This window comes from Medicago sativa, chromosome 3 (genome assembly GCF_051527215.1).
Source record: "Medicago sativa cultivar Bolivia chromosome 3, Bolivia_mono, whole genome shotgun sequence".
In the NCBI taxonomy this organism is placed as follows: Eukaryota; Viridiplantae; Streptophyta; class Magnoliopsida; order Fabales; family Fabaceae; genus Medicago; species Medicago sativa.
This window is the reverse complement of record NC_140751.1, coordinates 64,713,350-64,768,817: the sequence shown is the minus strand read 5'-3', so window position 1 is coordinate 64,768,817 and position 55,468 is coordinate 64,713,350. Positions and strand designations below refer to the sequence as shown.

The 55,468-nt window shown below is 35.2% G+C and overlaps 3 protein-coding genes across 3 annotated transcripts; 2 read left to right on the top strand and 1 right to left on the bottom strand.

Annotated features, from left to right (window-relative positions):
* The first annotated feature begins 4,214 nt into the window (after nucleotides 1-4,214).
* LOC146939174 (uncharacterized) lies at nucleotides 4,215-12,863 on the top strand. The gene is made up of 5 exons (XM_085749740.1): nucleotides 4,215-4,479; nucleotides 6,259-6,743; nucleotides 6,822-7,547; nucleotides 8,460-8,608; nucleotides 12,797-12,863. Exons 1-5 carry the CDS (start codon nucleotides 4,215-4,217, stop codon nucleotides 12,861-12,863), a joined length of 1,692 nt encoding a protein of 563 aa, XP_085605866.1.
* A 19,255-nt stretch (nucleotides 12,864-32,118) lies between these two features.
* LOC146939173 (putative receptor protein kinase ZmPK1) lies at nucleotides 32,119-34,734 on the top strand. The gene has a single exon (XM_085752973.1). The coding sequence runs from the start codon at nucleotides 32,166-32,168 to the stop codon at nucleotides 34,566-34,568; it is 2,403 nt and encodes an 800-aa protein (XP_085609099.1). The 5' UTR covers nucleotides 32,119-32,165; the 3' UTR covers nucleotides 34,569-34,734.
* A 10,542-nt stretch (nucleotides 34,735-45,276) lies between these two features.
* On the bottom strand, nucleotides 45,277-51,170 carry LOC146939172 (NAD(P)-binding Rossmann-fold superfamily protein). Its single transcript, XM_085752972.1, has 6 exons — nucleotides 51,013-51,170; nucleotides 50,670-50,842; nucleotides 50,386-50,571; nucleotides 47,953-48,115; nucleotides 46,150-46,336; nucleotides 45,277-45,709 (listed from the first exon to the last, which is right to left on the bottom strand). The coding sequence occupies exons 1-6, from the start codon at nucleotides 51,119-51,121 to the stop codon at nucleotides 45,568-45,570; spliced, it is 960 nt and encodes a 319-aa protein (XP_085609098.1). The 5' UTR covers nucleotides 51,122-51,170; the 3' UTR covers nucleotides 45,277-45,567.
* Nucleotides 51,171-55,468: the final 4,298 nt, after the last annotated feature.

The window sequence follows — 55,468 nt, the reverse complement described above, 5'->3', positions numbered from 1 at the left end:
ACATCCAGCAAAGCACGCTTAAAACAATTGGTAAAGACTTCACAAAAATCACATAGCATGGGCCACAAATAGTTTCAAAAGATTAGAAAGGAAATCAAGCCATCTTCAAAGGTTTTTTAACACAAGATTCAAGAAACAAGCAAGGAAATATGTCCATATTTTTCATCAACTTTTCCAGCGAATAAAAAGCACAAAGTCATCACAAAAATCACCAAGAGCATGTGTAAATTCTTATGGAATTTTACGAGAGCTTTTAAGCAAGCCAGTGGTGTAATTAGCATAAAGCAGTGTAAGAATAGCACAAAAATAGACTGGAAATTGAGAAACAAAGCCAAACAGGCCCAAGCCCAATCCATAATGCGGAAATGGGCAGGGTTACGGGTCAGGATCCATGGATTGATGGATATGGGTTCTTTCTTCTTCCTCTTACCAAATACGTTAAACACACACACACAGTTAAACTCTTCCTTTCCAAATCATTCCTTTTCTCCATTCAAACAATAACTCTTTCAATTCTCTTCTTCTCAAACACTAAAACACACGAATAAGAACAATCACACAGAAAGCAACATACACATGATTCATGGCTCTGTTCGATGCAAGAAGAAAAGGCATGGCAAATTCACACATGAACCAGTAACAATAGAAATTGAAACGAAAGCTGGAGTGATGGTACCTTAGAGCAGATCGGAGAGAAGACTTCAGATGAAGGAGCGGCGCCAAGAACACCGACCTGGCCTCTTCTTCTCGAATCTTTTGATGTTCGCGAAATTCATCAGCGGCGCCGTCGAATCGCTCCAAAACGTCATCGTTCACATTCGCAATCCAATCAGAACCATCATCGATGTCACCAGGAAGAGGAAAATTCGAAGCTACACCGATTGCTGGAGGATCTGCCACCATTGAATTGGCTTTCCGACGAAGTTTGAACGAGCAGGTTCAGATCCTTCCGCAACTCGTTGTTCACGACGGAAGATAAACATTCTCCTTTGCGATGCGGCGGCGATATTGGACCCAATTGAGTTCACGATGGTGAAGGACCTTCGCGTTTGAGATCAGTTCCGGATCAATTTGGTGATGACTCTTGTGCCTCTGTCTACGACAACGTGTTCGTGCTGGTGTTCCTTTGATCGAAGCGAACGATGAAATGGCATGATCTCGCCATTGTTGAAGGTTTGAAGGTTGATTGAAGGTTGTTGATAGATTTGTGAGAAAGTCTTTGAAGCTTTTTTTTGGTTACGGACAAGAAGAAAGAAAAGGACGAAAGCATGAAAAAAAATGATGATTGTGGTGGTTTTGGTGGTGGATGTTGGTGGTGATGATGGTGGAAGAAGGAGGTTACGGTGGTGGTTGGTGGTTTAGAGTTTGTTGTGGTGGAGGAAGTGGTGGAAAAGAGTTGGTTAGGGTGGAGGAAAGTTGTTAGAGGAGAGGGAAGTTTGAGAGAAAATAAGTTATGAATTTTTTATGATTTTGTGTAAAATGAATGAATAATGTGGACTTTGACTTGACTTTGATCCATTTATAGATGATGTGGGAATGCCTTGGACCAATTGGAATGAGACATGTGTACTTGGACTTGTAACAAACTCTTAAGGACCAATAACATTCGGACACGTGGCACTTGACTCTAACAAACTAAAAAAGGATTAAAATGCAAATAACAAAAGTACAAGGACCAAAACGAAAATTAAAACTAAAATTGAATTGAAAAAGTAAATTGAAAATTAACGTAAAACGAGACGATTAAAAACAACAAAGCAGATTAAAATGAAACAGAGATATTATGTGAAATGACCAAAATGCCCCTGGAGGCTTAAAACGACTAAAAATGACTCAGATGAAATTTTAAAATGATTTTTAACAGAGAACTTGAAGCGAGAATTTATACAAGCGAATTAAAAGACTCAGAGACAATTTTTAGAATTTAAACAGGGTTTTAACATATGAAAAGACTAAAATGCCCCTAGGGGCAAACTGACTTAAAAATGACCTCAAATGCAATTTTAAAATGGATTTTGACATAGAATTGAAATGAGGACTTATTCAAACTGTTTGAAAGGACTCAACGAAATTTTTAAAAGACTGAAAGGGATTTTAACACAGGAAATGACTAAAATGCCCCTAGGGGCTAAATTGACTAAAAAAATGCCCTAACTGATATTTTTTGACATGAATTTTGACATGAGATTGAAACATGGACTTATACTAACCAAATTAAAAGACTCAAACAATTTTCAAGGATTAAAATGAGTTGAATGCAAGAAATGACTAAAATACCCTTTTTCATGAATTTTTGCAAATAACATTGAAATAAAATGCAGAGAAAAATGTAATTGATCAGAGACAAATCAAATGACTTATAATGCAAGACAAGAAGAATTAAACAAGTATTTTTAGGTCCAAAATTAGGGTATAACAGCTGCCCCTATTTAAGTTTCTTTGTCCGGAGAGTCAAGAGACGAAGTCTTAGAGTTGACGGGACGAAGATACTTAAATATTAACATTTGCACTGCTTTTGGACATAAAAATACACTTTCAGATTTTTCAAACAAACACGAATGCCATGCAACATTTCATTTATGAATGCAAGACAATCGAACCGGAATCTACGGGCTGTGTCACACCACCAAGGGATTTATAGACATCAAGGTAGAAAGAACGTGCAACAAATAGACAGGTACAAGCTGCTCTTGGGATCGAACTTGACACTTGACCGGAAACATAGACATATAGGCAGATACAAGCTGTTCCTTTGGATCGAACTTGACACTTGATCGGAAGCATAAACATATAGGCAGATACAAGCTGTTCTTTGGATCGAACTTGACACTTGGTTTGAAGATACAAACAGATAGGCAGACACAAACTGTTCTTTTGGATTGAACTGGCTGTTTGGCTGGAGACATAGACAAAAGGGTTGATACAAGCTGTTTCTTTGGATCGAACTTGCTTGTTGGATTATCACCACATCATGTGGGAGAGTGCAGACTGTTCTCTTAGATCGAACTTGTCGTTTGACCGATAACAAAGCATAAGCTGGGTACAAACTGTTCTTCAGATTGAACTTGCCGTCTGACTGATAACAAAGCATAAGCTGGGTACAAACTGTTCTATCGAACTTGTCGTTTGACCGATAATAGAACATAAGCTGGGTACTGTTTACGTTGGATTTTCGTAAACAACCGCTGGTTTACAAATGGTAACTTGCAAGATCAACCAGTAAATCTTAGGACATATTGTGTTTGTTCTTGTTGTTAGAAATTCTGTGTTTTTGGTGTCAAAAATGTAAGAAATATGACAAAAAACAATCGAATTCAATCCACTTGAACTCAATCGAACTTGATAAAGTAAAGTGCAAGAACACTTAAAGAACAAAGGGTAAATTGCATTGATTAAACAAAAGTTGGTACACAGATTCATACATTGCAACTTGTGACTCGTTTCTCGCTTCCATACGGATACTTTGAGTGTAAGTTTGTATGACGGAATTGTGACCCGTTTTTCCTATGAAAAACTACTATTTATACTAAGTCTAGAAATAACTACATTTCTTTGAAACTAAAACTACAACTGCCACAAGTCGACAGTTTTCCTTATTTGAAAACAAACTTAAAATAAAAACTGACTTAAAGAATAACTGCTGATAACCACCTTCGAAAACTGCTTTATCGAAGTCTTCTGCCATCTTCGAACCCATATTTGCTTTCAACACAACACTCTGTTCGAATCTTCTTTGAATCTAGGTCAACTATACTTTGACCACATTTATTACAGCTAGTAAAATATATTGGCTAACAAATTGCCCCCCAGAAACGCCATTTTCGATTTCTCTGAAGAAGAAAAAGACGTTTTTGAAAGAAAAAACTAACATTCTCCATCGAAATGAATGATGTCAGTATTTAATTCAAAACTAATTCAAATTCCCTTTAAATACTGACCCCACAATCTTAGTTAGTGGGCCACGTTCTCTAACATTGGAAAAGACAACATTTTAATGGTAAAATTGTCAAAATAAGATCTTGACATGTGTCATGATCAAAGGTCCATATAGAAGCAAACTCACCTTTACTCTTTTCACTTTTCACCATTTCATTTTCACTTTCACTGTTCCTCTTCTCCGCCAAAAGTTCTCCCGAAGAAAAACTTTGAATTTTCTGCAACTTCTATCTTTAAACACGAACTATTCATCAAATTCTCACCAAAACACTTAAACAATGACGAACGCAGCAGGAACTTCTCATGTGAATCGCGAAGAACCCATTGATTTTACCAAAGAAATCGCCAGTGCTGCTCCTGCTTTTATAAACGAACCAGAAATCAATGAAGCTGAAAAAGCTATCTGGAAAACCCAGGTAATCATCCCTTGTACTGATACTCCACATGCATTTTTAGGCCCCATTTCTCTAGAACCTGAAACTCCAGAAATTAATTCTCTTTTCCCATGCATTGAAACTCAACCTCCTTTAATTTTCACAAAAGGTCCTTTTGACCTAAGTTTTGTAAAATCCAAAATTAGGACTGAACCAAAAACTTATCCCGAATATATTGCTTGGTTAGACAAAGTTCAAAAACAAAAGGGCCAATTTTGGAAGGAGAAAGGGCTTTTTGATCTCATCCAAATATCTCGATATGGTCCAAAATACCATAATGAATTGATATTTGCTGCTTTACATTTTTGGAACCCATCGAACAACAGCCTTCACTTGAAATGTGGAATGCTCACTCCTACCCTTTTAGATGTGGCTGGCCTTACTAGCTTAAAACCAACTGGATACACCTTTAATCCAGATGTTACCACCTCCCAATACTCAGTCAATTTCGATAGCCCTGCTTATGGTATGTTTATAGCTAACAACCATGATACCGAATGTGCTGAAGTATCTGCAGATGAACATGTAGCTTTTTTGACCTACTGGTTATCTATGCATGTTTTTTGCTCAAGGTCAGTCCAAGTCCCTAAGAAATTCATGTGTCTAGCTAGTCAGTTACATGAAGGAACAGATATCTGTTTAAGCAAACTGATTCTAGGTTCTTTATATGAAACCCTTAACCAAACAACTAATAATCTTAGAGATTATCCCCAAACTGGCGGAAATTTAGTTGTATCAGGACCCATATGGTTGTTCCAACTATGGCTTTTAGCCATTTTTGGATCAAAGCTTGCTTCGATCCTACCTTCCTTTTACACATCAGCATATTTAGACAAGACCACTGAAGGTATAGGCTTAGCTATGTTTCACCCCGATGGGAACAAGTCTTCACAACAACTTTTTGCAAATGCTTATGAAACCCTGCTTGATTGTCCCATTTTCACCCCTATGATGGCACCATTTACCACTAGGAAATATGGACCTAACTGGTTCAAAGAAGACTTTCCCACCACTTCGAAAAAAGCCAATAAAACAGAAATCAATGCTATATGGGAAGCTTATTTGACCCCTACCTATCTATCTAGCAGACTTACACCTGGTAGCCCTTATGGAGTATATGGTTATCAACCTAACCATGTAGCTAGACAGTTTGGTATGGTTCAATCAAAACCCAGCTCTTTGTTCAAAAGTATAAGTGAATGGAAAATCCCTCTGATCGAACCTGTATGGAAATCCATAATTCAAGCCAAGAGAACAACTGTGTTCGAGCCTACATATTTCTCAACATCATTTGCATGCTCTGAAGCATTTTTTCGATGGTGGCGAAATTATTACATACGCCAATCCAATCGAGGGAATCCTGATGAATTGCTGCCTCAACTGATCAGTACTTTTCACACTTTGCAGAACAAAGACAAGAAGACTAGAGGTACGCACATTAAAGAAATTCAGCAATTTCAAAGATATTATCAAACAACATATGACCCTTTACATCCAAAGAGGACAGTATACTATGCTGCTCAAACTCTGAGAGATAAAGTTCGAGAGAAAATTTCAGAAACAATTTTTCCCCCTGGAACACCCAATAAATATCTTTATGTTTTAGAAAAGAAAATGAGACTAGCAAGACTTCCATCTTGTAATCTTGCTTTGGCCTTCAGGCCACCATACCCAAAATGGTTACTTTATAATTTCAAATTCCCACAAAATAATTTAGTAACCTATGCTAAATGCAATTTATACCAATATAATGGTGAACTTGGCTATGAATTGTCCCAAGTTCGAATCGAAACTCCCAGTATCATGGGTATGATTTTTTCTTTCGCTAAAACACATTAATACTATTGTTAAAAGAAATAGTACTTATCTGTATGATCACATATTTCAGCTTTGCCTTTAACTCCAGGAGAAGCAAAGCTTGATGATGCCAGCACCCAGAACACTTCGAAAAGCAAGTCTGACAAGAAGAAAAAGAAAGCTTCCCAAGCTAAAGAAGTTGAATCGAAGAAATCTGAGGCTGCATCGAAGGAACCTCCTAAATCAAAGGAACCCAAAGTGAAAACAACTTCATCAAAAGGACATTCTAGATCGAAGAGCAAGAAAGAACAAGCAACTGTTGATCTCTCTGATGATGATAGTGAGGTGGAGATAACTAAAGAACAGATCGAAGCTTCCAAAGTAACACTTCCCAAAGTCCATACTGAAGGAAGAAGGAAAAGAAAACAAGAACAAATATCACTTGTCCAAGAAAAAGAAGTCGAAGTGGAAGCTTCTGAAAGTTCTCCCCCCATCTCGCCATCTAAACCACTCAAACGTCGTCGAAAGACTTCTCATTCTAGTGCTCATTCACATGTTGGTGATAATGGTTCGAAGGTATGTTATCAAAACCATATTTTATACAAAATATCTCTAAATGTCCTGTTTTTTAAGCATCTATCTTATTCTTTTTAGGGTATCGAACAAGAACAAACTACTCCATCACAACATGGGCAAGTTCTTCCTTCTTCGAAGACCACTTCACCAATTGCTGAAGATAAAGAGGATGAGCATGATGATGCTAGCAGTCCAGAAGGTCTTAAAATGGATCCTCCTCAACATCAACAGGCAGAAACACCCACTGATGACTTGGTAAATGATGAATCACTCAACAATGACCAATCTCATTCTGCACCCACCCTTGGAGATAATGTATCGAACTTTGTTACTGAAGATACAAACATAACTACTCGACAAGATGCTCCTGGTGATGCAGAGATGATTGCTCAACAAGGTGCCCCTATGATCGATCTGGAAGAAATCGATCGATTGGCCAAAGATGATCCTTTCAATGCCTTTGCTTTGATAGCTAAGAGTAATACTCTTTTCTCAACTAGCACTGGCCAAACTTCTGATTCATCCAAGGGAAATCCCTCTGAGACTTCAAAAAACAACCTGCTAGCAGAATTTCAAAAGAAGATCATCGAAGCCAACTTGCTAGAGTTGATTGAAAAGGATGCTGGAGCTCTCGCTGAAATCAAGAGTTTATTTGAAAAACTTGATGCTCTCCCAACTGGTTGGAAATTTCGAAACCTGTTTAATTATCTTGAACCAATGTTGGAGAATGCTAATCAAAACTTCCAGAAGAGGAAAACTGGTCAAGCTCAAATGGCAGAGAAGAAAGCGCATCATGATCAAATTGTGATCGAACTGTCATCCTTCCAAGAGAAATTTAAAACTCTTCAGCAAGAAAGAAACAATGCTAAACAGCAAGTGGTTGACATCGATGCCAAAATTAAAGAACTGGAAGCTCAGAAAGCTGAAATTTTGGCTAAGGATGAAGCCAGAAATCGAGAAGCCAATGAAGCTGTTAACAAATTCAAGCTCTCCAAGGAACTAGAGTCTACCATTGCTCAACTTGCAAATGACAACCATACTCTCGATACCCAACTGGCTGAATACAAAAGCCAAATTGAGAAACTCATCTCATCATTTGAGATTTAGTTCTGTTTCTATTTTATTCTCTAAGACTTTTATTTTGTTTCAGCCTTATCGAATATCTTGGTCTGTAATGTCTTTATAACAATCTGTGGACCATTTTCTATTTCGAACGACAATTTCTTTTCAATCATCGAAATTCCTTTCTTATTTTCTTGTATCGAATTTAAATTTTATTTAAATCCAAATAAGATTGGAACAATTTCCAAGACATTTTAATGATGAGGAAACAAAAAAGTAACTTTTTGTTTAACCCAACAAGTTAAACTTGCCTAGGAAGTTGAAAAGAAATAAAACAAATAAATGACCTTTTAATCATGAATTAATCCTTTTTAAAATAAAACCTTTAAAACTTCCCTCAGATTACAAAGTTAAGTAACCACTGGCCATCAGAATAACTGCTCCCACGTGTCATCATCTTCAAAGCAAGAAGAACCGTTTGATTGAGCCACTTCTTTCAACTTCCCTCCATTATAAATATGATTTTCCCTTTTATAAAAATCATTCTTTTCTTTGTTTCGTCTTCGTCCGAAAAAATCCTTCTTACTCAAAGCTTTTCTTTCTTAAATCATCATGACCACCATTGATAATCTGAGTGATGATCTTTTAGTCAAGATTGCTACAAAGATTGCTGCTCAAAGCAGGAAAGATCTTTTCGCCTTTCGCCATACCAATAGCAGGCATTGGCGCGTCAGTGAGGATTCTGAAGTTTCTAAGGCTTTTGGAGATGATGTCCTCTACTTCCTCTACGACCCCAATGAATGGTACAACAATGCTATGGTGGCTCATTCTAAGTTTGCTTTTAAACTTAGACTCTGGAATCATGGCAACGCCATGTTCTGTATTCTTCGAAGCACTCAACACATGTTGGATGCTAATCCAAACGTTGAAGAAATGAAACGCCTCCTTACTACTGCTATCAATGCCACTGGCTCTCTGAGTGCAAGGTACTACCTTCTTCTCATCAATGCGCTCTCCATGCCTATGCCAGAAAACATCCTCGAAGACTTCAAAGATCTTGCATGGACACATCGATTGGCAGAATTTCGAAGTGACATTTTGGGAGGAACTTCGAGTTATCGATTTCGCTGTCCTTGGTGGAATAGGCCCATGCCTATTTGGCTTACTAGGCGTCGTTTTTGCAACAACTACCACAACTGTGCAGGAGATGGGAGAATTGGAGGCTGGTATTCACTTCTACCTGGGCCAGATCATGACTACTACCTGGTCAATGCTTGCTTCAGGTGTCGTCTCGATACAGAAATTCGCTGGTTTCTCGATCGCTTTGGGATTGTAACTGAATGGTGAAAACCATTTCTAAATGCTTTTTGTCTTTAAGTACTTTGTGTTTTCTTTTGTAATGGTTTTTCCGTTTTAAGCATTTCGATGTAACCTGCCCATCAGTTGGCATTTTTAAATTAATGCCAAGTTTTATTTCGAATCAAATTACTCTTGTGTAATTTTAATTTCTTGTAACATCGGTTTATATTTTTTCAAATATTTACCGTTTATGCGTAGAATTCTCTGATCTTCTTGTAGTTCCTCGATCTCATACGCATTATTCGAAAAAACTCTTAGATTTTTCCATGGTCCTTCCCAACTAGGAGACCATTTTCCTAAACATCGATCCTTTTTATCCATAGGCAAAATGACTTTCCAAACTAAGTCTCCTTGCAGGAATAATTTCGATTTAACTCTTTTGTTATAGGCTTTTGCTATTCTTTCTTTTTGCTTTGTAAGCACTTCTAAAGCCATCAATCTTTCTTCATCAATATCTACTAATTCATCCAACATCATATCCAAATATTGATTTGTTGGAATTTCGATTTGTCTTTGAATTCGAGTAGATTGAAGTAATATTTCTGTTGGCAATACAGCATCATGGCCATATGTTAATCGAAAAGGAGTAGTATTTATAGATTCTTTAGGAGAAGTTCGAACTGCCCATAAAGCTTCATAAAGAAACTCATGCCATTCTTTGGGTTTTTTCTTTTGGCTAGCTTTTCTTTTGATTATAGTAATCAAATTCTTATTTGCTGCTTCTACCTGACCATTTGCCTGAGCATAGTATGGTGTTGAAGTCAACAATTTATATCCCATTTCTTCAGCAAATTTTACCATCTTTCGACCAGTGAATACAGATCCTTGATCTGTAGTAATAGTTTCTGGTATGCCAAATCTATAAACAATAAATTTTTGAATGAAGTTTATAACTTCATCTTGAGTAACATCTTTTAGTGGAACAGCTTCTATCCATTTAGTGAAATAATCTATTCCAACCAAAATATATTTGTAGCCTTTGGATGACTTAGGTTTAATTTCCCCAATTACATCTAAAGCCCATCCTCTGAATGGCCAAGGTTTTACTATTGAATGTAATTCACTAGCTGGTACTTTTTGAATTCCCGCATGTTCTTGACATTCTTTACAACCTTTAGCAAAGTTTATGCAATCTTTTAACATGGTTGGCCAATAAACACCTTGTCGAAACAAAAGCCATTTTATTTTATGGCCTGCTTGATGTGTACCACAAGCACCACTATGAGTATTCGATACAGCCAAATATGCTTCTGCTTCACTAAGGCATTTAAGTAAAACTCCTTCTGGAGTCTTTTTAAATAATTCATTGCCTATTATCACATAACTCAAGGCTCTATATTTGACTTTTCTACAAGTTGTGCCATCTGGATTTTCCAAAAAATTGACTATGGGTTTTCGCCAATCATCATCATCCAAATTGTTAATGACCAAAATTTCAGAAAATTTTGCACTCTGAAGGTATCCTTGAGATGCTTCCATGCCCCCAAGTTTTGGTCTTAACAATTTGTTAGGCACAATGTCTATCGAATTACGCTTTGTTTTAATTTCAATTACCTCTTGCTCTTGTCCCTTCGAAAGTTTGTACCCAGAAGCCAATTGAGCTAAATCATTAGCTTCTTGATTTTCTGTTCTAGGAACATGTTGAACTTCAATTTGAACAAAATGTTTAAGTAATGCATTAACTATAGTGTAATACATTATCAAAGTTTCTTTGAGGCATTTATATTCTTTTGTTATTTGCTTTATTACTAATTCAGAATCACCTCTAATAATTAAACATTTTGCCCCCAGTTCGAGCAAAATCTCTAAACCATTTATTAAGGCTTCATATTCTGCCTCATTATTCGAACAATATTGGCTAATTCGAAATTTATATTTGGTTACTTCATTTGTTGGTGAAACTATAACTATACCTATTCCAGAACCATTTTTATGACTAGACCCATCGAAATACAATGTCCATGGAAATGTTTCGATGCCCCCAGTCACAGGTTCTTCAATGGAATGATCAGCAATAAAATCAGCCACTATTTGGCCTTTCACAGTTTTCAAAGATTGATAAGTTAAAGAATATTCTGTGAGTGCCAAAGCCCATTTACCAACTCTACTATGTAGAATAGGTTTAGATAACATGTGCTTAATAATATCGAAATGGGAATAAACATAAACATCAAAAGGCTTTATATAATGTTTAAGTTTCATACATGAGAAATATAAACAAAGACATAGTTTCTCACTAGGATGATATCTTGTTTCAACATCACTTAAAACTCTACTAAGATAATAAATGGCTCTTTCTATACCATTTTCATCCTCCTGTGCTAACATACTCCCTATAGTTCTTTCAGATGATGCTATATATAACTTCATCTTCTTGTTTTTCAACAAAGGTGAAAGAATAGGAGGATTAGATAAATATGACTTTATGTCTTCAAATGCCTTTTGGTGTTCAGGCTCCCATCTAAAAATTTCCTCTTTCTTTAATCGAAGTAATGACGAGAATGCTTGCGCTCTGCCACTGAGATTAGAGATAAATCTTCTGAGGAAATTTATTTTGCCTAATAAAGACTGTAACTCTTTTTTGGTAGAGGGTGCTTTAGCCTCCATTATAGCTTTAGTCTTATTTTGATTGATTTCGATGCCCTTTTTATGGACAACAAATCCTAAAAAATCACCTGCACAAACACCAAACGCACATTTTAATGGATTCATTTTCAATCCATATTGTCTCATCCTTTCGAATGATAAACGTAAATGTTCTAAGTGTTTGTTTTCAGAAGATGATTTCACAACAATATCATCAATGTAAATTTGCATAAAATCTTCAATAAAATCATGAAACATTGAATTCATTGCTCTTTGATATATAGCACCAGCATTTTTAAGACCAAATGGCATTACTATCCACTCATAACATCCTAATGCTCCTGGGCATCGAAACGCTGTTTTAGAAACATCTTCTTCAGCAATAAATATTTGATTATAACCTGAATAACCGTCAAGCATACTCAAATATTCGAAACCTGCTGCAGAATCTACCAACATTTCTGCTACTGGCATAGGATATTCATCTTTGGGAGTAGCGAGATTTAAATCTCTAAAATCAATACAAACTCTTATACTACCATTTTTCTTTTTAACAGGAACTACATTAGCTAACCAATCAACATACCTTGCAGGTCTGATGAAGCCACATTTGAGGAGTCTTTCGATCTCTTCTTTTATTTTTGGTAGAATCTCTGGTGCAAACCTTCTTGGAATTTGCTTCACTGGTTTCTTGTCTGTCCTGATTGGCAATTGCAACTCTACTACCTTTCTACTCAAACCAGGCATTTCATGATAATCCCAAGCAAAGCAATCCTTGTAATTTTTCAAAAGCGCCACAATTCGATCTTTGAAGCTCTTAGGAATCTTTGAACTTATGTATGTTGGTCTTTTTACAGAACCATCTCCTATATCCACTTCTTCAAGAGGATCTTGGGCCTTCATTTTTATTGTAGATCCCATTGGATCTTCTTCAAAACCCAAAGGTTCATCATCATAAATACAGTCTAATTTTTTATCATCAATGAGGTCATCAGAATTATTTCCTACTGAAGCATCGAAGACCTCTTCTTCTTTGGCTGTTTCAGCCAAATCGAAGTTTTTCTCGGCTACATAAGCCGTAATCTTTTCCCATATGCTGGGCTCAACCATTGATCAATTATTGATATCCCACCTGGTTGGTGAGATTCCCTTTGCTGAACATCCTTGGTCATCAGTAACCCTCTTGTACGAAGTACTTCTTGTCTTCAGCAAATCTTTCTCCTTTACAGGTATTTTCTCATGGCAATCTTCGTTGTTCACCACTACGAAGTCATCGTCGAATGCAGTTTTCCAACGAAAACCCCATTCTGGAGCAAGTTTTACAAAGAATTTTTCTTCTTTAGTCATAGAACTTGATGCATCATTTTCCATGAATGGTGCAATAAATTGAAGTTGTTTGTCAAAGTTCTTTTTGTTAATATCTTGATTATCAACTTCAGCTTTGAAATAATAACTCTGATCAGCCTCAATATTCTCTACCAAACCATCTTTCCTCCAAATCACAATCCTTTGATGCATTGTAGAAGGAACTGCACCTACAGCATGGATCCACTCCCTTCCTAATAATGCATTGAAATTGGCTTTAGAAGGAACTACCAAAAACACAGTTGCTCTGGTTATGCTTCCTACTACCAATTCTAGTTCGATGGCACCAAGAGATTGTCCAGTAGATCCCTCATAATTAGTGAGCACTACATTATGTGGTTTCAAATCACATTCAGAAATACCAAGTTTCCTTAGAAAAGATTGTGGTAGGAGATTAACAGTAGCACCACCATCTACTAATACTTTGTTAATTCCAACACCATTTAATTTAGCTTGAATAAACAAAGGCTTTAAATGAAGCTTCATGCTATCATCAGGTTTCTCGAACACTGCATGTTGATCTTCGATACAGCCATTATTCATAACATAATAACATAGAGGCCTATGACGAGCCATTTCCTCAGTGAAATCACATTCATCATCATGATTGGCCTTCGAAGATACATCATGTGCATATTCAATTGGTAGTACAGAAACCACACATATAATGTCAAGACTTGGTTCAGAATCTGAAAAAGTAGAAGTTAGAATATCATCATCCCCTTTAGGGATGTTTAAAGCAGAAGATAATGGAGGGAAAATTCTTTCAGTAGCTGGTTTTTTAACCATTTCGAAAACTATTGGTTGTTTTCCCTTACTTTTGTCACCATTAGTGACGTCTTTCAAAACTCCTTCCTTTTTCTGGCGTTGAAAACGGCGCCATTGAGTTCTAGTCATAGGATTCTTACCTTTATAGTTATTTTTGTAAGCATACTTGTTAGGATTAGAACTCTCTGGTTGGTCTGGAACTTTGACAACTCTTTTTACCCATTTTGTTGGTGGTGCTGGAGGCGCAGAATGACCAGTTTTCTTGCCTCCAGAGAAAACCCAAGTATCAATAGGAGACTTCGATGAAGGAACGAACGTCTTCTTATGGTTCTTCACTTGATACTTCTCTGAAGTTTTCATCTTGTAAGGAACACCTCTTTTGTTAAAGCCAAACTTAGAACGGTTCTCGAACCACCCTCCTTTACGTTTTGTTTGAGGTTGATATCCTTCAACTGATTTCGCAGCTTCTTTATCGAACACTGCACTGCATCGAGGACAAAGCATAGCATGGGTGTTAGATATTTTACATCGATTTAAAAAATCAACCAAATCTTCTTCAGCCTTTGGATATGCTTTCTCCATTTCCTTGGCCAATTGATCTTCAGTAACCACTGGCTCTTCAATTCGATGGTCCTCAGTAACCATTTCTACATCAATATTATCTGAAATTTCCACCATATTGATAGAAATACCAGCAAACATGGATTCCACCACATTGGTAGACACATCAGCAAACATGGACTCTGCCTTTTTCATAGGATCTCCATCCACTTGTTGTTTTGATTTCTCTCCAAATTTCAGCCTCCCTTCATCAAGAGCTTTTTGTACAGAATCCCTGAAACGAGTACATCGAGATAGGTTATGACCTAAAAAACCATGGAATTTACAAAATCCTCTTTTCTTCCTTTGTTCCAAAGAAGGTAACTTCATATTAGGTGGCACTAATATTATGCCATCATTAACTAAAAGATCAAAAATTTCTTCACTTTTAGTAATATCAAAAGTATAAGTTTTAGAAGGATATTTATCATTCTTGGGATCTTCAGGATTCTTTCCATTGGATGGCCTCAACATTTTACAAGCATATGGAGGTCCATCTTTTAATTCTGCCAGGTTTATATCATTGTCTTCAATGATATCTAAACCCCAATCGAATTCGGGTTCACTATCTCCTGTTTCTATATAGGCAATTTTTTCTTTTTTGGGAAATTTGTTATGAGTTCTAGTTTTTTCAGCTTTAAGTCTTTCAACTTGTCGAACTCTGTCTGCCAATTGGGCCATGTCTCTTAAGTACTGGGTATCTAATTTCTTCCGAACAGAATAATCGAGGCCACCAGCAGCCATTTCGACTAATTCATATTCTGGAACAGAAGTAAAACATCTAGCCTTAAGGAGACGAAACCTATTGAGATAATCATCGATTGACTCATGACTTTTACGTCGAACACTGGCCAATTCTTTCAAACTAATCTTAGATTGACCCATGTAAAATTGTTCATGAAAGGCTTTTTCTAATTGGTTCCAACTATAAATTGAATGAGGAGGTAAAGTTGTAAACCAAGTAAAAGCATTTTTTGTCAAAGAACTTGGGAAATATTTCATTCTCAAATTTTCATTTTCTGCAATATTTCCTGCTTCCATGAGAAACCTAGCAATGTGTTCGACAGTAGATTCATTAGTTTCTCCAGCAAATTTGGTAAACTTTGGAATTTTCCAATTTCTAGGCAATTCAGCGTCTAAAACATACTCAGACAAAGGAGACGCAAAATTTGGTCTACGTAAACCCATATTAAAACCATTTTGGGCTAACAAAGCCTCGACAATACCCGCTATATTATTCTGACCATCGAAATTGTTCCGACGGGCTTGTAAAACCACTTGATCGGCATCTTGGTTTCTGTTAACCAAAATGGGTTGTCTTTCAGGTTCTGCCTGAACTTGTGGTTGTACTACTTGTGGTTGGACAAAATTTTCATGATTTCGAACCACTGGTTCATCAGCAATTATTTCAATTGCCCTCACATTTCGATTTTGAGGCAATGGGTTATTTTGGATTGGTGGAGCGCCAAAGAAATTGGCAATTCTTTCCATTTGATCGGACAACCGTTGATAACTAGTGTTGGTATCTCGAATCAAAGGATTTATGACAGTACCAATTTGTTGGGTCATCATATTAACCATATCATGATTAGTTTCTTCCATAGTTTGCCTAATGGCAGCCATAGAAGCGTTGGTTAAATTTTGTTGGGGACTTCTATATGTTGTAGATACCCCAGGACCAAAAAGTTGTGGTAATGAAACATTTAAATTCTCTGAAAACATATTACCACTAGTTTGTAAGCCTTGCATCAATGATGATGGCATACCATACGGCATTGATCTATGATCCCAAACCCCTTGAATAGAAGTATTATTTGGATAATCATGGGAAGTTTGGGTAACCATCGAAGGCATGGCTTGAGAAATTACTGTGGCCATCGAAGGCATGGCCTGAGACGATATTTGAGTGACTGTATTACTAGTTGGAACAGCCTGTGATGTTCTAACATTCCCTGGGGATGAAACATCATCTTCAACCGTCACTTGATCCACATCTTCATTTGAAGATGTTGGATTTGTTTTCTTTTGGTTGTTAGCGCGTGTCATATTAAGAAGCAATTTCTTGTTTCTTAATTGCATACACAACAAAACAAACCAGAATTAAAAGAAACTCTAACAAAACTATAAACAAAAACACAAACGGTCCCACTGGGCGTGCCAATTTGTTTACGTTGGATTTTCGTAAACAACCGCTGGTTTACAAATGGTAACTTGCAAGATCAACCAGTAAATCTTAGGACATATTGTGTTTGTTCTTGTTGTTAGAAATTCTGTGTTTTTGGTGTCAAAAATGTAAGAAATATGACAAAAAACAATCGAATTCAATCCACTTGAACTCAATCGAACTTGATAAAGTAAAGTGCAAGAACACTTAAAGAACAAAGGGTAAATTGCATTGATTAAACAAAAGTTGGTACACAGATTCATACATTGCAACTTGTGACTCGTTTCTCGCTTCCATACGGATACTTTGAGTGTAAGTTTGTATGACGGAATTGTGACCCGTTTTTCCTATGAAAAACTACTATTTATACTAAGTCTAGAAATAACTACATTTCTTTGAAACTAAAACTACAACTGCCACAAGTCGACAGTTTTCCTTATTTGAAAACAAACTTAAAATAAAAACTGACTTAAAGAATAACTGCTGATAACCACCTTCGAAAACTGCTTTATCGAAGTCTTCTGCCATCTTCGAACCCATATTTGCTTTCAACACAACACTCTGTTCGAATCTTCTTTGAATCTAGGTCAACTATACTTTGACCACATTTATTACAGCTAGTAAAATATATTGGCTAACAGGTACAAACTGTTCTATCGAACTTGCCGTTTGTCCGGAAGCATAGGTATATAAGCAGGTACAAGTGGTTCTTTTTTGGATCGAACCTGGCGCTTGACCAGTAACAAGATACAAATTGAAAGTCCGGTTTAACAAGATACCAATTGAGGGTAAATTGTCATTGACTTCATTTGAAAGTAGACATGACCATTTTTGTTGGCCCAAGAGTAAATTGACATTGATTTGAATTTGAGAATTGACATCGACATTGACATTGACATTGACATTGACATTGGCTTGGCAATTGAAATTGACATTGACATTGACATTGACATTGGCATTGGATATTTGACATTGACATTTGACATTGACATTGACATTGACATTTGACATTTGACATTGGATATTTGACATTGACATTTGACATTGACATTTGACATTGGATACTTGACATTGACATTTGACATTGGATATTTGACATTGACATTTGACATTGACATTTGACATTTGACATTTGACATTTGCATTTGACATTGGAAATTGGAATTGAAATTGGAGATTGACATTGGAATTGTCATTGAAATTGGAATTTGGTGTTGGAATTGGAATTTGACATTGAAATTGGATTGAAATTGGAATTTGACATTGAAATTGGATTGAAATTGGAATTGGAGATTGGAAATTTGGCATTGTCATTGGATATTGACATTGGAATTGGAAATGAGATTGCTTCGAATTTGACAGTTGAAATTGAAGTTGAGATTGGAAATTGCTTCGAATTTGACAGTTTGACATTTGAAATTGGAAATTGCTTCGAATTTGACAGTTTGACATTGAATTGAATTTGGAATTGGAATTGAAATTGGAGATTGGAAATTGCTTCGAATTCGACAGTTGACATGATTGGAATTGAAGTTGGAGAGTTGAAACTTGCATTGAATTTGGCAGTTGAAAGTTGGATATGCAATATGTATGTATGGTATAGCAAGATTATTGGATGTATGAGCACATAAAATGCATGATTATGCATGTATGAATGCTTGGAATGCATGATTGATTGGCAGTTTGACAGAGAAGTTTCACAAAGGCAGACGAAACATTGGAAGATTGGGCACGTAGTGGCTCGTGCTGCAACATATTCACAGGGGAAAAACCTCTTTTGGAGAGACCGTCGTTGGGAGACGTATCAAAACCATGGCTGAGGGCAATAAAACTTGTAAAGGAGGGGCCCTTGGAAAGTCCTTGGATACAGGTCGCCGTTGCTAGGCGTGTCAGTGCTGGGTAGACATTGGATGTTCGCATCTGTGGTCAATGCTTTTATATTCTTTTCATTTTTCATTTTCAAACCCCATTTTTGCCTGAACCGCCCTTTCGGGTTTTCGATTCACCGGGGAATAAAGATTCTTTTCATTGCCCCATTTTTGCCTGAATTGCCTTCATAGGTTGTCAATCAGCAGGGTGCTCATTTTTTGCCTAAGCCGCCCTTTCGGGTTTTCAACTTAGCGAGCTTTTTATTTGCATTTTTTTTCATTTTTTTTTTATTTTTTCATTTCATTCTGTTTTTTCATTCTTGCCATTGACCACAGATCATCCTGGGGAGTAACCTGCTTGTAACATGTATTGAAATAGACATTGACACTCATTCATTCATGCATGTTTCATTGAAATGTACTTTATTGCTCAGGTTTGCTTTCAAAATAGACAGAAAAGGATTTTTTCAATTTTCAAAAATGTTTGTTTCAGACATTAACATTATCAAAATAGAAAGAAAATGTTTTGTATATAGCATTGAAAGTGGAAAGAAAAATAGAGTTTCAAACAATAGAAAGGCTCAAATTGATGTAGAAGAGTGAAAGTCAGCCAAAGGCATGGCTTCACGGATTTACAAAGCTTGGAAAATGGTAATTTTATTGGTTGGTGGTGTATTGAACACGATGACCGCTACATTTCATAGAAATTTTGAATTCACAAGTACAGAAGCCTCTGATGAAGAAGATCATTGACAGTTGCAGATGCCCCAAGGGGTGATGGTGATTTGCCAGACATAGTTACTTGTCTTTATTGTCAACCTCATTTTTGCATGAACCGCCCTTTCGGGTTTTCGGCTCATCGAGGCGCTCATTCTTGCCTGAGTTGCGTACAATCTCAGCGAGCTCTTTCATATTCATTTTTTTTTGTCCCTAATTTTTGCCTGGATCGCCCTTTCGGGTTTTCGATCCACCGGGAAGCGCATTTTTGCCTAGGCCGCCCTTTCGGGTTTTCGACCTACCACGCTGTTCTTTTCTTTTCTAGACAAAGTATTTCTTGACTATATCGGCATTAACAGGATTTGGGAGTTCAACACCATCCATGTGTGTAAGAATCAAAGCACCACCAGAGAAAGCCTTCTTGACAACATAAGGACCTTCATAGTTAGGTGTCCACTTGCCCCTTGGGTCGGGTTGCTGACTTATTCTTCTCTTCAATACAAGTTCGCCTTCCTTGAATTCTCGAGGTCGGACTTTCTTGTCAAAGGCATTCTTCATTCGCACTTGATACAACTGTCCATGAGTCATAGCATCCATACGTTTCTCTTCAATCAGATTCAATTGATCATACCGACCTTGACACCATTCAGCCTCAGTTAACTTTGCTTCCATAATCACTCGAAGAGATGGAATCTCCACTTCTAGAGGGAGAACTGCTTCCATGCCATACACAAGAGAGAAAGGAATTGCCCCGGTTGAACTGCGTACCGTAGTACGGTAACCATGCAAGGCAAACGGTAGCATTTCATGCCAGTCTTTGTAAGTAGTGACCATCTTCTGAACAATCTTCTTGATGTTCTTGTTAGCGGCCTCAACTGCACCATTCATCTGAGGTCTATAAGGAGAAGAGTTGTGATGTTCAATTTTGAATTCTTCACATAAAGCTTGCATCATGCTATTGTTCAGATTGGAACCATTGTCAGTGATGATTTTGTTGGGAACACCATATCGACAGATGATGTTATTCTTGATAAACTTGACAACCACTTGCTTGGTCACATTTGCATAGGAAGCAGCTTCAACCCACTTGGTGAAGTAGTCAATTGCCACTAGAATGGAACGATGCCCATTGGACGCTTTTGGTTCAATTCTTCCGATCATGTCAATGCCCCACATAGAGAAAGGCCATGGGGAAGATATAACATTGAGAGCATGTGGAGGCACATGGATCTTGTCAGCATAAATTTGACACTTGTAGCATCTCTTAGCATGTTTGTGGCAATCACGCTCCATGGTTATCCAGTAATAGCCGGCTCTTAACAGTTTTCTTGACATGGTGTGGCCCGAAGCATGGGTCCCAAAGGTACCGTCATGTACATCATGCATCAACTTCTCAGCTTCTTGTTTGTCGACACATCTCAACAAGACCATGTCATAGTTCCTCTTGTATAGGATTTCTCCGTCCAGAAAGAATCTGCTAGCCCACCGTCTCAAGGTCTTTTTATCTCTGTTAGAAGCACCAGGTGGATATTCACGATTCTGCAAGAATTGCTTGATGTTATAATACCAAGGCTTTTTATCATTCACATCTTCATCAGCCCGATCTGGCATATCTTCAATAGTAAACACATGAGCGGGTCTATCAAGATGCTGCACCTTGACCACGGGCACATCATTCCAGTGATTGACACGAAACATAGAAGACAAAGTAGCAAGAGCGTCAGCCATTTGATTTTCATCCCGAGGGATGTGGTGCAGCTCAACCTTTGTAAAGTATGTCAACAGACGTCTTGCATAGTCACAGTAAGGAATCAGCTTCTCATGATGAGTCCCCCACTCACCCTTTATCTGATTAATAACAAGTGCAGAGTCTCCATAGATGTCAAGGTGCTTGATTCTCAGGTCAAGAGCTTCCTCAATGCCCAAGATGCATGCTTCATATTCAGCTATATTGTTTGTGCATTCAAAAGTTATTCGAGCGGTGAAAGGAATGTGGTGCCCTTGTGGAGTTACAATGATGGCCCCAATTCCTTTACCATAAGCATTAACAGCACCATCAAACACCAATCCCCATTTGCTATTGGGGTCCGGCCCTTCATTGATCAGTGGTTCTTCACAGTCTTTCGCTTTCAAGTACATAATCTCTTCATCAGGGAAATCAAACTTAATTGGCTGGTAATCATCAAGAGGTTGACAGGCAAGATGCTCAGCAAGGACACTTCCTTTGATTGCTTTCTGAGCTTTGTACACAATATCATATTCAGACAACAACATTTGCCAACGTGCAATCTTTCCAGTAACGGCAGGTTTCTCAAAGATGTATTTGATTGGATCCATTCGGGATATCAACCAAGTTGTATGATTTACCATATAATGACGTAGGCGTTTGGCAGCCCAGGCTAGGGCACAACATGTTTTTTCAAGCATTGTATACCGAGTCTCGCAGTCGGTGAACTTCTTGCTCAGATAGTAGATAGCATGCTCTTTCTTACCAGTCTCGTCCTGTTGACCGAGAACACAACCCACTGAATCATCCAATACTGACAGATACATAATCAAAGGCCTTCCTTCCACTGGTGGGACAAGGATAGGTGGTTCCAACAGGTATTCTTTAATGCTATCAAAAGCTTCCTGGCATTCATCATTCCATACAACAGGCTGATCCTTTCTGAGCAATTTGAAAATGGGACCACAAGTAGTAGTCATGTGAGATATGAATCTTGAAATATAATTCAGACGTCCGAGGAAACCTCTGACTTGCTTCTCAGTTTGAGGGGCCGGCATCTCTCTGATGGCTCGGACTTTGTCAGGATCAACTTCAATGCCTCTTTGGCTGTCAATGAAGCCTAGCAACTTTCCAGATCTTACACCAAATGTGCATTTGTTAGGATTCAACCGCAGCTTGTACTTTCTTAATCTTTCAAACATCTTTTTCAAATACACAACATGTTGCTCTTCATCACTTGACTTTACAATCATATCATCAACATATACTTCAATTTCTTTGTGAATCATATCATGAAACAGAGTTGTCATGCCTCTTTGATAGGTAGCACCAGCATTTATCAAGCCAAACGGCATTACTTTATAACAGAACGTTCCCCATGGAGTGATGAAGGACGTCTTTTCTCTATCTTCAGGAGACATTCGTATCTGATTATAACCAGAGAAACCATCCATAAAAGAGAACACTTTGGATTGAGCGGTACTGTCAACAAGCACATCAATATGAGGCAATGGGAAGTTGTCTTTTGGACTAGCTTTGTTCAGATCTCTGTAATCAACACACATTCGAACTTTCCCATCTTTCTTTGGTACTGGCACGATGTTGGCAATCCACTCAGGATATTCAGCTGTCATGAGGAAACCCGCATCAATTTGCTTTTGCACCTCAGCCTTGATCTTAAGAGCCATGTCTGGACGAGACCTTCTCAATTTCTGTTTGACAGGAGGACATTCAGATCTTGTCGGTATCCGATGTTCCACAATCTTGGGATCTAGACCCGGCATATCTTCATAGGACCATACAAAGACATCTGGATAATCATGGAGAAGCTGAATGATCTTCTTTTTCACTTCTGGCTCAAGTGCAGCACCAATTTTGATCTCTCGCTTGTTTTCTTCAGTACCCAGGTTGATAAGCTCAATTTCTTCCTGGTAAGGCTGAATGGCCCTTCTTTCTTGCTCAAGCAGTCGAGTGATCTCATACGGTATCTCTTCATAATCATCATCCTCATCTTCAGCTTCATATACAGGGAATTCAAAATTTGGAGGAACCATAGGGTCACTGTGTTCAACGGGTTTATTGTGGTTCAATCTGCATAATATGATTGGGATGATTTTAGAAAATGTTTTTTTTATGCAGATTTTTGAAATTAATAAGAAAATAACAAATGTTTTGGTTTTTTCTGGCATTACCATTATTTCCAAGAAAAATGCACTAAAAAGTAAAAAAACAAAGAGTCGTGAGAAAGACGACAACTTTTTATTGATTAACGGCAATGCCGAAACAAACACGCCCTTACAAACATATCACTTTCGCCTTGGGCAGAGCGAAAGGATTGTTATTTTGAAAACAAGAAACATGAGCAACAAAACACATTACATGGAAGCATGCATGACTAAAGGAACATCAATGGCTTCCCAATTTCTCACAGTGCCTCCTGGTATAACAAATGCAGGCACGTAACCACCTTCAGCAGCATTTTCAGTAATAGCATTGATGAACCCAGCACTGTAGAAAGTTCCCTTTGAAACAGCAGATGTCGGGGAGAATCCAAGGCCTTCTTTACATTTGTTTTCCAAGATCTGAATCACCTTGCCCCAGCCAGCAGCTTGCCCTGCTTGAACAGCCTTCTGGGCATCTTTCAGTGAGGCCATGCTAGCACCAGCCCTCCGGGGCTCTGCACCCTCAACAGTCAAGCCTTGAAACGACGTCCCTTCAGCGGACCTTGCTTCAACACAAGAGAACGATGATATTTGGCTAACCAGAAATGCCTCCTCGCCATATACAGTGACAACCTTACCGTTCCTCATGAACTTGAGCTTCTGATGCAAAGTGGAAGTGACTGCTCCCGCGTCGTGGATCCATGGTCTTCCGAGGAGACAGCTGTAAGAGGCATTGATATCCATGACTTGGAAAGTTATTTGAAAGGTCTCAGGACCAATGGTAATGGGCAAGTCCACTTCCCCGAGAACATCTTTGCGGGATCCATCAAAAGCTTTAACCAGATAGCTGCTTCCTCTCAGAGAAATTCCATGATGGCTCAATTGCCTTAGTGTGGATTCAGGCATTACATTCAGAGACGACCCAGTGTCTACCAATACGTTGGATATCAGGTCAGACCCACAATGTACTGAGATATGTAGAGCCAAGTTGTGGCGTTTCCCTGCTTCGGGGAGCTCATCGTCACCAAACCCCAAGTTATTGCAAGCAGTAATGTTACCCACTATTCCATCGAACTGATCCACAGAGACTTCACGGTCAACATAAGCTTGCTCCAGTATCTTCATTAACACCTTCCTGTGAGCTTCTGAGCTCATAAGTAGAGACAAGATGGATATCTTTGATGGGGTCTGTAGCAGCTGGTCAACAATCTTATAGTCACTTTTTTTGATAAGCCTCAGAATCTCGTCCAGATTAGACTCTTTAATGGGCTGGCCCGAGGGGCTGGCATTCTCTTCCTCAAGGTTAGCCATGTTTCTTCTCTTGTACAATCTTGTCTGATGAACTCTATCTGGTTGGTAAACTTTGCGAGCACGAGCCACTTTTCAGACTGCGGCGGATAAAACCAGGAGACAATGAGCACGGGAAGCCATTTGTGACTGATGAATGATGCATATGATGCATGATATGCAAATGCGAAAAGACTCTTTTTTGTCAGAAGACTTTGTCAAAGTGGTTGTGAACATCACGGAGAAACACGGTTTTATTTGAAAATCTTGAGCAAAACTAAAAGTTTAGTTGAGATGGTATCACTTGGCGTTCACATCCGTGATGTTTAAAAGATGACTTGTCTAAGTCCTCCGATAAATGCATGGGGAAAAAGTTTATGCATGTATGCATGTATGCATGAATGCATGATTATGTTCAAGTTCGGAGAAAACATGGTGGGTTGAAGTTCAAAGGCGAGGAGTCATGGGCGGACACGGTGTCCGGTGAAACTAGGGTTTTAGGATAATAGTAACCGGGTTCTAAAAAGGTTCCCAAGTTGCAACCTCTCCGACGTATCTCATGGTGTCACGAGACAACCCTCGCTCCATGATTATACGTGGAAGGTCTAACTTGAGTGTAGTATCGCGTGACGACTAAAACTCGAGACAACACCCGGTTTAGCCTCCGCACTACATCCTAGAAAATGGCCATGGATGGGTTTGGTTATCTACGGTTCATAGCGTCATAGAACAATTAGAAGCAAAGTGCCTAAACGCGACAACTCGCGCCGACAACATCACCCCCAAAATGCCTCAGCTATGTGGGATTGATCGCGTAATCCAAACGAGGCAACCCCCGGAATGAATTGTCGATTATATCCCTCCTAAATCCTAAGTTCACTCAGCCCGGGTGCAGGACTTTTGATATTCTCACCCCACACGTTTGCAAGAAATTAAACATTTATTCACATAGGAAAGCAAGTAAAGGAAACAAGTAAAAATACAAGCGCAAGCGTAAAAATAAAGACTAGGCGTAACTCTCGAATATCCCCAGTGAAGTCGCCAGCTGTTTTATCTTGGTTTTCGGGTGTCAAACATTGATTACGTTTGAACCTTTTAAACCGGTGATATCTTATTTTTTTCTTGGGAAGGGAAAAAGTAAGCAAAACCCTTGAGAATCGAGGTCCGGGAGTTGTTTTCGCTACGGGAAGGTGTTAGGCACCCATAACGACTATAGTAACCTATAGGAACCGTCTTTAATTTCTACGCGCGCGCTTTATTTTTAAATGCTATTTTGAAATGCTTATTAAACCTAAGGATGTTCTAAGTGAAGAATTGGAGGGAGAAGAATGTTTTTGGATTTTTTATTTTAGTTGAATTGAAGGAATTTTGTTCCTTGCCTACGTACCCGATTAAGGGATCAAATCCACCGTAGTTCTCTTCGAAAAATGTTTTTGTTTTTGTTGGTTGATTTTAAGCTTGAAAAATGGAGTTTGAAGAATAGAAAGAGGCCTCAAGGGCATGAGATTGGAAAATAGTGAGGTTGAATTAGTGAATTGCAAAAGAAGTCAAAGTTTGATTATTTTTCATTGAAGTTTGATTAAGAAAATAAAAGGAAAATTCAATGGGATGTTGGATCCCAAAGTTTATTTGGAAAAGATTTGAGTGAAGTTGTTCACATTTGTTTGGAAAATTGGTTTTTTCTAAGTATGAATCCTAGGCATTCATCTAAACATACAATCCTAAACATACATCTAAACATGCATATTCTAGCTATATAGTGATGTGTGTGCATGTGTCGGTGCTTGTGTCGGTGTACATCATTAGAGTCCATTGTCCTTATTACATCATTGGCCTAGATACATTCTATGGCCTCTTTGCCAAGAAAATTAAAAGCATGAAAGTAAAATATTACAAGAATTCCTAAGTGTTTACATTCTAATTTTGCATGAACTTTAAAGTGTAAAAAAAAGATAAAGACTAAGAATAGAAAAGGAAGGATGAGATGGAAGATGAGATGCCTTACGGAATGCATGAAACAAGAAGTAAAGTGGTTAGTGGCATAAGGCATAATATGGTAAAGATAGGGCAAGTAAGATACCATAACAAGTGCAATAGAAATCAACACAAGACAAAGCCAAAACAATGCAAAATGAAGCCAAAATTCAAACAAACAAAATACAAGAATCATATGGCTTATAATTCTCACAATTCAACATATTTTTTAAAGGCATAAACTCAGGTTTTTAGAAAGAGAATCAAAGCAATATGATAAACCTTGCATTTAGAATTGAATTTAGGCATATTTATACCGTTTATCCACTAATAAAGACTTGTAAAGTAAGCAAATGGTCATTGTTCACACATCCAGCAAAGCACGCTTAAAACAATTGGTAAAGACTTCACAAAAATCACATAGCATGGGCCACAAATAGTTTCAAAAGATTAGAAAGGAAATCAAGCCATCTTCAAAGGTTTTTTAACACAAGATTCAAGAAACAAGCAAGGAAATATGTCCATATTTTTCATCAACTTTTCCAGCGAATAAAAAGCACAAAGTCATCACAAAAATCACCAAGAGCATGTGTAAATTCTTATGGAATTTTACGAGAGCTTTTAAGCAAGCCAGTGGTGTAATTAGCATAAAGCAGTGTAAGAATAGCACAAAAATAGACTGGAAATTGAGAAACAAAGCCAAACAGGCCCAAGCCCAATCCATAATGCGGAAATGGGCAGGGTTATGGGTCAGGATCCATGGATTGATGGATATGGGTTCTTTCTTCTTCCTCTTACCAAATACGTTAAACACACACACACAGTTAAACTCTTCCTTTCCAAATCATTCCTTTTCTCCATTCAAACAATAACTCTTTCAATTCTCTTCTTCTCAAACACTAAAACACACGAATAAGAACAATCACACAGAAAGCAACATACACATGATTCATGGCTCTGTTCGATGCAAGAAGAAAAGGCATGGCAAATTCACACATGAACCAGTAACAATAGAAATTGAAACGAAAGCTGGAGTGATGGTACCTTAGAGCAGATCGGAGAGAAGACTTCAGATGAAGGAGCGGCGCCAAGAACACCGACCTGGCCTCTTCTTCTCGAATCTTTTGATGTTCGCGAAATTCATCAGCGGCGCCGTCGAATCGCTCCAAAACGTCATCGTTCACATTCGCAATCCAATCAGAACCATCATCGATGTCACCAGGAAGAGGAAAATTCGAAGCTACACCGATTGCTGGAGGATCTGCCACCATTGAATTGGCTTTCCGACGAAGTTTGAACGAGCAGGTTCAGATCCTTCCGCAACTCGTTGTTCACGACGGAAGATAAACATTCTCCTTTGCGATGCGGCGGCGATATTGGACCCAATTGAGTTCACGATGGTGAAGGACCTTCGCGTTTGAGATCAGTTCCGGATCAATTTGGTGATGACTCTTGTGCCTCTGTCTACGACAACGTGTTCGTGCTGGTGTTCCTTTGATCGAAGCGAACGATGAAATGGCATGATCTCGCCATTGTTGAAGGTTTGAAGGTTGATTGAAGGTTGTTGATAGATTTGTGAGAAAGTCTTTGAAGCTTTTTTTTGGTTACGGACAAGAAGAAAGAAAAGGACGAAAGCATGAAAAAAAATGATGATTGTGGTGGTTTTGGTGGTGGATGTTGGTGGTGATGATGGTGGAAGAAGGAGGTTACGGTGGTGGTTGGTGGTTTAGAGTTTGTTGTGGTGGAGGAAGTGGTGGAAAAGAGTTGGTTAGGGTGGAGGAAAGTTGTTAGAGGAGAGGGAAGTTTGAGAGAAAATAAGTTATGAATTTTTTATGATTTTGTGTAAAATGAATGAATAATGTGGACTTTGACTTGACTTTGACCCATTTATAGATGATGTGGGAATGCCTTGGACCAATTGGAATGAGACATGTGTACTTGGACTTGTAACAAACTCTTAAGGACCAATAACATTCGGACACGTGGCACTTGACTCTAACAAACTAAAAAAGGATTAAAATGCAAATAACAAAAGTACAAGGACCAAAACGAAAATTAAAACTAAAATTGAATTGAAAAAGTAAATTGAAAATTAACGTAAAACGAGACGATTAAAAACAACAAAGCAGATTAAAATGAAAGAGAGATATTATGTGAAATGACCAAAATGCCCCTGGAGGCTTAAAACGACTAAAAATGACTCAGATGAAATTTTAAAATGATTTTTAACAGAGAACTTGAAGCGAGAATTTATACAAGCGAATTAAAAGACTCAGAGATAATTTTTAGAATTTAAACAGGGTTTTAACATATGAAAAGACTAAAATGCCCCTAGGGGCAAACTGACTTAAAAATGACCTCAAATGCAATTTTAAAATGGATTTTGACATAAAATTGAAATGAGGACTTATTCAAACTGTTTGAAAGGACTCAACGAAATTTTTAAAAGACTGAAAGGGATTTTAACACAGGAAATGACTAAAATGCCCCTAGGGGCTAAATTGACTAAAAAAATGCCCTAACTGATATTTTTTGACATGAATTTTGACATGAGATTGAAACATGGACTTATACTAACCAAATTAAAAGACTCAAACAATTTTCAAGGATTAAAATGAGTTGAATGCAAGAAATGACTAAAATACCCTTTTTCATGAATTTTTGCAAATAACATTGAAATAAAATGCAGAGAAAAATGTAATTGATCAGAGACAAATCAAATGACTTATAATGCAAGACAAGAAGAATTAAACAAGTATTTTTAGGTCCAAAATTAGGGTATAACAACCACTATGAAAAAAAAAAAGTAAAATTCACTTAATGCACTTTTAGGTTTTGCAAGGGTACCAAAAAAAACATAATTAATAATTATTATACCTTGATTTCCAAAAAATTCAAAGTTTTTTAACAAAAGCAAAAAACTAAATAAAACAGCCTAGTTTTTTTTTTTTGAAACAACCTAGTGGTTTGGTTGTGATTAGGGATGGGAATAGGCTAGGCCGATCTATAGGGGCCTACGGCCTAGCCTACGACAGGTCAGGTCAGACCAGACTTTTTTCTTAAATAGAGAAGGCCTAGGCTTTTTTAGAAGCCTATTTAATTTAAAAGGTCAGGCCACAGGCCATTCAAAAAGTCTCTTAGGTCGGCCTATTTAAGTAAATATGAATAATATTACTTATTATTATATTATATTTTGTACTTTGAATTAAAATAAAAATTTGTTAACTTTTTCAGTAATTTAGGTTTATTAGTATACATTAATTTTTTGCATATTTAAATGTATTATTATAAACTATAATTGAAATATGATACAAGATATAGTCAAATTCCCTAAATACTCATCTTGATTATCAAAAGAGAGTTTGATCTAATTGATATATTAGTCCGCTGGTCTATTTAACCTTAGATCACATTGCTTATTTAAAGATACTCATATAAAATAGGCTTTTAAACATGTTAACAAGTTGTATCAGACTTTCAGAAGGTCAGGCTCAGGCCTAAAAAATCAGTCTATGACAGGCCGCATGTCAGGCTTAGACCTTCAAAAAAATTGGCAGGTCAGGCTCAGGCCTTGCAAAGCCTAGCTCGACCTAGCCTATTCTCATCCTTAGTTGTGATGCCATTTTATGTGGAATTATATTTTTAAACCCTAAATCATGATCAATAAGAACTTTTTATTTGACAGCAAGATTAACTAATAAGAACTTTTGATTTGACGGAAGGATTTACGAAATTCAATATTTATAACTAGTAGTATTAAACAGAATAACTCAACTCAGAGTTTCTTCTAAAAGAACTTTTTTTTTACCAGAATCTTCTATAATAACTTATCCCTCCTCAACTATCTTAAAAAATTTATATAAATTTTTCTAAAGCTGTTAGATGGTACTTATTGAAAAAAGTAATTGTCTTTATTAGCTATTATTTACACCCTCTCTCTCAAAAAAAAAAAGCTATTATTTACACCCAAAAATAATTAGCATGTTAGAAGAAATAGAGAAATGATATTTTGACAACCACTTTTTGACAACTTTTGAACAATTTTCTCTCTCATACTCACATGATGTTGTTATCCTCTCTCTTCCTTTTTCTCTCTCCATTGTTTTTGACCAATAAGAAGTGAGAAAAACAAGGTTGTCAACAAAGTTGTCATCAAATGGATGTCAAAATATCATTACTCGAAGAAATAAGTAGATAGGTGATTTAAGGATATGTGAGTTTCCCTACATCTGATGGAAGTTTAGTCGAGAGTTATTATTGTCGAACAAATGTAAACCGACTCTTTCTCGAGTCTTTTGAAGAATACGCACGTGGGTATTAAAGACATTGAACCTATTCAAAGCTGAGTGGAACTAGATAATGAGGCACTCAATCCACTCTCCTTGTTTAGAGCGCCACTAATCACATATGGAGCAATGAGTAAGGAAGCATGTTTTAAGCAAGGTTGTGCACGTTGAAACTACTTTTTTGAGCATATATATATATATATATATATATATATATATATATATATATGTCGGAATTTTTTTCTTCAAAATGACACATAATAAAGTACAAAGTGAGTATCTACTAATTTAAAGTACTCTCACTGTACCAAAATTATTAAACTAGTTGACTGTTTCATGTATGTCAATACACAATTTTTATTTTTAATATATTTAATTGTTTATTTGTAAAAATTATAAAAAAAATTAATATTTTGAAAATATTCATCATTACAAATTCAATATCTTATATGCTACCGTTTATTGTATATATTATTAAAGTACTCTCACTGTACCAAAATTATTAAACTAGTTGACTGTTTCATGTATGTCAATACACAATTTTTATTTTTAATATATTTAATTGTGTATTTGTAAAAATTATAAAAAAAATTAATATTTTGAAAATATTCATCATTACAAATTCAATATCTTATATGCTACCGTTTATTGTATATATTATTAGAAGAATATGGTCAAAATATACGATGTAATTAATGCACATTATCAAACAAGATCAATTATTTTAGGACGGAGAGAATTCCTACAAACTAAAATAAAAATATTATTGATTTGTTTTTTTTTTTTTGTTAATATTGTTGCTTCATTGAATAATTTGTTATTAACTTCACCATTTATTCAATGAGATGGAGACATTGAGGGGAGAATTGTCCGAGCAAAAGACCCGGATTGGGAATAGAAAATTCGTAGAAAGAGGAAGTTCCACTATTCGTGTCCCTCCTACACGGCACATCACATTCCAACAGTGAGGAAAAAGTTGAATAACGAACGTGAACTTTACGAAGAAATTAATGAACCAGCAGTGGAACTTACCTGCAGGAAATGTACATGATCGTATTATTTGTGGTTCAGCATAAGTACACAAACACAATCAAATAAAATCAGTCTAGAAGTTCTGACTTAACTAACAAATGTCGAAATTGTAAGGCCGGACGTTGTGACCCGGATTCACTAACTTTACCATTTTATCTAAGACAAAAAAAAAAAAAAATTGTGAGGGAGTATTACCTCCGCTTATACGTACTTATTCATATCATCTTTCTAGTGATGTAGAGTCTAAGCTTAATTAATTTCATACAAGCAAGAATAAAAGGTTGGGTCCATAAAGATTACGGTCATCCAATGGGAACCAAGGCTCTAAAGTCAGTCACCGATACTTGTTTTTATGCACATACTTTCTACATGACCATACTATATTTATACGATGACAATAAGAAACCAATAACAACATAGCATAATACCATTTGTCAAAAAAAAAAAAAAACATAGCATAATACCAATGGCCTCTTCACTAAACTTCTTCACTTTTCTCATCTTGTTCTTCCATTTTCAACATTCATCATCATTCTCTCTCTCAGTGGAAAAACCCGAACAAGACATTATAATGTCACCCAAAGGCACATTCACTGCAGGCTTTTATCCCGTAGGTGAAAATGCTTATTCCTTTGCTATATGGTTCACCCAAAAACATAAAAGTCTCAACAACGCTACCGTTGTTTGGATGGCAAATCGTGACCAACCAGTTAACGGAAAACGCTCAACACTTTCCCTTCTCAAAAATGGAAACCTCGTCTTAACCGACGCATCCTATTTCAATGTTTGGTCCACAAACACAAACTCATCCAAACCACTTGGGTTGTTTTTATACGACACAGGAAATCTCGTTCTTAGAGAACGCAACACAAATGGTTTCATTTTGTGGCAAAGCTTTGATTTCCCAACAGATACCCTTCTTCCTGATCAAAGTTTCACAAGGTACATGACTCTTGTTTCCTCCAAAAGCGACAACAGATATTCATCTGGCTTCTACAAGCTTTTTTTCGACAATGGCAATCTTCTTCGTCTTCTCTTCGATGGCCCTCAAGTTTCAAGTATATATTGGCCAGATCCTTGGCTCCGTAGTTGGGAAGCTAGGAAATCATCGTATAACAATAGCAGGGTTGCAAAACTAGATGTTTTGGGGAACTTTAGTTCTTCCGATGGTTTTACTTTAAAGACAAGTGATTATGGGACATCGCTCCAACGAAGATTGACCCTTGATTTTGATGGTAATGTTCGTTCTTATAGTCGACATCATGGACAAGAGAAGTGGTCGATTTCAGGGCAGTTCCTCCAACAACCTTTTAAAATACATGGAATTTGTGGACCTAATAGCATTTGCATTAACAATCCAAGAACTGGTAGAAAGTGTTTGTGTATTCCCGGTTATAGCAGAATCGATAATCAAAATTGGTCTCAAGGGTGCAAACCAAACTTCCAACTTTCATGCAATAACAAAACAAAGTTAGAGACTTACTTCCAACGTTTACCCCATGTCGAGTTTTCTGGATATGATTATCAGTTAAAAGCAAATTACACTTATAAACAATGTAAGCATTTATGCTTGCGAGTGTGCCAATGTGTAGCCTTCCAGTATCGCTTGGTGAGGGATCAGGGTATATCTTATTGCTATCCAAAGACACAATTACAAAACGGGTATAGTTCTCCTGAATTTCGAGGATCCATTTATTTACGATTGCCAAAACGAAAACATGCTTTTTACAATGAGAATGTTATAAAAAATGGAAGCTTGGTTTGTTCAGGAAATACTGGAGTACAACAACTAAAAAGATCATACGTCAAAGGCAAAAAAAATGGATCACTTAATTTTATGCTTTGGTTTGCAACTTGCTTGGGAGTAATTGAGGTATTGTGCTTCTTTATTGCGGGATGCTTCTTATTTAAGAATAGGAAGCACTCCGCTACAAAGAAACAAGGCTACATTCTTGCAATAGCCTCAGGATTTCGAGAATTCAGTTACTCTGAATTGAAACAAGCAACAAAAGGATTCAGTCAAGAGATTGGAAAGGGTGCTGGAGGAACTGTATATAAAGGTTTATTATCTGATAATAGGGTTGTGGCTATAAAACGACTGCACGAAGCAAACCAAGGTGAAAGAGAATTCCTTGCGGAAGTAAACATAATTGGAAGGCTCAACCATATGAACTTAATTGCCATGTTGGGGTATTGTTTAGCCGGAAAACACAGATTGTTGGTTTTAGAGTTCGTAGAAAAGGGCTCTTTAGCTGAAAATCTCTCATCAAATGCTCTTGATTGGGGTAAGAGGTATAACATCGCTCTAGGAACCGCAAAGGCTCTTGCCTATTTACATGAAGAATGTTTGGAGTGGATTTTGCATTGTGACATAAAGCCTCAAAACATACTTATTGACTCTGATTACCGACCCAAAATAGTAGATTTTGGGTTGTCTAAGCTATTACATAGGAACAATCTTAATAATTCAAGTTTCTCAAGGATGAGAGGAACAAGAGGTTACATGGCACCTGAATGGATTTTCAACCTGCCAATCACTTCCAAGGTAGATGTTTATAGCTATGGAATTGTAGTGTTGGAGATGATTACCGGAAAGAGTTCAACAGCATGTATCCAAATCACAGATAATGGAATAGTGTCACATAACGAGAGGTTAGTAACATGGGTTAAAGAGAAAAGAAGGAAAGAATCAGAAGTGGGAGGGTGGATTGAACAAATAGTTGACCCTGCATTGGGGTTAAATTATGACATTGTTCAATTGAAGACCTTGGCAGGGGTGGCTTTGGATTGTGTAGAGAAAGAGAAAGATGTGAGACCGACCATGAGTCAAGTTGTTGAGAGGCTCCAAAGTCATGAGCAAGATTCTTGATTGTTTGCACAAAGAAGAGTTATGTATATCATGGTTGTTAGTTCTCCTATATATCAAATTTGTTGAGCAATTCTTTTTTAATCACGATCGAAAATAAAAAATATTTGGGTGCACACACAAATGTGAAAAATTAAAAGAAAAATAAACTAGTCACATCAGTTTTTTACTTTTATCTTTAAATTTTTCTTAGAGATTTACTTTTTCCACCCTATGCCTTTCCTAGCGCGCATTATTTTTTTCCATTTTTACCCTTGGTCTAGATTTCGTTTTCTGGAATCGATTGTTAGAATTTTGCAGATGGTATCTGGATTTTAAAATTCGGAATTGTTTTCTTCCAGAACTTTTACAATTTTAAGCTTTAAAATTCGTAAAATAAAATGCAAATAAAGTAAAAAAAAACATAAATAAAAAGACACAAACATAAAAACAACCCATTTTATTAATATATGAACAATACATTACAATAATTTTCAAGCTTTTTAAGCTTGTTACATAAGATCGTAAATCTATTTCTAATCTCCTAAGAGCCTAACCACTGCTATGTGATAGGACATAGCAGTAGTTTCCCTATTGGAGGGCAACGAGAGGAGAAGGAGGGAAGAGGAAGGCGGGAAGAAGAAACCAATGCCCCTGAGGGAGGTAGGGGGTTCTCGAACTTATGACTAGACAGACCAAGCTAAGAACCACCCTGACCCACATGACCCCAAATGAATCACGCTTCTTTGCAGCGCGGTTCCATCCTCATTGACCGTTAATAAAAACCCTGAAAGTTTTCAACAAGGCCCTTATCTATGAAAGGCTAACGATGGAAAACCATGGTTGTAGAAGGAAGAAGAGGAGGAGAGGGTGGGAGAGGATGGTGTGAGAAATGATGGGGTTTGGAAGGCTATTTATAGGGAGGGGGTCAAAAACGGTTGGGAGGTCATAAATGTAGTCAAAAAACGTGGTAAAACACGTTTTTTGACTTGACCACCGACAAAAATATGTGGTGCAGACCAACGGCCATGACACTGATGCAGTCCGGAAAATACAATCTGGAATGCACCTTTGGTTTTCGGAATATATTTTTCGGATTAACACGATAATGGTGAACGACGGAAAAGTTGGCACTTCTTGTAGGGTTAAGGAAGTTCCGGATTGTATAATCCGGAAAGCTTCAGCATTGGATTCTTTTGAAAGAGAGTCATTAATGTAGGTTTGGACGGTTACAACCACTAACACGTTTTCATTGACTGTAATAATGACCTATGACTTGTTTTAGGCTATAAATAGGCTTCCATCTTCAACAAATACCTTCATTCTTCACTTCACCTCTTTTCTTCCATTTTCTTCAAATGTTTTTAGTTTTTTAGGGGTGTCGGTGGTGTCATGGTCATTGTTGACCGTTCATATGAACCCTACAATTGCATTGCAGCGTGTGTGGGGTTCATATAACGGTCAACAGAGACCCTTGACATCAAAGAAAGACACAAAAAAGCAACAAACATCGGTTCCGGAATTCGTTTTCCGGATATCACTAACAATCTGGTCCGGATTATAGAATTCGGACCAGGGGCATTTTTGGAAATTTTACAGGGCGCGCGAGAAGGCAGCAAAGTGGGAAAAGTAAATCTCTTTTTCTTATTCACGTGTGTACCTATATTTTTTTATTTGTATTTATGACCAACTAAGACTTACTCAACATTGATATTAATAGAATTTTCAATCAACGTTGGGAGAGTGAAACTAGTTGAAATGTTTGTTTTCTCATAAAATGAAATAATTATAAGGAGCAATGCTCTTAAGGAGCAATGCTCTTAAGCAGCAATGTTGTCCCTAATTAAATCTCAAGTGTTGATGTTGTTATGTTTTCTCAATGTTATGCCACCCTGCTTAACATTTTAGTTAGCCATGATCTATACGAGTATGTTTGCTCCACAAGTAAAATTGAGGTTGTGCGTCTGTTGGAACATGTGTGGAAATTGAGTAAAAAGACTAAACACAAATTCTCATGTTGGGTAGAACTAGTGTTGTGTGAATTGAAAAAAGTGGAAGTCCCACATCGGATGGAACACACACATTAGTAGTGTTTATATAGTAGGGGTGTACCTCTAATTAATGGGGGTACATAAGCACGAGAGAAAAATATATATTGATATATATATTTTATTATTTGGAAATGATAAATTAAATAATTAATTTAATCATTATTAGAAAGTGCTTTCTTACTCCCCAAGTTTTGCTAAAATATTTTGTAACGCAATCTAGAATATTTTGGTACTTGATCTGAAATATATTTTGGTACATAATATAATATATTTTTGTACTCAATATAATATATTTTGGTACTCAATTAAGATATTTTTGTACTAGATCTAATATGTGAATTACTTAATCGCAAAGTAATATGTTACTTGTTCCCAAAGTTTCTCATATTACTTGTTCCCAAAGTTTCTCACTTATTAGTTGTGAATTTTCCCTATAAATAGAGAACTCACATAGTGCATTCCACACACCGAAAAGAATTTCATTGAGTTGTCGGGAATTCTTTTCTTCTCTTCTCCCTCCGACTTGTGTTAACAAGTTTCTTCTGCTTCTACTCCTTTCTGTCCCTTTCGGTTTCAAATAGAGCGGTTACGTACCGTATCGAGCGGCTTCGATCAATCGATTGAACCATATTTTAAGAGTGTTCTTAAGACCATAGTCCCTTCTTCGGTTTAATGTCCCTTCGGAATTAAGAGTGGTCTTAAGTTCATAGTCCCTTCGGAATATAGAGTACTATTAAGATCATAGTCCCTTTTCGTAATACTAATGTCCCGTCGGAATTAAGAATGATCTTAACAGTATATAAATTATTTCAATAATTTTCTATTTAATTAGAATGGTGGTAACACCATATTGAGTGGTCGTAGTGCCATATTGATGTTTTGGAGAAGTTAAAGTTAGAATGGTGGTAACACCATATTTGAGTGGTCTTAGCACCATAATAGAGTGGTAACAATACCATATTAAAGTGGTTTCAGTATTAAAGAGTGGTCTTAGTACCATATTTGAAGGTGTAATTCTCGAACGGTTTTCTACAGTGCAGTAGTTAACCGCACAGTTGTAGCTGGGCTTGTTTTATCCTGGAGGCGGCGTGGTTGATAGTCTACCTTGCACAACTTTGGGTAGTGCCACGAAACGTCTTAAAGAGAGCGACCTGGTCGTGACTCAACCTAGTAACAACTTCGGTAGATAATAGAATTTGGAAATCCGAATACAATAGTTTGGAAATCCAAAAACAACAATTTTAAGACGTTTCGATCTGCTATATCTACCGAAGAAGTTACTTATTGAGGTTCAATTGTCCCTAAATACAAGAAGGATAAATCAAGCTATAGAATTACATCTTTTGACTGAAACGACGAAGTAGTTGTTGTTTTTATACAACAACAGTAAAATCCATCGGAAAACAAGTCCCTAAATACAAGAATGATAAATCAAGCTATAGAATTACATCTTTTGACTGAAACGACGAAGTAGTTGTTGTTTTTATACAACAACAGTAAAATCCATCGGAAAACAATATTGATCTTATTTGACATTAAAACCACATTCGAACTATTTTATGCCGCATGGCTTGTTTACCTTTCATTCATATTAATAAAGAATGTGACTTCTGTGGTTGCAAAAGAATTTTTGGCAAATGCGTACAAGTATGAACCTTACTTATGACGTCAGTATTGCTATCAAAAAGCCAACATATGCAGCGAATGGTCATTATTAAAGAATGGATGGTAATGTTCTCATAATTTGATGCAATTAGTTGGGATGGATTCGGATGTGACATTAGTGAATTGCTCTTGGAATAACCATATGGAGAAATGCACAAATTCATAAATTTGAGCACTGGTTAATCGTTTAAAGAAATTATATGAGAAATTTGTTCAAAATATTTGAAACAAATATTAGAAAGAATCTGAATTTCAGATTTCTATTGAATAAGACTGAGTTGACTCAGACTTAAAGAGAGACTTGTGTACCATTCACTCTTGTCAGGAAAAGACTTCGCATTGATGTTCAAAATTAAAATTCTCCTTCTATTTTAGTCGTGCGATTTTAATATTTGACATATCAAAATTGATCACGAACAAGTGTTTAATTTTAAACTTGAGTAACTTGGACTTAATTCCAACGTTATATGATTAGACAATTTTATTTATTGCAGTCAAGATATATGAACCAAAAGTTCATATAAATCAGAATTTAGAGAATATGAATCTCTAAACATAATAATTTATGATATGTGTGAATTTGATGACACATAAATTAGAAATGATAAAATGATGTTTTTATCATATTTATTGATGACTGTGAATTTTGGAAAATAAAATTGATATGCTTGAATGTTCAATTTTTATAACGAAAATTGAAATTTATAGAGTACCCAAGTCTAAGAACAAAATTTCTAATTAAGAAATTTTTGAAGAAAAGACAATCCAACTTGTCTTATTTTTGAACTTGGGATTGTCTGAACTATATTTGGATTCTGGACCCCGAGAGTTGAACTCACTAGTAGAGCCTATGAATGTGTATTCATTAGGTATGCGATAAATAACGAAACATATAGGTTTTATGACTTAAATGTTAAAGTGATCATAGAATGTAAAAGATGTCGATTTCTATGTAAATGTTTACCCCTTTAACTAAAGAATAGTGGGGGTACTAGTGGGGGCTCTAATGGGAGCACGCCACTAGTGGGGGCAAAATAAATTCCCTTCTAAAAATTAAGAACTAGTGGGGGCACTATATCTAATCACATTCATGTCATTAGAAATAGTTATGAAAACATCATACGAGATGTTATAGAACCTCAAGGAGGTAAGAAAGCTAAAAATGCTAAAGAGTATGAACTTGGTTTATACATTGGAAGAAGATTCATTAAGCCTTAAAGAAGTTATATCCTCATTGGATGCTGAATTATGACAAAAAGCAATAAACGATGAAATGAATCTTCTAGAGTCTAACAAAACATGACACTTGGTTGACTTGTCTCATAGTTGCAAAATCAATCGGTTGTATTTGGATTTTGGAAAAAGGAACTAAAACCTGATGGTACGGTTGATGAATACAAGGCTCTCCTTGTAGTCAAAAGTTTTAGACAGAGAAAAATATAGACTTCTTCGACAGTCATTCACCAGTCACGAAAATCATATCCATAAGAGTACTAGTCCCTTTAGTTGCCGTTCATAACTCGATAGTACTCCAAATGGATGTGAAAGTTGCCTCTTTTTATGGTGAAATAGAAGAAGAAATCTATATGAAACAACCTGAAAGTTTTGCGATTCATGGACAAGAAAACAAGGTCTGTAAGTTAGATAATTATTTGTATGGTCTAAAATAAACTCTTAAGGAATGACATGAAAAATTTGACATTCTAATGCTATCGAATGAGTATAAAGTGAATGAAAGTGACAAATAATATTTGCACGATCATAAGTCTCTATAAACACGATTTGCTCATATTTGATTTAAAGATTCATGTTATGAATTATATAAAATCATTGTTTATCAATAACATTGATAAGAAAGACCTAGACAAAGTTGAAGTTCTTAAGGAAATATTATTATTTCACCGTAAACCTGCAATCATATATTATGATCCAAGTGTAAGAACACTTGAGATGGAGTTAAACAAATAAAATATGCGAGCATCATTGGCAGTCCTTAGGTAAGCCACTGAATGTATTAGACCCGACATTGCCGATGTCGTAAAACTCTTGTGCAAATTTACTAGTAGACGGATGAGAAGCATTGCCATGCTATAGAAAGAGTCATGAGGTGCCTTAAGAAGATTATGACTCTAAGATTACTTCACTAGGAGTAACCTATTGTACTTAAATGGTACAAGATATAAAATAGAACATCTTTCAGATGAATATTTAGCGACTAGTGTTTGCATATTGAGCATCACTAGAGGAGTTGTTTGTTAAAACAAATGATATTGACTCAGTCCACTGTGGAATGAATCTGAGATGAGAACACTAGAGAAAACTAGTGGAGAAGCAAGTTGACAAGATGCTTGCTAATTGAGATCCCTTAGTGGATAAAACTGTTTCCAGAAGTGTTAATTCATTGTGATAGTCTGCAGCTATTACAAAAATTGAGAATCGTTAGAGACGATAATTAAGGCATGAACACATAAAGGATTAGAGAGCTAGCTACTCTCAAAAGGAACGGTTAAAGTAGATCATGTACGTACTGATGAAGAATTAGTTAATCCTTTGACGAAAGGAATTACTAGAAAGAAAGTCCTAAACACATCCAATAGGATGGGACTAATGCCCAAAGGTCACAAGTGATGGTAACCCGACCTACATGACTGGAGATCCCAAGAAATAGGTTCAATGGGTAATAACAAGTCACAAGTGATAGAACATGCTATATTAAAAGTAAGAAAGCATGATTCCTGCAGCGATAAAAGGATGAGATAATAGAAACTCTTAATGAGATCTATACTCTATTTGGAGTGGAGTACATAGCTACAGGAGTACTCTTGATAGACTCACCTATACGAATGTGGAACTAAGGCTGGTTCCTATGGGATTCGGGGCAGAATACCTAGAGCGTTCGTTAAACCGGGATACACGTGCAAGGCCATAAACGCACGGGCTTTTAGAATACACCTTATGAAAAGGTTTGTGTGTGGGTTCTATGTCTGAGATAGAGTTCAATGCTGTAAGCAACTCTTGTTAATCAGAATTTTACCCGCTATGCAGAGGTTCAAGTTGTAGGCGACACCTTTGTTTACTAGCAAATCTTATGGAGACGTCTTTGACGTTATTTCTGAAACCATTTTTTAAATTCAAGTGGGGGATTGTTGGAACATGTGTGGAAATTGAGTAAAAAGACTAAACACAAATTCCCATGTTGGGTAGAACTAGTGTTGTGTGAATTGAAAAAAGTGGAAGTCCCACATCGGATGGAACACACACATTAGTAGTGTTTATATAGTAGGGGTGTACCTCTAATTAATGGGGGTACATAAGCACTAGAGAAAAATATATATTGATATATATATTTTATTATTTGGAAATGATAAATTAAATAATTAATTTAATCATTATTAGAAAGTGCTTTCTTAGTCCCCAAGTTTTGCTAAAATATTTTGTAACGCAATCTAGAATATTTTGGTACTTGATCTGAAATATATTTTGGTACATAATATAATATATTTTTGTACTCAATATAGTATATTTTGGTACTCAATTAAGATATTTTTGTACTAGATCTAATATGTGAATTACTTAATCGCAAAGTAATATGTTACTTGTTCCCAAAGTTTCTCATATTACTTGTTCCCAAAGTTTCTCACTTATTAGTTGTGAATTTTCCCTATAAATAGAGAACTCACATAGTGCATTCCACACACCGAAAAGAATTTCATTGAGTTGTCGGGAATTCTTTTCTTCTCTTCTCCCTCCGACTTGTGTTAACAAGTTTCTTCTGCTTCTACTCATTTCTGTCCCTTTCGGTTTCAAATAGAGCGGTTACGTACCGTATCGAGCGGCTTCGATCAATCGATTGAACCATATTTTAAGAGTGTTCTTAAGACCATAGTCCCTTCTTCGGTTTAATTTCCCTTCGGAATTAAGAGTGGTCTTAAGTTCATAGTCCCTTCGGAATATAGAGTACTATTAAGATCATAGTCCCTTTTCGTAATAGTAATGTCCCGTCGGAATTAAGAATGATCTTAACAGTATATAAATTATTTCAATAATTTTCTATTTAATTAGAATGGTGGTAACACCATATTTGAGTGGTCGTATTGCTATATTGATGTTTTGAAGAAGTTAAAGTTAGAATGGTGGTAACACCATATTTGAGTGGTCTTAGCACCATAATAGAGTGGTAACAATACCATATTAAAGTGGTTTCAGTATTAAAGAGTGGTCTTAGTACCATATTTGAAGGTGTAATTCTCGAACGGTTTTCTACAGTGCAGTAGTTAACCGCACAGTTGTAGCTGGGCTTGTTTTATCCTGGAGGCGGCGTGGTTGATAGTCTACCTTGCACAACTTTGGGTAGTGCCACGAAACGTCTTAAAGAGAGCGACATGGTCGTGACTCAACCTAGTAACAACTTCGGTAGATAATAGAATTTGGAAATCTAAATACAATAGTTTGGAAATCCAAAAACAACAGCGTCGATATAGACGTGGGCAGTCAAATATCAATCGAATGAGATTTTTTTTCTTCTTCTTCAGGAATTGAATTATTTTCCCAAATATTAAGTTAAGCTTTTTGGTAGCCAATTTCTAAACTGTACAACTTGAGAGTGTAATTTTAGCCACAACTGTAAATTTGTTGAATACACTTCCAGAAACCAATCCCTTGTTTGCAGAGACAACGTTAATTATTGCAAAAACATCTTTAAGCTTGAATTGATCTCTCTTGGTCGATGATGGGACTACAACAATTTAAAGTTAATCTCTGATTCGATATTCAATCACTAATTCATTTGATTGGTATCACATAAATTAGAAAGAAAATGGCAAAGAGGCAAAATTAAAAGTAAACAACAAATCATACAATTTCTTAGCAATTGAATGAAACAAGCATATGAAAAAAGGTAACGATTGAAGAATTGGAAGCAAAGATACCCACATCAAAATCAAATATACCCCATTGAAATGAATCCAAAAAATCACTTAATTTCATTTTCAAGTGCAAAGCAAAAACGAATCGGAACACATAGAAAAGTTTTCCGAAATTTTAGTGGGGTGAAGTCTTAATGACTAATATTCTGGAAATCTTTGCTTGGCAAATTTTTTTTTGTAGGGGTGAAGTCAAATGATAAAAAGGTAAAATTGGAATTTTTTTATGATTTGTAAGGGTGAAAGTATAAGTGTAGGGGTACAAGGTAAAATTTCCTCATTGTGATATGGATCTACTCTGGCCCAATGCGTTTTAAGTTGGATAGGGCCACAACATGACCTAAAAGAAAAGTGATGTAAATTTACTTTTCCACCCTCTTTTCTTCTCGCACGCCCTATTCGGATTATAAAATCTGAAAAACATAGAGGGTTTTTGAAGGTGTTTAAACGTGTTTTGGAGGGTGTTTAATGCTATTTCGATTATAAAATCCAGTATGGCGCGTGAGAAACTAGTAGAGTGGAAAAAGAAGCTACCAAAAGTGATTGCTCCAAAGGCCATTCCAGATACTCAACCCTTTAAAATAAGTCGATCGAGAATTACGTTCTGATCAAAAAGAAAATGATCGGGTTGTTATGCTCAATAAATTTTATGCGACCAAAAGTTAAGATCCAATAAATTCAAAGAAGTTTTGAGAAATTAGAGGAGTCAATAAAGCAACCTCCTAATAGGAATACGAGTTGGCCAAACACAGCCTATTTTTGCAATTTAAGCCGGTAGATTAGGTTGGATTGGACAGTCTAAACACCTTTAAAATTGAGCCTAGTAATAGGTTTATAATGTCTATTGGAATCATTCATCTCAATGCTTCTCAATATGTTTTTTTTTTTTGGGTTAAATATGTTTTTGGTCCCTACAAATATTTCAAATTTTCGTTTTAGTCCCTCTAAAATTTTCCTTCAACATTTAGTCCCTATAAAATTTTCAATCACTACTTTTGGTCCCTATTTTTAATTTAATTTTTGTATTTTTTAATGAAATTGTGCAGAAATGTGTAAAATATTCTAAAATAATTTCCTAAAAAAAATTAGAATTTTTTAACAAAACACAAATTAAATATGAATTTTTAATCGTAAAAAATATAAAAATTCATATTAAATTCTTGTTTTGTTAAAAAATTCTGAATTTTTTTTGGAGTGATTCTTATAATATTTTAAATTTTTCTAGAAAATTTTATTAAATAATATGAATTCTACATATGAGTTTACTTTAAAAGAGGGACCAAAAGTGAAGATTGAAAATTTTATAGGGACTAAAAGTTGAAGGAAAATTTTAGAGGGACTAAAACGAAAAGTTGACATATTTATAGGGACCAAAAACATATTTAACCCTTTTTTTTTTAGGAAATTAAATTAACCCACTTAAATTGATTGGCACTGGAGAGAATCGAACCTGAGACCTCGAGGAGGAGCACACTCCCGGATCCCAAGTCAATATCACTAGGTCAACCCAAGTGGGTATGCTTCTCAATATGTTAATTAGTGAATATGTTAATTATGACTGCCTAATACTCTAGTTAGTCTTTTTTCTTTACCATATTATAGATGCAAAGTTTCTAACTCCTTGTATTGGCTATTAATCTCTATTGAGAAACACGTTGGGCACATAAGATAGATTCTCCCCCTTTAACTGAATTTTCTAATAGACATATTATTGATTTTCTATTTACATCTATATATTCTTGAGGCATATACGGTTGGTTTTTGATTCAATACTTGCTGGTCTTCTTAAGAGTTACTAGTACTTATTATTTTTTACCATTATGAGTTACTTAATCATGCCATATAAAAAAAAAAATTTGAAGGAAATACATAACCTTGGTGAAAACCCGCAGAATGACTAGTGACTAGAATAAAAATCCAGAATGTGTTGCTGAATTTGGAGTCATAAAATTGTGTTATTATTTTCCTTTTTTACATCCAAATATCCCATTTTAAGCTGGAAAAAACTTCATTATTCGACATAACAAAATTAAGAATAAAAGGCTTTGCTAAATCAATTATTGGAATCTTCTTGTACTGCTGGAACACCAACAATTAGAATAGACAAATTGCATTTTCAATTATGTAGTGAACATTAAATCGTCCAAACTTCCTTCAAAAAATTAAATCGTCCAATCTTATAAAACCCAAGAATTCACATATAAGAATTCTCATCAAATGATAGTTATAGTGACTGAATACATGTGCACCCTTATTTAACATGCTAGTTATACGCACACAACATAAATTTAAAAATAGAAAAAGAAATCACATGAGCAATGAAAAAACCATAATCACATGTCACATTGTATTCAGCCCCCATAGGTTTCTTCAACATCAGAGAAGTTAAACCAAACCTCTACTCTTCAAACACTCAACTGCATCCTTGATAATTTGTTCTGCTGGAGTGAACTCTAACCCTAAATCAATGAGCTTCTTTGATGCATTCTTTGCTCTCAACAATCCAGGTTGAGTATCCGTCGGTATCCTATAATAATTATGTACAATCCTTATATTTAATTTACTCGCTAATTTTTACCAAATCGGTTATAAACCTTAGATTTGGATATTCTACAACCGTCGCACAATGCAGTGGACGTTAGAGGCGTTTGATTTTGATAGAAAAAATTTTCTCATTAAATCTACGGCTTTATAGACCACTGCATTGTGAAGAAGTTGTAGTTTGTAGATGATCTCTACACATAAATCATCTCAAACACATGAATGAATGCATATAAATGTAAATAAATTTTTTTTTGGTGAAAAATCTAAATATTAAATGTTCAATCGAAATTATGTAATTGTGCAAATTCAAATAATTTTTGAAGTTGCATTGCATGCATAGTAATTTATGAAATGTACTTGTTTAATTGTTGTAATTAAGTGAATTTTGTCCAAAATAAATGTAACTGTGTGAAATATACTCACTTTGCCACATTATATTCAGGGTATAACTCTGCAACCAAATTCACAAAATCACTATAGTGACGAATAGCTTCCACACACAAATGCCTTCCGGATGCTTTCTTTTGTTCAAATCCCAAAATATGTGCCAAAGCTATGTCTTTAAAATGAGCCATTCCCATGAAGAAGTCCTCATATGTCTCTTTGTCACCTATAATAAGAAGGTCCAAATACCTCATTCTAGTAGCTTATAAAATTTGTATTTTACACGAAGTCAAATTAGACGTGTAACTATGCTAAGTTTGACATCTAATGTCAACGTATCATAATCATATAGTATAAGATTGGCCTAAATGTCAAGCAGCTAATGCAGGGTTTTAGGCCTCAGAAAAAATTTAAAAAAATTTCTCAAAAAATTTTTAATAATAAAACTTTAATGTGGCACAGATGTTTGTGTTCATTAACACTATTTTTGGAACTGCTGATTCTTTGAGGAAAGATAGCTTGAAGGAAAGAATCACAAATTTCAAGAATCCTTCTTTAGTTTGGTTGCTCAACCAAGAGAATGGAAAGATCACTTTTTGCTGGGATCCACCAAAGATTCCCTTCCGATCCAATATGAGAAGAAAGGCTAGAGAAACATCAAGTCTTTTGAAAAAGACAAAAAAGACCTTATGCCAAATATGCAATTATTTTGGTTTTTTATTATTTTTAGGGGTGTTCGCGGTGCGGTTTGGATCGGTTTTGAGGCAAAATGTCAACCGATCCAAAATAAAAATCACATGCGGTTCGGTTTGGTTTGGATGAGTTTTCTAAAAAAATCCGAACCGAACCGATCCAAATATATGCGGTTTTATTTGGATCGGTTTTTGGATATCCAAAATGCAAAATATATTTTTTTATTTACTCTTTTTTTAAAAATATTATTTTTTTATTAATATTAATATTACATAAACATGGTAAAAATAATAGGTTTGATGCAAAATAAATTAAAAAATTAAAATTATAGTATGAAAATTATCATGGTAAAAATAATAGGTTTGATGCAAAATAAATTAAAAAATTAAAATTATAGTATGAAAATTATCCATTATTTTTGAAACATATGAAGTAATAATAATATAGATTAAATTAGTGGAATATATAAGATTACAATTTAATAATGATTATAATAATGCAATATATAATACTAATAAAAGAATAAATAAGTATTAATATTTATTTTTGCGGTTCGGTTCGGTTTTGAAAAAGTGATCCGAAATCCGATCCGATCTTAGCGGTTTTTACAAAAGAACATCCAAACGCATCCAAATATATTCGGTTTTTTGCGGTTTTCGGTTTTTTTGGATCGGTTTGCGGTTTTATTTTGGATCGGTTTGGATTTGAACACCCCTGATTATTTTTAATTACATAAATCAAAGATGGATCAAAACATGTATTATATTCATATTCATATATTTGTATTATATTTGTCGAAACACGCATCTATCTATATTAAAATATATTTTATTTATATAAATTGAGTTTATTAGTTATATTCTATATATTTTTATATAAAGGACATTTATGTCATTTGAAAGTTATATATCTTTCTTTCCTCTCACTTTCTAATCCACTTTCATTCCTACCAAACAACCAAATAATCATCTCACTTTCCACCCACTTTCTACTTACTTTTAATCCTTTAACAATCATTCCTTCTACTTTCTTTCCTTTTACTTTCTCATCTCATCCAAACAAAGCCTATGATTAGAGGCTCGTATACTCTCTGAACCAAATTTAAACCTTAAACTTAAAAATAATTAGCACAGTTTGTGATTAATTTACCTTTGAGAACACCAGCAAGTACAGCCATGCTTGAGTTAATTCTTGGTGGAATCAAAGGGCCCAAAGCTGTACCAGGGTTAATCATCACCACATCAAAACCAGTCTCCTTAGCAAATTCCCAACCAGCTTTTTCTGCTAGTGTCTTTGCAATGGGGTAGTATAACTGGTCCACAAATAATGTAAACCTTATCAATTAATTTGCCATCGGATGGGTAAAATTTATTTTAGTTTCTAAAAATTAAATGAAAATTTGGTTATATTATATTCCAACATGTGGTGATGAATTATTAAAAAAAAGTTTAACCTTTCACATCATAAAGGGTACACCATCAATAAAATTTGGCCATTTATTTTTAGAGGAGTTGGATTTTCAATTATTGAATAAGATCGTCGAGAAATACTTATTTTGTCACAAGACTAAATGTATAATTTTTATGCACACAAATAATGAGACATTTGTCCAATTAATTTTATTTTTTATTATTAGAAAAAATGTCTCTTTGTATATGTGTCTAAACATTATACATATGGTCGTGTGACCATAAAAAGACTAGCTCAAGATTGTAGGGTATGATTTCATCTTTCGTGGGCTCTTGTAACTTACCACGATCAAGGCAAGCCTCATTATTTAATAATGAGGTCATCACATCGACAGTGGAAGTTAAACTTACAACCTTATAACTTACAGGTGAATCGGTTCCTTACTAGTTGAGTCAACATATCTTTCCATTTTTAAAACATAATTTTGCTACCTCTTTATACTTTAATTCATGTTTCACTTTCTATTTTTTTCTTAAAGAAAGATAATGTTTCACTTTTGTAAAGTATATTTTGTAATGAGTTGCAATTGCAAGAGCTTTATTTTAGTAGATATCAATTCATCTATTATTTGTCATACATAAATTATTATACACATTATTAGACCATCAATATTTAATATTCTTTAATATTTGTGTAAAATGTCAAAGGGTTGTACTCCCTTGGATATATTTCGTTTATCTTGAAAAAATGTTTAAAAAAATGCTATAACAAATGTCTTTATACATTGTTTAAGCATTTAAAAGAGGTAATTTTATATAAAAAATTATATAATTATTATTTTTTTATGCATTTGACTTTTACTTTGGAAATAAAATTTCTTATTTTGGATTTTGTAAACAATACTTATATAACATTTATTAGCATAATTCAACACACTTTTATTGATTTGTTAAAATGTTCATGAAAGCCACAAAATTCATATGAAACTCGTATGATTTGATGGAACCTATATAAATTTTAATCAATTATTAAATATGTGTTAAAAAATATTTATTAAAATTTGTATTGTTAGTGTTTTTCGTATATGGTTGGATGTGTGGAGGAGTGTAAAAGAGAGTGCATTATTGAGCAACCAGTGTCCCAAAATGAATTCATCGTCATGCAACACGTAGAGCACATCGAGCAACTAAAGGCTAAAGGCTAAAGTCCTTTTCATTCTTTCATTTTTCATTTGTAAATCCAAAATAGAGGACACGTGGTGTATTGATTTAATTATTTAAGCTTTTTGAAAAGAAAAATAAGTAGAAAAATACATATTCAAATTTGTCAATAACAATATACCCAAAAAAAGTCGTCAATAACTTTTTGTTTTTATTTTTGCTCAAAGATTCTTCATTGTATCACTCACACAATAGAGGACACGTGTTTTTATTATTCTACAATTCTTAATAATGTAGGTACTTTTCATATATCAAATTTCTATTTTAAATTCTATGTTAGTGAAATTAAACTAGAAGCAATTTATTTTAATCTAATGATCAACACTTGTTTGGACACAAATTTAAATAAAAATGAATTAGGCTAGGCTCATACACATCAAATTATATATTGTTTACTTACTTAAAAAATATGCTTTGTTTAATTCGTTTTTCTTTTATTTTTATTCATTCATGTATGTGTCCATAACTTTTATATTTAGGTTTGTGACCAAATAAGAATTGGCCATACAATTTTCTCAAAAGATATAAATATTTAGGATGTATAAAAACACATGTTTTAGTACATCACAAAATTCTACATTGCTTGAGAATTTGAGACCAATAATAACTTTATAAACAACACTACTATTCCTTAATTTAGCGAAACACTTTTTGTAAAGGACAAAATTAAAAAAGCCTCTTGAAGATCCAAAAATTGGAACATCATCAATGTGACTTTGAGTGTGAGAAACATTTTCCTAAATTAGTGCTATAAATTGATCTCTATTCCTCCTATCCACTAGGGGTGAACTTTTATTTTTTATATCAATAGTGATAAACTTTAGAGACAAATAAAAAGGGCTTAATCACAATGACAATATTAGTCTGCTTTTTAATCAAACATATTGTTACAAAAAAATCAATTATAACTGAAAGTTAAACTAGAAAAGAAAAGAAGAAAAAAAAAACTCACCTTCTTTTCCTTGCAATATTCAAGGTCCGTCCAACAATCCTCTGCCTTAATCTTATCAGCAGGCCAACTAGGACTCGGTATAATGGCGGAGATCGACGACGTCGCCACCACACGCTCCACTCCTGCTTCCTTAGCCACCTTTAACACGTTAACCGTTCCTTGAATTGCCGGTTCCAAAATTTGCTTCTGCATTTATAATAATACAACACCAAAATTAATTAATGTGGACCATATAAAATTGAACCATACAAATTTCATAAAATTTTAATAAATTGTTTTTGAACCTCGGGGTCTTTGACTTCACCGATGATGTTAGGACATGCAAGGTGTATAACGCCGGCACAACCTTTTACGGCGGCCGCGATAGAGTCACTATTAAGAAGATCCATTTCAAAAAATTTGAGACGAGTCTTTGCTCCTTCCATTGCTTCTAAATGCTTTGTCTCATTTTCATCCTCTGTAAATTATGTGTCACAACATTCATCGTTCGTCAAACGTACCTTAGTGCATGCATAAGTTGAGTTTGTGAACATTAATTCTTGTGTTATTATGTAATGATTATTCATTTATTATCATGTGAGGAGAAGAAATAAGTTAAACTTGTGCAATATACATATAGTGGCTAACCAAGATCTTGGATAGTGGCATGGACGGTGTAGCCGCGTTCGAGGAGGAGGCGAACCACCCATGATCCGATGGCTCCGCTGGCACCGGTGACACAAACTGACTTTGACATGGCTTATATCTTTGTTGTGAATTCTCTATTTAGTAATTCAAGATGTGGTGTTGAAGTGAGTAGAGATTCCATGTATATATAGGACTGGGAAAGCATTATGAAAGCGATGCATTGTTGGAAGTTCTTCACACGAGAGTTTGGAAATCTAACATTATTTTTAAATGATTATTAGAGATAAATTTTACATTACCGCATAAAATCGAGATTGTATTATCCGTAAGAACTAGCATAACTGGTATCACATATTATTAGATTGAATATCTTTCGTGATGTTCGAATTTGAATCTAAGATCTTCGACTTTGTATATATATGGATTTATAGTGATTGTCTACAAACAAACAAAAATCATGATTGCATAGGATTCCATTTATTTATCTATATACGCCTTCGTTCTAAATATTTTTTATATTGACAATCAAATTATAATCGTCATCATATCATTAAGAATATTTGACTTTTTTTTTTTGAATGAAAGAATATTTGATTTTAATCATAATTTTTTTCTACAAACACATAATACATATGATTTCTTTTTATATTAATGTTGGCTTAATGGCCTAATGACCAACACATACTCAAATAAAGACATTTAAAGAAGAAAATATGTTGATTGCGAGTTCAAACATGAAACATAATAAATATGACACAACTAAATAATTAGACTATAACAATGAGACATAATAAATATGAATTTAATTTGTTTAGAGTGTAAAGTGTGTAATATCAACTGTCAATTAAGAGATTGATAGTAGATATTTTACATACATCATAACAAATCAATCATAAATTTGATACAATAACAGTTTTATTTTCTCACTTTACACTTTATTAATCCAAATTTTACATTGTCACTCGATAATAAAACTAGCTATTAGATCATAAAAATTATTAAACTTTAACTCTTACTATTTCTAAATCACACATAATAAATGATTGTTGTGATTTGCTAAACTCATAAAAGGTATACAATCATCCCTTCTTTTCTTTTATTTTCTATACTTTTCATTTTGATTTTCAAACTGCCCAAGAAACAAAAGTGTTACTACTGGTGATGAGGTTGTGGAGAGAAATTGAGCCGGTCCCAAAACAAAACAGTGTCATATCATGACATTAGGACTCAGCAAAGGTCCCTACAATCAATGTCCTTATTGGCCTTTGCCCTGTAATTTTCATGACACGCGTTATCAAATCCTACAATTAGTGGTCAATTGCATCTAGTCGGTCATCCTAAACAGGGTCCACTATAAAGAATCCACTTCCTCAATTATAACATATGTAAAAAATATCGTCTAGTGATTTTAAGGAATTAAATATAAGGTAATATATTCCCCTAAAATAAGGTACTCTATTGATTAAGGGATTAAATATAGGACAATTCTCATAGTGTCATAAGTATAAATCCAATTCATTTTTTTTAGGGATAAATCCAATTCATTTAAGCACACTCGCAAAAATACACATTAATCAATATTTTTAACGATAACAACAATAAATTGACTTTTTTTTTTTCCTATTTCTACATTTTTTTTTCATTTGTGAGTGTCCTAAACCATTTTAATTTGTGGTTTTGAACACACAAGCATTGCTCTTAAATATAAAAATAAAGTTTTAAATAGATTAATCAAGTTGCAAAAGATGGAAATGAGGCATCCCAATAAAGTTGACACTCCTACTTCTTATTGGTTAAAATGTCTCCTCAATAGACCAAAACTCGGGAAATGAATAAACATGTGCAATTGTCTCGTTAAAAACATTATCAGGAAAATCCATTGAATAAAACCTGACAAACATCTTAGAGGACTAGATCTAAGGAAGAGTTTCTCATAATGAATAGGCGCAAGTAATTGTCTCGTTAAAACATTATCAGGAAAATCCATTGAATAAAACTTGACGAAGGAAAAAGAAAAAGGAAATAAAAGAGTGCAGCGCAAGCAAAGCCAAAAAAAGCTCAATGGAATCTAAAATATGAAAATTCACATTTGTTCCTAAAGAAACCTTGCTCTATACAAGTAGGTAAACTATAAGCAGCATTATCAAGGCAGTCCCGTAAAGCATTTCCTTCTCTATAGATATTAGAGATTTTAAAATGAAATTTTTAAATTAAAAATTAAATGAAGGCAGTTAGACAATCTTGTTTGAAGCTTCCAAGATACAATCTTTGGATTAGAAAAAGCTTGCTAAACGAGAATATAATCACATTTCGTCAAAAGGTTAATATAATAAAGAGGGTTAGAGATACTCCCTCCGGTCCTAAATATAAGCAAATTTAACTTTTTAGGTTCATTCCATTAATGATGTATGTGGTCCATATTATGAACCACATACATCATTAATTGAATGAACCTAAAAAGTCAAATTTGCTTATATTTAGGACCGGAGGGAGTACCAAGATTTGTATTTTTCACAAAATCTTTGATAAAGAAACCTCTAAAATCTTGGGACCGGATTCCCTGCAATGATTGTATGGTCCAGTGAAATCTCAATGCTTGAAAAAAATAAATGCATGAAAATTTAAATGTTGAAATAAGGAGTAACGGGAGCTTAATGGTGTAAATTTTTTCACTGGAAAAAATGGAGAGAATATCACCGGAGGAAATCAATTCCCCTAAAATCTTTAAATATCTCAGCACAAGTGGAGAGGCATGCTGGTTTCTATGACGGTAATGTAACGAATCTAGAAGGGGTGAATAAATTCCTTCAAAAAAATTACAAGTGGAAACATTTCTTTTTAAAAAATAGTTTGCAAAATAGTTTGACTATTTGAATTGTGACATAGGTAACAATGAATATTAATTCAAACAATGTACACACTAAAAACCAATATTGAACAAGCAATTCACTATTGATGCAATTGAACACAATCAAATATTATACACTTAATTACAAAGCCTATCCATTCTCTAATCAAACCTAAACCTTAAACAAAGAAATCACTACTAATGAAAATCACAAAGATTTAATCAACAATGAAATCATGAACAAGTTATTTTCCAATTATGACAAGTGTATGAATAACAATTGAAACACAAAATCCTTCAAAGAAAAACAAGTTTTAATGCATTCAATCACTTAACATATATTGTAATTAAACCTGTCAAAATTTATCATGAATCAAATCTTCTAATGCGAAAATTAAAATATAGGGGAGGAGAATAAACAGAATTTATAGTAGTTTGTCCAATCGTCCTCGCTATGGGGTACATCCACTCTTCGTAGATAAATCTACAATCTTTCACAATGATTGAATGTTTTCACAATGTGCTACATTTTTCTTTTTGGCTTAATACATGCTTTGGTCCCTTAACTTATTTTTGAATTTCATTTTGGTCCCTTAACTTTAAACTGTCTCAATTTGGTCCCTTAAGTATCTTTCCGTTTACCAAAGTGGTCCCTTCCGTTATGTTTAATAAAAAAAGTTAAATAAGGGACACGTGTCATTTTGTCATTTGTTGAGAACTTTTTTTTTTAAACAACATTTTTTTACAAATTATTAAAAGAAACATCTTGTTAATATAAAAAGGGAAATGCTAACCGGTGTCCTCGGAGTACTGGTTAAGGATATGAAAAAGGAAATTATATAGTAGTTTTTTGACAAGAAAAAATTATATAGTAGTTAATGCATTGAAATTGTGTAATTAATTTATAATAAAGTCAAAAACAATTTCCTTTTATAGTAATAATTCCCTTTTATGGTATGCTTAAACAGTGACCTAGGGACACCGGTTAGCAGGACCATATAAAAAGCAATACAACGGTGACCCTCAGCATGGTTGGGATAGACGATCATCCAATATCAATTCAATCCTAATTCCTTAATTGAATTGAAGAGGAATGCTACTAACAAACGCCCTGCCAATCGCTTATTAACACACGCTTTATGAATGGTGCCACGTTGCCAAGTTTTCTTAACCTATAACTTGTTCACCGTCTTAACTGGTCTGTGTATTCTATTTTATTTTTAATTGTTTTGTTTTCTTTCACAAGTTCGCAGAATGCTCTAAAACACCACCGCCTTTCACCGCAAGTCTAAGACCCATTCTAAATAATTATACTCCGTTTCTATGCTATCACCACCACCACCACCATTGACGGTGTCTTTGCCTTGTGCTATCACCACCACCACCAATGGTAATCTTTTGCAAAAGGGGCAATTGTGATAATCGATCGTCGGATATGGTGGTCGGAGATAAATATAGAGGTTGGCTGAACCGTTGTTTGGGGTTGGAATGCAGGACAAACAAAATTGAAAAATTGAGCCGACAATTGAAATTGAAACTTGGGTGAAAAATTGGAACTAACATCTGAAGGAAGATGTATCTGGGCTAGAGATGTTGATAGGAATGGCT

Bases quoted from the DNA above. Each gene is read 5' to 3' on its own strand.
- LOC146939174 (XM_085749740.1), top strand. From the start codon at position 4,215: ATGACGAACGCAGCAGGAACTTCTCATGTGAATCGCGAAGAACCCATT. The intron at 6,744-6,821 runs GTATGTTATCAA...TATTCTTTTTAG, and splicing joins TTGGTGATAATGGTTCGAAG to GGTATCGAACAAGAACAAAC. The intron at 7,548-8,459 runs GTGATCGAACTG...CTTTTAGTCAAG, and splicing joins AAGCGCATCATGATCAAATT to ATTGCTACAAAGATTGCTGC.
- LOC146939173 (XM_085752973.1), top strand. From the start codon at position 32,166: ATGGCCTCTTCACTAAACTTCTTCACTTTTCTCATCTTGTTCTTCCAT.
- LOC146939172 (XM_085752972.1), bottom strand. From the start codon at position 51,121: ATGTCAAAGTCAGTTTGTGTCACCGGTGCCAGCGGAGCCATCGGATCA. The intron at 50,843-51,012 runs GTTAGCCACTAT...CATAATTTACAG, and splicing joins TGCCACTATCCAAGATCTTG to AGGATGAAAATGAGACAAAG. The intron at 50,572-50,669 runs GTTCAAAAACAA...TTATAAATGCAG, and splicing joins GTGAAGTCAAAGACCCCGAG to AAGCAAATTTTGGAACCGGC.